General features: G+C 49.3%; 1 protein-coding gene and 2 long non-coding RNA genes across 3 annotated transcripts; 2 read left to right on the top strand and 1 right to left on the bottom strand.

The window, feature by feature from the left end:
* Positions 1-8,977: 8,977 nt before the first annotated feature.
* On the bottom strand, positions 8,978-20,618 carry LOC132526733 (uncharacterized). Its single transcript, XR_009542677.1, has 2 exons — positions 20,292-20,618; positions 8,978-10,122 (listed from the first exon to the last, which is right to left on the bottom strand). It is a non-coding gene; the product is annotated as an uncharacterized LOC132526733 (long non-coding RNA).
* Positions 20,062-22,981, top strand: LOC132526734 (uncharacterized). The gene is made up of 2 exons (XR_009542678.1): positions 20,062-20,751; positions 22,667-22,981. It is a non-coding gene; the product is annotated as an uncharacterized LOC132526734 (long non-coding RNA).
* Positions 22,982-23,982: 1,001 nt separating this feature from the next.
* Positions 23,983-41,457, top strand: RPN1 (ribophorin I). The gene is made up of 10 exons (XM_060161008.1): positions 23,983-24,332; positions 27,159-27,223; positions 28,704-29,010; positions 32,429-32,638; positions 33,652-33,844; positions 34,940-35,039; positions 35,828-35,966; positions 36,207-36,326; positions 39,514-39,759; positions 40,873-41,457. Exons 1-10 carry the CDS (start codon positions 24,036-24,038, stop codon positions 41,053-41,055), a joined length of 1,860 nt encoding a protein of 619 aa, XP_060016991.1. The 5' UTR covers positions 23,983-24,035; the 3' UTR covers positions 41,056-41,457.
* Positions 41,458-57,279: the final 15,822 nt, after the last annotated feature.

Below are 57,279 nucleotides of genomic sequence, written 5' to 3'. Positions count from 1 at the left end.
AGTTTGTATATTTTCATGGGCTTATTGAACTTTTGTATACCTTCTCTGGAGAAACGTCCATTCAAATCCTTTGTCCATTTTTCAATTGGGTTGTCTTATTATTGTGTTTTTTATATATTCTGGGTAATACATCCTTAGCAGATATATGATTTGCAAATATTTTCTTCCATTCTGTGGATTTTTTCACTTTCTTGACAGTGTTCTTTGACACATGAAAGTTTTAAAATTTGAAGTCCCATTAATTTTTTTCCTTGGCTGCTTGCGGTTTAGATGTCATAGCTAAGAAACCATTGTGTACTCTAAGGTCGTAAATATTTACATCTACGTTTTCTTGTTTTCTTGGCCACGAAGCTTGCAGGATCCCAGCCACCCGACCAGGGACTGAACCTGGGTCCTCAGCAGTGAAAGCGTGGAGTCTCAACCACTGGACTGCCAGGGAATTCCCCCATTTTCTTCTAAAAGTTTTACAGTTTTAGCGGTTACATTTGGGCCTTTGATCAATTTGAATTAACTTCTGTATATGGTATCGTTAGGGATCCAACTTCATTCTCTTGCAGTGGTCCCAGTACCATTTGTTGAAAAGAATATTCTGATCCCATTAAATGAGCTTGTCACCCTAACTGAAATCAATTGCCTGTAGATGTATGGGTTTATTTCTGGACTCTCTAATCGGTTCCGTTAATCCACATGTCTATCCTGATGCCAGTACCACATTGTCTGGATTACTGTTACTATGCAGTCGTTCTGAAATTGGGGAGTGTGAGGTCCTCCAACTTTGTCCTTATTTTCCAAGGTTGTTTTGACTTTTCTGGGTCCCTTGCATTTCCAAGAGATTAGGATCAGCTTGTCAGTGTCTGCCAAAAAAAAAAAAAAAAAAGGCAGTTAAGTTTTGATACAAATTGCATTGTATCTATACATCAGTTTGGAGTGGATTATCATCTTAATATTATGTCTTCCAATCTATGAATGCAAGGTGTGTTTCCATTTATTTAGATCTTTATTTCTTTCAACAATGTCTTGAACTTTTCAGTGTATAAATCTTGCATTTTTGTTAAATTTATTCCTAAGTATTTTATCCTTTTCAATCTATTACAAATGGAATTTTAATTTCATTTTCTTCATTGCTAGTGCACAGATATAGAACTTTTTTGTATATTTATCTTGTATCTAGTAACCTTGCTAAGCTTGTTTATTAGCACTGTGTGTTGTGTACTTATTCCTTAAGAGTTTCTATATGTAAGATCATGTCATCTTTCGTTCCAATCTGAATGCCTTTTATGTCATTTTCTTGCCTAAATGCCCTGGCAAGAACTTCCAGAACAATGCTGAAAGGAAGTAATGAAAGCAGACATCCTTGTCTTATTCCTAATCTCAGGGAAAACTTCTTATTCTTTCACCGTTAAATATGATGGTAGCCATGGATTTTTCTTAGATGCCCTTTATCCATTTGAGGAAGTTCTCTTCTGTTCTTATTTTGTTAAGTGGTTTTTAAAAATCATATAGAGTATTGGATTTTGTCAAATGCTTTTTCTACATCTACTGAGATGCTCATGTGTTTTTTTTTTCCATTTTGTTCAATTAATATGGTATATTACATTAATTGATTTTCATATGTTCAACCAGCTTTGCATCCTGAGATAAATCCCAGCTGGTCATGGTGTATCCTTTTTAGATGCTACTGGATTCAGTTTGCTAGTATTTTGTTCAGGACTTCTGTATCTACGATCACAAAACATACTGGCCGGTAGTTTTCTTTTCTTGTGATGTCTTTGTGTGGTTTTGGTGTCAGGGTAATTCTGACTTCAGAAAATGAGTTGGGAAGTGTTCTCATAATTTTTGGTAAAAACTGGACATTTTAAATAACTGAATGTACAGCTCTAGAAATATGATTTTCTCCGTCCCCAAGGTCTGTTGTCATTACTGCTTGTCGTACTAGTTAAGTAACTACCCTGAGCTAATTCTATAGTGTCTGTATTCTTTGTCACATAAGGTCACTGAAGTTTCTATTCAGTTAATGGTCAGCTAATGATAGGACAGAGATTTCTTTAAATGCCTGGAACAAATAAATCTCCCATTCTTTGCCAAGGGGCTGTAAGTGTGGCTAGGACAGGCTTTCAGGGTGCAGACAGGCAGTTTACAACTCCACCTTAGACTTCATTTCCTGAGTGGGCAATGCTTCAAGGTCAACAAAGGTGAGAGCTTAGGGTTTTCTCAGTTCTTTTCTGAGCAAGTGCACATCCCTGGGCACACAGACCCACATGTGTGCACGACCATCCAGACTTCCCGGAATGCATCAAAGCTTCCAAAGCCCTTATGGAACTCTATTCCCTAAACTTTAAAGTTTTTTTTTTTTCAGGTCTACTGTTTGACCCAACTCTTATCTGTTGCCTCTAACAATCACATAGTTAAAAAACTTGCCTGTAACTGTTCTTTTAAAAATGTCCTCTAGAGAGAAGACTTTTCACACTCAGTGAGCTCCAAGGTAGCCTTGCAACTGAGGGCTTCCAGGGAACCACCAGACTGATCAAATAATGGCATCCATTTTAGAACGTGTCTTTAATGAGTTCTAGCTCCACTCCTCTTCCTCTGGTAGCTGCCATGCGGCACCAGAAATGCAGGCTGTTATTTCTAAAGGCTACTGTGGACCTGGAGAACAGAGGATGACTCTAGGGCCAGTTAAAATGTCATAACACTCACTGCTCACCCTTTTTTTTTTTTTGAATTTTATTTATTTTTTCATACAGCAGGTTCTTATTAGTTACCCATTTTATACATATCAGTGTAAACATGTCAATCTCAATCTCCCAATTCATCCCACCACCACCTGCCCGCCACTTTCCCCCTGGGTGTCCATACGTTTGTTCTCTACATCTGTGCCTCTATTTCTGTCCTGCAAACCAGTTCATCTGTATCATTTTTCTAGGTTCCACATATAAGCGTTAATATATGATATTTCTTTTTCTCTTTCTGACTTACTTCACTCTGTATGACAGATCTAGATCCATCCAAGTCTCTAAAAATGACCCAATTTTGTTCTTTTTTATGGCTGCATATATGTACCACATCTTCTTTAACCATTCGTCTGTCGATGGGCATTTAGGTTGCTTCCGTGACCTGGCTATTTATTGTAAATAGTGCTGCAATGAACATTGGGGTGCATGTGTCTTTTTTTTTTTAATTTCAGTATGTTGTATTTTTTTTCTTAATTTTTATTTATTTTTGGCTGTGTTGAGTCTTCGTTTCTGTGCAAGGGCTTTCTCCAGTTGCGGCGAGCAGGGGCCACTCTTCATCGCGGTGTGCGGGCCTCTCACTGTCATGTCCTCTCGTTGCGGAGCACAAGCTCCAGATGCGCAGGCTCAGTAGTTGTGGCACACGGGCTTAGTTGCTCCATGGCATGTGGGATCTTCCCAGACCAGGGCTCGAACCCGTGTCCCCTGCATTGGCAGGCAGATTCTCAACCACTGCGCCAACAGGGAAGCCCCATGTGTCTTTTTTTTCTTTTTTTTTTTGCGTTATGCGGGCCTCTCACTGTTGGGGCCTCTCCCGTTGCGGAGCACAGGCTCTGGACCCGCAGGCTCAGCGGCCATGGCTCATGGGCCCAGCCGCTCCGTGGCATGTGGGATCCTCCCAGACCAGGGCACGAACCCGTGTCCCCTGCATCGGCAGGCAGACTCTCAACCACTGCGCCACCAGGGAAGCCCTCATGTGTCTTTTTGAATTATGGTTTTCACTGGGTATATGCCCAGTAGTGGGATTGCTGGGTCATATGGTAATTCTATTTTTAGTTTTTTAAGGAACCTACATACGGTTCTCCATAGTGGCTGTATCAATTTACATTGCCACCAACAGTGCAAGAGGGTTCCCTTTTCTCCACACCCTCTCCAGCATTTGTTGTTTGTAGATTTTCTGATGATGCCCATTCTAACTGGTGTGAGGTGATACACCTCATTGTAGTTTTGATTTGCATTTCTCTAATAATTAGTGATGTTGAGCAGCTTTTCATGTGCTTCTTGGCCATCTGTATGTCTTCTTTGGAGAAATGTCTACTCAGGTCTTCTGCCCATTTTTTGTTTCGGTTATTTTTTTTTTTTAAGATTGAGCTGCATGAGCTGTTTATATATTTTGGAGATTAATCCTTTGTCCGTTGATTCGTTTGCAAATATTTTCTCCCATTCTGAGGGTTGTCTTGTTTGTAGTTTCCTGTGCTGTGCAAAAGCTTTTAAGTTTCATTAGGTCTCATTTTTGTTTTTATTTCCATTAATCTAGGAGGTGGATCAAAAAAGATCTTGCTGTCATTTATGTCATAGAGTGTTTTTCCTATGTTTTCCTCTAAGAGTTTTATGGTGTCCAGTCTTACATTTAGGTCTCTAAGCACTATGAGTTTATTTTTGTATATGGTGTTAGGGAGTGTTTTAATTTCATTCTTTTACATGTAGCTGTCCAGTTTTCCCAGCACCACTTATTGAAGAGACTGTCTTTTCTCAATTGTATACCCTTGCCTCGTTTGTCATAGATTAGTTGACCATAGGTGCGTGGGTTTATCTCTGAGCTTTCTATCCTGTTCCACTGATCTATATTTCTGTTTTTGAGGCAGGACCATATTGTCTTGATTACTGTAGCTTTGTAGTATAGTCTGAAGTCAGGGAGTCTGACTCTTCCAGCACCGTTTTTTTCCCTCAAGACTGCTTTGGCTATTCGGGGTCTTTTGTGTCTCCATACAAATTTTAAGATTTTTTCTTCTAGTTCTGTAAAAAATGCCATTGGTAATTTGAAAGGCATTGCACTGAATCTGTAGTGTTCACCCTTATTCTTGAATAAGTGCTCTCCAGCTTGTTTCAAGAGCTTGGCTAGTTTCCACACTTCTCAGAAAGTTGATTCTGACAATTTTTGCCAACCTTCTGGTTGACTTTATGGAGGAAGCAATTTTTGTAATCCTCACACTGCCATTTTCACTCACACTGTCATTTTCACTCACAGCTGCTTGTGTTGAAACTTGAAACTAAACCTTGACATTTTTCAAATATGACTAATTATTCCAAAGTATGATCTTCTCATGACTGATTAGTATTCCATTCTATGAATATGTTATTGTTTATTTAACAGCCATCTCCTGACTGGTAGACATTAGGTGGTGGAAGGCTCCAGGGACATGCAGGAACCAGCTTGTGCTGACTCTGAAGAGCCACTTGTGTACATCTCTTCCCAATTCCCTCCTTCAGTAAAGTTCCATTGGTAGCTTGAAATCAGCCATGGTGGAAACGCTTACACCACAGAAACTGGCAAAATTACAAAATATTTTCCCCCACCCACAAATGACAGGCAGCTTTTAAGCATTTAACTGCACATCACTGGGTGCAGGTATCATAACACAGAGCCATAATAGGACCATATGTTTTTTTTGTTTTGGCTGCGTGGCATGTGGGATCTTAGTTCCCTGATCAGGGACTGAACTTGTGCCCTGCAGTGGAAGTGCAGAGTCTTAACCACTGGACCACTAAGGAAGCCTAGGACCATGTTTTATTAATTTGTGTATCCTTAAGACTCAGCAGGAGGCCTAGCACACAGTAGGTGATCAGGACTTTTTTGTTCTTTTTGTGTACACACTTCCTGACACAGGTGGATTCCCAGTTTGAACCTTATTTTATAATCTTCTTTGATTTAGCATAACTTCAAAGCATATTATACTTGACACATAATTGTCATTATTTTAATGCCTGCAATTTTCCTTTGACTAAATGAATATTTCTTTAATCCCTCCCATGTCGATTTATTATTACTTCATTTCCAGTATTTCACAGTGATGAACATCTCCATGAAATGAGCCTTCTATATCTTGCTGAAACTCCTTTAAAGCTGGGAACAGGCTACCTTGCCAAAAGAACACCTGAGACAGAGTAAAAAACACATATGACCTCCTAGATCATTAATTGTTTTACACAGTAAATGTCTTTTCTGGGCCCAACTCCCTATTGCAGGGACTCAGGAAGAACACACCTGCACCACACATTCACAAACAGGTACTACATTTAGGATTTTAATGCTGTGTACACTGTGTACAGATTAAGTCATATCTGCAAGACAGCGGTGCTCATCATATAACCGCATAGTTGCAAACCAGGAATAATCAGGATGTACTTTCAGCTGCTCGAATAGAACCAGAACACTTGTGTACTTGACAGGTTTCTTTCTCATCTATTAATAGCCCAGCTTTGCAGTATCAAGGAGCCAGGCTTCAAATATACATACTGTTGCTCAACTGTCCCTGGGGTGCCCGGGTCTGCATGGCCCAATGTGGCTGACTGCCTATTGGAAAAGGCCTCTTCCCTTTCAGGGGACCTGAAGTGCACAGAGCACTTGGTCCCACACCCCATAGCCCAGGCTTAATCATATGGCTTACATAGCTGCAAGGGAATCTGGGAAATGTAGCATTTGATCTGGCTGACCATATATCCAGCTAAAAATTGAGGGTCATGATAACATGAAAAGTAGAGAACTGATTTGGGGCAAAATTAGCATTCTCTCCTACAGTTTCCAATACCTTTTAAAAATGAATTAATACTTTTTATGTTCTACAGATTTATCTATTTAATTTTTTTCTGTACTTTTTTTTTTTTTTTTTGGCCGTACGCTGGGCTCTCACTGTTGTGGCCTCTCCCGTTGCGGAGCACAGGCTCCAGACGCGCAGGCTCAGCAGCCATGGCTCATGGGCCCAGCCACTCCGCGGCATGTGGGATCTTCCTGGACCAGGGCACGAACCTGTGTCCCCTGCATCGGCAGGCGGACTCTCAACCACTGCGCCACCTGGGAAGCCCTTTTCTGTACTTATTTTAAAAATGCCCCAGTTATACTGCATCATCATTTTTATGTTAAAAGCATTAGGCTGGTAAACTGAAACCTTTACACTGTACCAGAAAACGTACTACCCTGTTTCAGTCTTCTTCTTTTCATATGCCAGGAGCTAAAAGGAATTGGCCCAGACCTTGCTCAGCTGTTTTAACAAAGACAGGTGAGACCTAGTCTCTGCCTACCAAGTCTGGTGTGGGAGACAAACACGTAAATAAATCATTACAGAAGGAAAACACAAAATGCTATAGAAGCTGAGAACCAAACTTCTCCCAGGAGGAAAGAGAAAGCTTCTAAGAAGAGGAAATCCAAATTCATCCAGAAAAAAACAAGAAAGAGCCTTCCTGACAATGGGAAAATCTTGAGCAAAGGTACTGAACGTTGGAGGCACCCCAGCAACTCAACTGAACACAGGGTGGATGGTGGCTAGAGATGATGCTGGGCCCAGGTCTTGGAGGGGAAGGCGCATCACTTGTCTGACTGTGGTGGTATGTGAACTGGCTCTCATCATCCATTTCAACTTCCTCGCGTGCCTTCACAGGCTGAGGCCAGAAACCTGAAAACTACATTTCCCCGTCTTCCTTGCAGCTAGAACTCTGGATGAATTAGCTCCACCAGTTAAGTGCACTGACGCAGCTAGGAGTGAGCATGGCTATCTTTTCGCTTCTCCGGTTGCTACTGCTGGCTAGCACAGCCAGGGAAACACTGTGTTTCAGCAGCAATTCAGCTTTTTAAAAAAAATAAATTTATTTTATTCATTTTATTTTTAGCTGTGTTGGGTCTTTGTTGATGCACGTGGGCTTCCTCTAGTTGTGGTGAGCGGGGGCTACTCTTTGTTGCAGTGCGTGGGCTTCTCATTGCAGTGGCTTCTCATGTTGCAGAGCATGGGCTCTAGGCACGCAGGCTTCAGTAGTTGTGGCACACAGGCTCAGTAGTTGTGGCTGGCGGGCTCTAGAGCACAGGCTCAGTAGTTGTGGCGCATGGGCTTCGTTGCTCTGTGGCATGTGGGATCTTCCCAGACCAGGGCTCGAACATGTGTCCCCTGCACTGGCAGGTGGGTTCTTAGCCACTGCACCACCAGGGAAGCCCAGCAATTCAGCTTTGTGTGAACTAAGAGACTGAGAGAGTTGCAGCCACGGCAGAGGCTCCCTTAGATATGGAACACAGCTCCAGTGATGCCCCCTTTTCCTGATTGTGGGAGAGGCTGCAGCTCCCCTGGTAGGCCAGTTCTGCTGTGTTGTTCTGGCTGCATTCTTGAAGGCCCACTCAGAGACATTCCTTGAGGCCCTCCAATGACTTTGTAAGCATCTAACGCCCTGGATTAAATCCCTTTCTGATTAAAATTGGTAGAATGGCTTGTTTCCTCTAACTGAACTCTGATCAATGCAGAGGCTTGCCGTTAAAACTGACTATTCGGGCTTCCCTTGTGGCGCAGTGGCTGAAAGTCTGCCTGCCGATGCAGGGGATACGGGTTCGTGCCCTGGTCCGGGAAGACCCCACATGCCGCGGAGATGCTAGGCCCGTGAGCCGTGGCCACTGAGCCTGCACATCTGGAGCCTGTGCTCCGCAACGGGAGAGGCCACAGCAGTGAGAGGCCCGCATACCACAAAACAAAAACAAAAACAAACAAACAAAAAAACCCTGACTATTCAACCACATTCCACCTAAAATGTGGCTCAAGTCCAGGCTCTGGCTTACATTCTGGACAGCCTATTGTTGTTATGCCCAAAAAGCAGCATGGACACCACCACCACCACCAGAAAGCTCCCCTGACCTGGCCTGCCTCAGTGGAGAACAGACCACTTCTGAGAGCAGCTGAGGGCAAGCACAGACACAGCCTTCGCTGCAGGGATCCTGCTTCTGACAGATCTGTCCTCCTTCCACACCCAAAGGTAAGGGCTGTACAACCCTAGCCACTGCTCAGGCCAATTGAGTGTCTGCAACAACACAGGGAAGGAGTGAAAATACCTATCATCACAGAGATTTGGGTTCTCCTTCACTTCCCTACAAACAAAGCCATGAAGTTAAATGGGAGACTCTGGGGAGAGGGTGGGGGAGGGGGACCGCTGGTGGTTCGTTAGCAGAGAGCAGGGCCATTGCTCTGCAACCATTACCCGACTGTGGTACACACAGGAACGTTTTAAATTTTAATCATTGTCTACTTATTTTAAGGTAGAGTAGGAAAATATAACATGTGAAACAAACCCAATTTTATGAGCAGTATCTCTTCAGGACATGTTTAAAAGGCAAACCAATTGGGGGGATAATTAGGTAAGTAATAGTAAAACCGGCATGAAGATATGGCCAAAATCATGCAGGTGGCATGCCAATTCTAAGATCTGGAAACCCCACTGCAAGATGACATTTGGTCCCTGTGACAACAGTAGGAGTTGCTTAATTTTTGCCTCCACTTTAGAATGGAGAGTGAGGATCAGAACACTGAAATGACCTGTCAGTGTCACATGGCTACTAGTGGTCAGTAACAAAGTTGGGATTCATTCCTGGCTGGTATGGTCTTCACCCCACTCCCACCCCCACCTTATACAGACTCCGAAAGCCACCAGTAAGCATAACTTTGGAGAAGTGAAGAACTCTTCCAGTCCACTTCCTCCTGGCGGCTGTGGTCATCCACCACGTTCCCAGCTCCCCTCTGATGGGGCTGGTGTGCTGCAGGGAGAGCTCAGGAGGTGTGGCCTGGACATCCGAGCAGGCTGCCTCCTCCAGGGTGCAGGCTGGAAGGAAGCAGCCGCCTTCAGGTTCAGGGCAGGGGGGGGGGGGCCCTCGCTGGGGCTCTCATGCTTCTCCTTGGCCTCCTCTCTGGGCTGCAGTCGATATCCCAGGAAAACAAACGAGAAAGTACAGCTGGCATGGTGTGGGGGGCTGGGATGCTGCCTGGGCACAGGCTGAGAGTCCCTTCTCAAAAGCCGATGACTCGTGTGGCCCAGGTCTCAGGGTCAGAGCTGTTCTAGCCAGCCCTCCTGAGGGGCCAGTGGCCGTCGGTGTGCCTCCTGTGCCCGAGGCTCCAACGCTGTCCCAGGGCGCCAGCGGAGGGCCTCAGAAGCCAACCAGCAAGGACGGCGAAGGTCTTCTGGGCACGGCTGCAGCTCACTGCTCTTCTGTAACCCAAACAACTTCCATTTCATCTGTTTTACATTCTAAAAACAGTTTGGGGGGAATTCCCTGGTGGTCCAGTGGTTAGGACTCTGTGCTTCCACTGCAGGGGGCCCAGCTTCGATCCCTAGTGGGGGAACTAAGATCCCGCAAGCCGCATGCTGTGGCCTAAAAACAAAAGACAACAGTTTGAGAACCACTGCCTTAGCATCTCCTAGGCCTCAGGTTTGAAGAACTGTGCACAGGGCCCGCACTGCCTCTGAAGATATCCAGGGCAGAAATGGATGGGATAGAGGAGTGATGGCAAGTGATGACCGAGGGGCCTGGGGAACCAGATGAGCAGGAAGGACAGCGGGTTCCAGACGCTGGCCTTTACCAAACCCTCTTCTAAAGTGCTTCCTTGTCATTTCTGCCTAGCTTAAAAATACACGTTGGGAGAATGCCTGGGTAGCTCAGTCGGTAGAGCATCAGACTTTTTTTTTTATTGGCCAGCCATGTGGCTTGTGCAATCTTAGTTCCCCCACCAGGGACTTAATCTGGGGCCATGGCGGTGAAAGCACCGAGTCCTAACCACTGGACCACCAGGGAACTCCCCTAGAGCATCAGACTGTTTTTTTTTTTGAATATTTATTTATTTGGATGCACTGGGTCTTAGTTGCAGCACGTGGGATCTTTGTTGCTACGTGTGGGATCTTCTTTTTTACTTGTGGCATGTGAACTCTTAGTTTCAGTATGTGGGATCTAGTTCCCTGAAAAGGGATTGAACCCGGGCCCCCTGCGTCGGGAGCATGAAGTCTTAGCCACTGGACCACCAGGGAAGTCTCCTAGAGCATCAGACTTTTAATCTGAGGGCCCAGTGTTCAAGTCCCTGTCCAGGTGCAAAAAAATAAAATAAATAAAATTTTAAAAATAAATAACCAATTAAAAAAATAAAATTTATAAACAACCTAAATGCCCAATGACAGATGAATGAATAAAGATGTGGTCGGGACTTCCCTGGCAGTCCAGTGGTTAAGACTCTGCACTTCCACTGCAGGGGGCACGGGTTCAATCCCTGGTGGGGGAACTAAGATCTCACATGCCACGCAGCACAGCCAAATAAATAAATAAATGATGTGGTACATGCAGACAATGGAATACTACTCAGCCATCAAAAAGAACAGAATAATGCCACTTGTAGCAACATGGATGCAACTAGAGATTATCATACTAGGTGAAGTAAGTCAGAAAGAGAAAGACTGGTGGACTGCCTCTGTAACCAAATGATCTCATTTAACATTGGCAACATGGGCATAAAGTAACACCATGGACCTCTTGACAAGATGAACGGAGATGGACCCAACATCACATATAGTATTTCTGTCAAAAATGCAAAGCCTGGATGTAATAAGAAGGAAACATCAGGCAGACCCAAACTGAGGGACAGTCTACAAAATAACTGGCCTCTGCTCTTAAAAAACCTCAAGGTCGAAAAAGACAAAGAAAGGCTAAGAAACTGTTCCAGATCAAGAGACTTAAGGAACATGAAAACAAAATGCAATGCCTGGAATGGATCTTACGCCAGGAAAACACCACCACCTCCACCACCATAAAGAGGACATTATTGGCCGCCTGCTGATGCAGGGGACGCGGGTTCGTGCCCCGGTCTGGGAGGATCCCACATGCCGCGGAGCAGCTGGGCCCGTGAGCCATGGCCGCTGAGCCTGCACATCTGGAGCCTGTGCTCCGCAACGGGAGAGGCCCCAACAGTGAGAGGCCCGCGTACCGCAAAAAAAAAAAAAAAAAGAGAACATTATTGGGACAATGGAAGAACCTGAATACGGGCTGTAAATTAGATAACAGGATTGTATCCATGCTGAATTTCCAGATTTTGATAGTTGCACTCTGGTTTTGTACCAGAATGCCTCTGAATTTAGGAAATAAACCCTGAAGTTCGAGGTTAAACACAAAGATGTTTTCAATTCACTCTCAAGTGGTTTAGAGAGACAGAGAATGATAAAGGCAAAACATTTACCTAAATAATCCATGGTCAAGTCAGACAACAGATCGTGGAGAACAGGTGAAGGTTTCTCCCACACCCTTTGCTGCCACCTCCCAGACACAAGCACGATCCTTCACATATTTCTCTGGGCTCAGATAATCATCTATACACAGATGCATGGTTTGCTGGGGTTTAGTTTCTTTTTAAAAACAGGGTCATAGATTACATGTTACCCTACAATTTGATTTTTAAAATAGTTTTTAAGGTTTTTTTTTAATCAAAGCAATATATGCATATGGTTAAACATTACTAGTAGTGAAGGGCTTAAATAAAAGCCAACTGCTCCACCCCTTCCGGACCCCAAGGCTGCCCCTCAGAGCAGTCACTCTCAACTGTTTTGCTGGTGCTTACCCCTATAGCGCTAAATAACACGCTTATCCTATTTCTGGGTATATGAATGGTACACTGACTTCCTGCTTTGCGTGAGGATTTAATTCACTTACACCCTCCTCCACTGTTTCCAAGGGTTTTCATTACTATCTGTAGTTCTTCTTTAATTTCCACTCCAGCCGTATCTGAGCTCCAGCTCTGTACCTTTTCCTTCCCTCACCCTGCCACCTGTCTACTTCTGTTAACTATAACTTTACACTGCCAAACTGATAATGTGTTATGTTGTTCTGTAACCATAATTGTCTTGCTTGCTGAGTTGACAGGTGGACTCTCTCAATAAATACTGCTCATATGATTAGCACGATAGCAATATTATTACCTGCACAACCAAGCAGTGTACTATGGTTACATCTCCTTTCTTGGGCAGCCTTTGATTTTCCTTGCATTCAACTTCTTTTACTTAACAGTATGTCAAAGTTCTTCCAATTTTTTAAATAACCATATGGTAATTTGAGTAGGTAGATTTAAATGTTAAAAATTAAACTAAATTTTTATAGTGGTAAAATATACATAAAAAGGCCATCTTAACCATTTCTAAGTGCACAGGTCAGTGATATTAAGTACATTCTCACTGTCGTGCGACCATTGCCACTACCCGTTGCGTAACTTCATCATCCTGCACTGAAACTGTCCCCATTAAACACAAACTCCTCAATCCCCGCCCCCACCCCCAGCCCTCGGGGCCACTGCTCTACTTCCATCTCTAAGGCTACTCTATAGAGATCTCATAAAAAATGGCGTCACACAATATTTGTCTTTTGTCCTTTTGGCTTACTTCACTTAACGTAATTTCCTCAAAGTTCACCTATGCTGTAGAGTATGTCAGGATTTCCTTGCTTTTTACAGATGAATAATAGTCAATTGTATGTATGGAGAGGCAGCATTTTGTTTTCCATTCATTGTCCACTGAAGGATATTTGCAGTGTTTCCACCTTTTGGCTACTGTGAATAATACTGCTGTGTGGGGCTTCCCTGGTGGAGCAGTGGTTAGAATCCTCCTGCCAATGCAGGGGACATGGGTTCGAGCCCTGGTCCGGGAAGATCCCACATGCCTCGGAGCAACCGAGCCCGTGCGCCACAACTACTGAGCCTGCGCTCTAGAGCCCGTGCTCCACTACTATTGAGCCTGTGCTCTAGAGCCCACAAGCCACAACTACTGAGCCTGCGCTCTAGAGCCCACGAGCCACAACTACTGAAGCCCGTGCACCTAGAGCCTGTGCTCCACAACAAGAGAAGCCACCGCAATGAAGAGTAGCCCCCGCTCGCCGCCACTAGAGAAAGCCTGCGCACAGCAACGAAGACACAACACAACCAAAATGAAAAATAAATTTATATTTAAAAAAAATACCGTTGTGAACATTGTTGTACAAATACCTCTTTGAGTACCTGCTTCCAGTTCTTTTGGGAATATGCCCAGAAATGGAATTGCGGGATCATATGGACATTCTATGTTTTTTTTTAAAGGAACCTCCATACTGTTTTCCACAGCAGCCACACCGTTTTACATTCCCACTGGAAGTGTATAAGGGTTCCAATTTCTGCTTTTTTGATGATTCCTAATGGGTGCGAAGTGTTATCTTATTGTGGTTTTGATTTCTATTCCTTAATGATCAGTGATGTTGTGCATCTTTTCATGTGTTTATTGGCCATTTGGATAACTCCTCTGGTGAAATATCTTTTCAAGTCCTTTGGGCATTCTATTTAAAATTCATTTCTTAAATTGTGGTAAAATATTCATATCAAAATTAACTATTTTTCAGTGTACCAGTGGCATTAAATACCTTCATATTTTTGTGCAACTCTTACCCAGTTTTGAATTGGGTTGTTTGGTACTGCTGAATTTTAGTAGTTCTTTATATATTCTGGGTATTAATTCCTTACCACATATGTGATTTGCAAATATTTTTTCCCACTCTTACATTGCCTTTTTACTCTGTTGATTGCATTCTTTGATGCACAAACATCTTAAATTTTGATGAAGTCCGATTTATTTTTTCTGTCATTGCCTTTGTCTTTGGTGTCACATCCACAGAATCACTGCCAAGCCCCATGTCATGAAGCTTTTGCCCTATATTTTGTGCTAAGAGTTTTACGGTTTTAGCTCTTACATTTAGGTCTTTGATCCACACAGAATTCGTAACTTGTTAAATCAAAGCGATCTTTAAAATGTAAACGCCATTGCGCCTGCTCACACATCTGCAGAGGTTTTCATCTCACTCAAATTAAGAATGATTACCTTATCCTAGCCTACGGGGCTCCACCTGATGTGATTTACACTCCTCTGATTTCACACGACTCTAGGTGCATGGCCACACCGTGCTGCCCCTCCCATGTGCCGAGCACATTACCACTGCAGGGCATCTGTGCTTGCTGGTCCCTCTTCCGGGAGATCCCTGATCGCACGACTCCTCCTCAGTGAGGTTGTTCCCGACCACCTTCATCTCTACCCCAACCCCGAGTTTGTTTTCTTATTAGCACGTATCACTGCTATCATTGTTCCTTGTGTTCCCCAGGAGACTATAAACTCTAGGAAGGCAAAGGTCAAGAACACATGCATGCTCAGAGTAAAGCTGAGCTCACTGCTCACATGTCCAGTCTCCCCTTGGTTCCTAGAATGTAAGCCTGATTTGTTCAGGGCAACAATGGGCCCAGCTAAAGAACTCTGTTTCTCAGCAGACCCTACAGCTAGAGGTGGCCAGGTGACAGGACTCCAGGCAACGAGGGGGAAGCTGCTGGGTGGGGCTTCCTGAGCAGCTCATAACAAGAAAGCTGACTGAGCCGGGCAAACTTGCCGTCTTCCCTTCCCCTTCATCCTGCCTGCAGTCATCTTGTGACCCTGAGGTGACAAGCATGAGGATGAAAACCCAGGGTAAGGATGAGTGAGCAAAAGGACAAAAGTAGCTTCGGCCTCTGATGGCTTCATGGGTCGACAGTACTTCTCAGAACTTCTTGCTCCATGAGAAAAGGGAAATCTATGTTCATCTAAGGCACTATGGGTTGGGTTTTCCATCAAAGGTAGGAGTCTGGGTCCTTGATGGTCCCATGGGGCAGCCACTCTAGCAGAAATCTAAACTTCTTTTACAAAAGAGAAAAATGAAGCCCTAATTTGTTCATCACTTGTAGCAGAGACAAGTAACATGCATTATTCTTGCGTCCTGGGCGAGAAAGGAGAGAATAGTCACGCTTTAGAGATGTTGAGCATGAGGTGCCGGTGGGATAGACCAACACAGAGAACCAGGAGAGAGCAGTGTGGGTCTGGAGCTTGGGGAAAAGAGCTGGGTTAGAAAAGGACAGGTCAAGGACTTCCCTGGTGGTGCAGTGGTTAAGAATCCGCCTGTCAATGCAAGGGACACAGGTTCGAGCCCTGGCTTGGGAAGATCCCACATGCCGCAGAGCAACTAAGTCCGTGCATCACAACTACTGAGCCCACACTCTAGAGCCTGTGCTCCACAACAAGAGGAGCCACCGCAATGAGAAGCCTGCACACCTCCACGAAGAGTAGCCCCCGCTCGCCACAACTAGAGAAAGCCCACGCACAGCAACGAAGACCCAACACAGCCAAAAGTAAATAAATAAATGATAAATAAATTTTAAAGAAAAAAAAAAGGTCATAAGACTTCAGGGTGGACACTTCAGAGTCCCTCACTGCTGGTCTTGGGTGGGGCACAAACACATCCTGACCATCTCTGAGGAACAGAGCAGGGGTCAGATTTGGACTACAAATAAGGAAGACTGTCACAGTCAGAGCTGTCCAAGAAAGGAACAGGCCCCCTAGTCAGGGAGCACTCTGCTCCTTGAGCAGTGCAAGCAGAGACTGGGTGCTGGAGAAGCGGGGGAGAGGTCCAGAGCAGCAGGAAGTGGAGTCCATGACTGTTAAGGATCTCTCAGGCCTTGAGCTGCTGACATTCTAAGCATCTGATTGGGTCCTGAAGTGTGGTGTTATCAACCTTGGAAAAAGGACCCACCCAACAGTGAGACCAGAGGTCGCAGGGCCCCCATCCTTGCCCTGATGCTATGGTCTTTCACAGAAGCCAGGGGCCATCTGCATGGTACTCAATTGCATGCAAGGTCTCAGACGTTTCTACTGACAAGTATTAGATAACTACTAGACCCCAGAGTTTTATTTAACTACGTACTAATGGTTTTTTTCTCCATAGTTATTAAACTGATACACGCACAAAACAACAATAACAGTGACAACAACAAAAAAAAACTTGTAAATTCAAGAAAACACCAAGGGAGGGGGAAATATGTAATTCTACCACCCAGAGATAACCACGATTAGCAATTTTAACATAAAAATATCATGTCTTTTTTGTGCACATAAAGTTTTCCTCAAAGTTGTGTTTTACTTTACATGCTATTGTGATGCCTTCGTTCTTTTCAACTTATTTTCATATAAACTTACAAAAAAGTTGTAAGGATAGTAAAAAGAACCTCTGTGAATCCCTGTGTACCCTTCACCCAGATATCCTGCTTCCTTTTAATGGCCAGGTGAGCCCTTTATCCACGTGACTCTACTGTCCCCAAAACATCCCGAGATGAATACTCCCCTTATCCACACCTCACACACGAATACATTAGGCCTTAGTCAGGGGCTTCGAATATTTCACTTCACAATCCTTAAAGGTCTTTGATTCCTATCTTTGTGCACCTATTCCTTAGGGTTTCGAGGCCACCTCTAAATAAGATTATCCACAAAATCCCCCAAACCCACTGGCAGGGCAGAAGGGAATCCACGATCATCACAGTACCTTAAACCTGTGTCCCATCACCAGGCCACGTCATGGCCCATGATGCACAGTGACTAAGTACATCTTTTAAATCTTCTAATGACCTTGTAAACAGCTTAATAGTGCATTTTTTATGATTCAGAATTACTTCGTCAAGTGCAACTATATAAAACACACTCTATTCTCTATAATCCTATTAGATATTACTTCATGTTAAAATACGTACGCACCCATGTTCATAGCAGCATTATTCACGACAGCCAAAAGGTGGACACAACCCAGGTGTCCACTGACAGATGAAGAAACAAAATGTGGTGTCAGGGTGGAAAAATTTTCTTTCCACCCTTCTAGGTTCTTTGGCTGGTCTAATGGTTAAGCTGACATCAGACAGATTAACAGGAGAAAAACAGATTTAATTTCATATGTATGGGAGCCCCATAAAAATGAGACCCAAAGGCAGTCAGGCAATTGAGACTTCTCTGCATCCCTGAACTAGGAAAGGGATAGAAGCTGGGGCTGCAGAGGGGAGGAGGGCCATTCACAGCAGCTGAGAAGAGCGGACGTCTGCCCTGCCATGCAGGTTAAGTCTTTAACATAAATAAGTCATCTCTGCTAATTGCTTTCTTTAGGGGCTGGCCCCCTATTGCAATTCTTTTAGGCTGATAAAGAAGAGGTAAAAATTTTTCCTGAAACTGCTGGGTCTTGATAGCCTTTGGCTCAAAATAATTCACATGACAAGGTGGCACATTTGGGGTGGCATATTCTGCTCCCCTTCAGTGCTATACACACACAAGAGAATATTAATCTGCCTTTAAAGGGAAGGAAATCCTGACACACGCTACAGTGGGTGAACCTTGAGGACATTATGCTCAGTGAAATAAGCCACTCACAAAATATACTCTATGACTCCTCTTATAATGAGGTCCCTGGAGCAGTCAACTTCACAGAGACAGAAAGTAGAATGGTGGCTGCCAGGGACCCAGGGGAGGGAAAAATGGAGAGGTATTGTTTAATGGGTACAGAGTTCCATCTTTTTGTAAAATGAAAAGACTTCCGGAGATTGCTTACACAACAGTGTGAACATACTTAACGCCACTGAAATATTAACGCCACTTAAAAATATTAAGATGCTGAGTTCTACATTATGTGTAATTTATTAAACTAAAAGAAAAATTTTACACATACGCGGTACGTGTTTCATATTAAATGAGCAATGAAATATGAGCAATGAGCCGCAGAAACGGAGGCTGATGCCTCTGAAAGGCCCTGGAAGACGCTCCGAAGAGGTGCCTGTGAGCGGAACAGTGCAGGTGGCTGTGAGCAAGGAGGCATCTCCGCAAACGGCCTGCAGACCATATCCGCATTCTCCCACTGGAGACGGGAAGCCGGGGGCCCTGAAGCCGGCAGACCTGCTGGCCCCCACTTCTCCTTGCAGGCTTCCTGTGTTAACTGTCACCCTGTGGCCACCTGCTCCTTACCCTCCGGAGAAATTCTGCCTCTGAGTGCAGTATTAGTTCCTTAACCCTGAGGTTGAAATACTGCAGAACTAGAGACCACTACTGAACGCCTGCTGTGTGCCCTGCACAAGGTGCTTTACATACATTGTCTCTAATCATTTCCACGGCGACCCTATGAAAGAGGTTTCGTGATTCTCGTCTTACTCATGAGAAGATTGAAGTCTGCGAAGGTTAGGTAACTTACTCAACGATACACAATAATGGGGCTAAATTCTTTGCATTATATGGCCTCTAAGATGATAAAAGTAAGATCCGTAGGGCAACTAGCATATTTTTAAAGCCCCTATAAGGTCCCAGAGGCAAAAATGTATCAAGCAACTCAGGGTTGCCCCCAAATAGTAAATGCTCTTTCCTGAGCACTTAGCACAGCTTAGGAACTTGGCTAACTCCATCTAGTTCCATCACCAGAGCTATGGCATTATGTGTATACCACAGGCCCGAGTGGTACGTGCAAGGGTGTCCACTTGTGGTCAGTTGCTTCAGGAAGGAGGACGTTGCTCTCACGTTCAAATATGTGATTCCCAAAACCAATACCACTTCTGAAATTGCTACTACTTTATTTTTTAAACATTAAGAAGACATTTCAGGATGATTTTAAGGCAGAACTTGCTTCAGTTTCTAAGTCAATGCTGCCATTGTGTTCCATGGTACTAACCCTAAAAACACAGAAGATATACCAGCAACTGAACCTACTGAAAATATATGTGCTTGTAGCAAAAAGGCATTTATTCATTCATTCATTCAACAAACCGGTCTTGAGCGCCTTCTCTTTGCCCGGCTCCTCCTCCCCCCCCCCCCCGCAAAAACAAAAGCAAAAAGAACAAAAATCTCGCTTTCAAGACTCAGGTCGTCTCATCGGTTCGAAACCTTTGCAGCAAGTATTGATACTACAGTACTGACCTCTAAAATTTTATCCTCACAAATTCAATCTCATGAATCTATTAACCACCGTGGCTCTAGCTGAAAAAACCTACTTTTTTGAAACGTTGCCTTCTCGCTTTATGATGTGATAACCTCATAAAAAGACCTGGTGTATTTAGATCACACACTCAAATATCCCCAAACTTATTTCCCCCGCCCCTGTCCTCGTCCTCCCATCTCTGCTGCCTTCCTCACCGCCCGTTTCGGCCCTTCGGCTGGGACTCTGCCTGTGCGAGCTCGTGGGCATCTCTATCCTCGTGGGTCTTTTTAAAAAACACCCAAAACCCGCCAACAATGCACATCCTCACACGTTTTTCCGCGCTTTGCTTTTTTCACTTAGTGTCTGCTGGGGTTGGGTCCACATTACTGTAGGAACCGTCTTGCGGTTTCTAGCGACAGCAGGTCACTCCTCTGAGAGGACAGACTAACTCATGTCACCTGGTTATTCCTGGTTTCGTGGTCAAGACATGAAGGTCAGCCTTCGTGTCCACGCGAGGCAGCTGAGGGCACCGGCGCCCCTCCCTAAATGGCCGAGAGGGAACCCCTAACGTGGCCGCGGGGCACTGACGGCCCAAAGCCGAGCCCGGGAAGGGCCGGGAGCCCCAAAGGCCGCCCCACCGCGGCAGAGCACGAGCGTCCCGCGCCAGCTGCCGGACCACGGGCCACGCCGCACACTCGCCTCCACTTCCGTCCACGCAGAGTGGGGGCCGCCATCTCTTACTTTCGGCCACCTACCCGACGACAAAGACACCGGGAAACTCCGCGGAAGCCGTCTTTCGCGAGGAGCCTGCTACAATCCCCGCGTGTCCCAGAAACAGGCCAGCCTCTCAGCGTGCCGTACCGCCACACAGGAAGCCGCCATGTTGTACATCTTGTACGGCAAAGCCCTCCATTTCCGGGACCGGCCGCTGACTTGACCCGTGAGGCGCGAGCCAACAAAGGTGGCGTGAGCGCCCTCTGGCGGCGGCGCCGGAGTAGCGCCGCCAGCTTTGACCTGCGGGGAATTCTGCTTCCGGGTCTCCTGGGGGTGGGGCATTGACGTGAGCTCGGAGCTGGGTCGCGGCTGGGGTGGCACCCGAGCGTGCGCAACGGCGATGGCGCGGGGCTGCGGGCTGGGATCGCGTGGGTTGAGGGTCTGCGTGGTCTGTTACCTCGCCCCCTCCTGGGAGGCCCGTGCTGTTATTACCATTTACGGGTGAGAACACGCGCCCTCCTTGCGCACTCTGCTAAACCCCGGTAAAGATGACCTGGAGATCCGTCCCCTCTTTATTTTTGTAAAGTGGGTAACATTACTTAATCGGGGGGTTATTGCGAGGATTGAGTTTTCGGATGACAGTACCTGGTTCTTAACGTCCGTTTCTTCTCCATCGGTCATAGTGATAACAACAACCCCGTGCGGATGGCCCCTGGGCTGCCCGGGGTCTGTACAGGTCTCCTGGAGGATCCTCCTGGGCAGGGAGCGTTGAAGTGATAAAGGACAGTGGGGGCAGCGTGGTGCACGGGGTGGGGACATTAATGACGGGAGCTGAGGAAGCTTCTGCAGAGGGCCTCCCGCGGAGCAGACGAGGCACGAACATACCTGCTTATTTGAACGAGGCCAGCGACACGTTGGAGTGTGTCCAGGGGGTCCGTGAAGCAGACGGCAGTGGTTATGGAGACGGCCCAGAGAAGCACCATCCCCAGGCCCACCCAGAAGTTGTCCCTTATCTGTGGCTGGTGATGGGTCCCCACGGGCTGGTGTTCTGGTAGACCTGGCTATCAGCTCTCTCAGCCCTCAGGGACCTGACTGTTTGGGCAGTGCCCCGGAGGCAGCCCTGGCTCTGTCCTGGCAGCCTGGCCTCCCTTGTAGGGCTCCTGCTTGTCCTCCTTCATAGACGTCTTTGGGATTCACACTTCCAAGATGCATAGCACTTATATTCTATGTCATAAGTGCAAATACAGTGATTTGAGGACTTTTTAGATAACTACCTGCTCTACCTGCTTCAATCCACCAATGAGACCACCTCCCATTCCATCAGGGTAGCTTCCTGTTTGGATGCATTCCAGAGCTTCAGGAGACCTCTCTTTAAAGTGCAAAAATAACCTTTGTATCTCGTATCAGTTCACACATAGGTGATGAGTTAGCACCTTAATGGCAGCACGTGTAGTTAAGGGCAAGTCTGAGAGTTTTCATCCTGATCGTCATCACACTCCTGGGCGAGAGCCCAGGACCCAGGGAAGATGCCGTTTCTGTCCTTGGGAAATAGACAAGATTTGTGAAGCCAGGTGCGCAAATGCACAGGTATTATTGCCTTGTTGTGGAAGAAATGAAGGAAGGGAACCTCATCCTATTTTTCTGTTGAACACTGAAATTGTCAAATATCGTCCATAATGTTATGAGTGACATTCACGCTGGACAACACAAACCAAAGCGAACAGGAACATCAGGCCTTTGCACTTGTATCTACATAATGTGTATAATTAATGATTTATGTAGTCTTTTTTTTTTCTTTTTTTTTTTGGCTGTGCCCCTCGGCTTGTGGGATCCTAGTTTCCTAACCAGGGATCAAACCTGGGCCCCGCAGTGAAAGCACTGAGTCCTAACCACTGGACCGCCAGGGAATTCCCTATGCAGTTGTCTTTTAAATCAGAATTAAAAAGAAAGAAAGAAAAAAAACCCCTACAAACAAAAAGTACTTTATATTGTCTGTTATATTTACCGACGTAGTTACCTTGATTGGTACTCTCCCCCCCCCCACCGCCCCCGCCGTTTGGAATTGAGTTACTGTCTAGTGTCATTTCATTTTAGCCTGAAAGATTCCCTTTATTATTTCTTGGAATGCAGGTCTGCTAGCAACAAATTCTCTCAATTTTTGTTTATCTAGGAATCTTCATTTCTCTTTCATTTTTATTTTATTATTATAGTATTACTTTAATTGACTTTTGGATGTTAAACCAAGCTCCTATTCTTGGGAAAGCCCACTTGATCATGGTATATAATTCTTTTTATATGTTGCTGGATTTGGTTTGCTGATATGTTGTTGAGAATATTTGCACATATATTCGTAAAAGACATTGGTCTGGGGGCTTCCCTGGTGGCACAGTGGTTAAGAATCCGCCTGCCAATGCAGGGGACACGGGTTCGAGCCCTGGTCTGGGAAGATCCCTGCATGCCGCAAAGCAACTAAGCCCGTGCGCCAGAACTACAGAGCCTGCGCTCTAGAGCCCGTGAGCCACAACTACTGAGCCCGCGTGCCACAACTACTGAAGCCCACGTGCCTACAGCTCATGCTCAGCAACAAAAGAAGCCACCGCAATGAGAAGCCCGCGCACCACAACAAACAGTAACCCCCGCTCGCAGCAACTGGAGAAAGCCCGCGTGCAGTAACGAAGACCCAACGCAGCCAAAAATAAAATCAATTTATCGAAAAAAACAAAAAACCCCACATTGGTCTGTAGTTTATTTTCACTTGTGATGTCTTTGGTTTTGAAATCAGGGTAATGATGGCCTCGTGGAATGAGTTCCTTCCTCTTTTTTTTTTTTTTTTTGCGGTACGCAGGCCTCTCACTGTTGTGGCCTCTCCCGCTGCGGAGCACAGGCTCCAGACACACAGGCTCAGCGGCCATGGCTCACGGCACTAGCCGCTCCGCGGTATGTGGGATCTTCCCGGACCGGGGCACGAACCCGTGTCCCCTGCATCGTTAGACGGATTCTCAACCACTGCGCCACCAGGGAAGCCCCCTCCTCTATTTTTGAGAAGAGCCTGTGCTTCCAGAGTGGGAGGCGTTGAAGAAGCAGACACGGAGAAGCTGGGGATCAGAGCGGGACCCTGGCCAGCTCTGCAGGCCTCCCAGCGCACATGAATCAGTTCTGCAGTTTTCAGGTGTAGTTGCTGCCTTCAGATTCCAGCTTCTGGGAGAGCGAGTAGTCTGGCCTAGATTGGGTCTCGTTCCCCCAAACGGAACTAATGCAAGTTCCTCGAAAGGATTGTGGAGTTCTGTGGCCCAGACTGCTCACCGTCTACAAGACATCTTCCCTCTCATTCTTCCACATCAAAAGTATGTTCCCTGTTAAAAGGATGTCTTACTGCCTCTCTTTCGGATGGGTATGCAACTTAAAGCTCAATAAATGTTTCTTGAGGGAGTGAAAGGATGAATTAATAAAGAGAATGAAAATGGATTCATGTTTAACGGAGAATTTGGGGGCAGTACTTTTTAAGCTAAAAAGTAACATACCGTTCACTCATCAACAGCACTTCTTGTGGACAGACGCAGTCTGTGCTCCTCCTTTATCTTTGCCAGTGTTACCTCTGTGGGAGAGCGTTGGGGAGACCAGGGCGCCTTCCAGGGACCTGAGACCGGCCAGTGCACGCAAGCAGGCGCCCGGCGGGCCGCCCGTTGCCATGGAGACGGGGTCCTCGCCCCTGGGCGCCGCCATCTTGGGGCGCCAGCGGGCCCAATGGGCGGCTGCGCCGTGGCGGACACGGGGTACGCGCGCGGATGGGCCACCCGCGGTCTAGCTCAGTCACGGCCATGGAGGCGCCCGCAGCTTGCCTGCTGCCACTGCTGCTGCTGATCTGGGCCTGGGCCCCGGCGCCGGGCCGCGCCTCTGCGGAGGCGCCGCCGCTGATCAACGAGGACGTGAAGCGCACTGTGGACCTGAGCAGCCACTTGGCCAAGGTGACGGCCGAGGTGGTCCTGGCGCACGCGGGCGGTAGCTCCTCGCCCCGCGTCGCCTCCTTCCTACTGGCTCTGGAGCCCGAGCTGGAGGCCCGGCTGGCGTACCTCGGCGTGCAGGTGAGCTGGGCCCGGGGACACGGGCCGGCCGGGAGGACCGGCGCCCGTCCCCGACCCGGACACGTCAGCCCCGGCCGGCGGCGCAGGCGGCTGGGCCCGTGGCCTGCGGGGGAGCCGCGCGGTGGTGCGGCCCGAGCGCGGATTCGCCAGGGAGCTGGGCTCCGTCCAGTGAGATCGCAAATGGAGCAGCTCCCCTGCTTCCAAGTTTGGAATCGTTTGAAACCGCTGTTAATATAACGCACTTCTTACGGTTGCGAACGGCGGCTTCATTAGTTTAAAAACTCGTGCAAGTAATACACTACAGAAAGGGAAAGTCCAGTTCTCTCCCTCCCCCCGACCGGTTCTCATTCTTACAGTAACGCAGTAAATGCCTCCCAACTTTGCTTCTGTTCTTCCATGCATTTCAGTGGTCATTTTTATGCCTCTCAAGGAAGCAGTGTTGGCTTTGGGAATAGAGGGAATATACGTATACAGAGGTTTGCCTTCTATTACTGTTTTCCTTAAACAGCATCCATGAAGTGATTACCCAGTTATTGGTTTGGAGAAGAGTCATTCCAGTGTTGTATTTCTTCTTAGCATACCTGACTGCTGAATTTGGAGCTATAAAGTTACCTTTATGGAGATCATGCTTCCGAAATGACTCCTGTTCCCTTATCATGCTTTGTCCATGATGAAACACGCAGTTTTACTTAAAGGTTTGTGGAAGGATGGATTAAAACTTCATTTGAATGTTCTGAATGTTAAATCCCATTCTTTTATAAAAGCAAGTTGTCATTTAGTGAGGTTGCCACAGTATAACAAGACGACAGCAGAAGCTATCTGGCCATCATGCCGGAGAGCGCTTAACTGGTGTCTTAACTGAGAATTTACCTTGTGTCAGGTATTGTGGTAGGTATTTTAAGTACATTCTCATTTAACTCTCATAAGAGCCCTTCGAGGTGTACTGTTACTGCTGGTGAGGACTGCAGTCTGAGAGGTTAAGTTGTTTAACCTACATGATGTCTTAGAATAAAGAGTCAGGTTAGTTTCTTTCACGCTTTGTGTGTGTGTGTGTGTTCTTCACTGTACGACATTGCCTCTTGTGGCCTAGATGGTGTGAGGTAGGGTTCTGTTGGGGTATAAAACCTGTAGTCCCATCACCAGGTTTATTCAGAACCATTTTTTGATTTGTAGTCCAAGAGTGAGATGAGTCAAACGGGTGTATGTGCTCCCTTGTACCCCTGTCCCAATGGGAAACGTAACTGGATGATAAACTTAACCAAGAGACGTGTATTTTCCAACAACTGACTGGGAGGCTTTGGTGAGGTTGCTAGAAATTGTTTCAGTGAATTATCTTCGACACTACATGTAGAAGTTTAGGAACTGATAGAGGAGGCCGGGATGATTATCGACTAGGAGCCAGTGGTTCCTTGTCTTTTTACTACCAAAGACTTATCTTACTATTTTTGCTTTCATTTGGATCCTATATTTGAAATATTTTGTTTCTCTAACCTTTTATTAGATTACACATTGAATCTAGTAAATATTTAGAAGTGATAATAAATATTTCTTAAGACAAATCAACATATAACTGAACAATGAGAGTTCCTGATAAGCACAAGTATACTAGAATGTTCCCACTGTGATAGGATTCTAGTAAAAGTAGTGAAATTTGTTGTTTTTATTAGGCTGTACACCTTTGTTGAGGATGATTGTATGATAACTTTTAGGCTTTTTGAAATATGACAAATAGCTTTCTCATTATAGCTTTGTATACCTGATTGGGAATCACTGGTCCAGTCTTAAAAGGTGGTCTTAAATTTTTTTTCTTTTGGTGGAGGTTGGGTTGGCAAAGAGATCAGTGCTGTGTGTGTAAGTTTTTCCCTTAGAATCTGTTCCACAGTCTCATTCAAGATGCCTACTCTTTCTCAGAAAGACCCTGCAGCCTGCCGGAGTTGGCATCCTTTTCCTGGTTGCACAGCTGGTTGCAATGAAGGATAAGAATAAAAGAGTGTGCCACACAGTAGCCATTGCTTTTGCCGCTGTTAACTTCTTTTGCGCAACTAAAATCAGTTTTGGTTATGCATGAGACTTTTCTTCTACAACAATAAATAGGGACTTCCCTGGTAGTGCAGTGGTTAAGAATCCACCTGCCAGTGCAGGGGACACGGGTTCAAGCCCTGGTCCAGGAATATCCCACATGCTGCGGAGCAACTAAGCTCGTGTGCCACAACTACTGAGCCTGCGCTCTACAGCCCTTGAGCCACAACTACTGAGCCCATGCGCCGCAACTACTGAAGCCCGCACCGCACACTCTAGGGCCTGCGTGCCGCAGCAAGAGAAGCCACTGCAATGAGAAGCCCGCGCGCTGCAACGAAGAGTAGCCCCTGCTCGCCACAACTAGAGAAAGCCCTTGTGCAGCAATGAAGAGCCAACGCAGCCAAAATAAAAAATGAAAAAATAAAAGTAATAAACAATACTGGGACTTTTTCTATGCATAGCCATATTGGAATGTAAATGAAGAAGAAACCGTCCAGAAAGAAACCTTTCTGGTCTTTCTATTTGGAAGTGTAAACTCTATTTGGAAGCGTAATTTTAATTTGTATGTGTGTATTTGATCATTCAGGAAAATATGATTTTCTAGAGCATATCATACAGCTTATTCAGTGCAAAAGTAGGTCTTTTGACAGTGTTCTTGTATTTCACTTGAAAAATTGTTACTGAAACCAGCAAAGTTCTGGTGGTTTGAATGTTTTAATGTGGACTTCTGCGGCAGTTAGTTAATTGTTGACTCAAAATTCAGAGACTGAAAGACAAAAAAGAATAACTTCCTTTGTCCTTTTACAGGTGAAGGGAGAGGATGAGGAAGAGAACAATCTGGAAGTACGAGAAACCAAAATTAAGGGTAAAAGGTAAGGTAACGGTCAGCATATCTGTGTCTGTCTTGCCTTGTCTGGTTGTAGGTTATCACATCAGGGCTGGAATCATAACTAGGAGAGTCGCTTAGAATGGGCCCAGCGTGTTAGAGGCTGTCTCAGTTAGTAGAGTGTGTGGTAGCAGGCGACAGGCTCCCTGCATTCTGGACCCGTTTATGATGTCTTTTCTGACTCCTAGTGCTGAAACTGGACTCCCCTGAGAGTGGCAGTGTGTTTCACAACAGGAAAGTAGTTACTTCCATGCCACATCAGGTCTCTAATCTATGGGGGTAGGGATCCCCAGCCAACAGATGGGAAACCGGTGGGTGGGACCTGCGGGCTGTTTGCCTCAGCAGACACCTTCCCATCGCTGCTTGGCTACCGTCCTGTTTCCAAGGGGTAGGCAGCCTTACCACACCTCCTCGCCAGCCTTCACGGTGCTGAAAGTGATGCCTTTTATTTTATTTTATTATTATTTTTTTATTTTTAAAAATTTTTGGCTGCGTTGGGTCTTTGTTGCTGCGTGGGCTTTCTCTAGTTGCGGTAAGCGGGGGCTGCTCTTCGTCGTGGTGCGCGGGCTTCTCGTTGCGGTGGCTTCCCTTGTTGCGGAGCACAGGCTCTAGGGTGCGCGGGCTTCAGTAGTTGTGGCACGCGGGCTCTAGAGCGCAGGCTCAGTAGTTGTGGCGCACAGGCTTAGTTACTCCGCGGCATGTGGGATCTTCCCGGACCAGGGCTCGAACCCGTGTCTCTTGTGTTGGCAGGCAGATTCTTAAGCACTGTGCCACCAGGGAAGCCCAACAGTGATGCTTTTTCACAGGAGGTAGACTGAGCTCTTTGAACATGAAGCCTGGGTTTGAACTTACCGCCTTCTCTGCTCTAACCTCAGTGCCTAGCAGGGGGCTTGGCACTTGTTATTTATTCTAAAACACTTTACTAAGGATAGTTTTCAAACACACGTTAAAAAGCAGGAAGGGACTTCCCTGGTGGCGCAGCGGTTAAGAATCCGCCTGCCAATGCAGGGGACACCAGGGTTCAAGCCCTGGTCCGGGAAGATACCACATGCTGTGGAGCAACTAAGCCCGTGCGCCACAACTACTGAGCCCACAAGGCACGACTACTGAGCCCGTGCACCACAACTACTGAAGCCCGCGCGCCTAGAGCCCGTGCTCCGCAACAAGAGAAGCCACCTCAATGAGAAGCCTGCACACCGCAACGAAGAGTAGCCCCCGCTCGTTGCAACTAGAGAAAGCCCGTGTGCAGCAACAAAGACCCAACCCAGCCAAACATAGATAAATAAAATAAATAAATAAATGCCAAATAAATAAATTTTTAAGAAGGCTTAAATTAATAGGTTGAAGGTGATCTCTTAGAAGTAACTGCTTTTATCTTGGTACAAAATTTTGCTGTGATTTTAAGCTGCTGTACTCTTTTCAGTTTCTTGGTTTCTCTTAATTGTTTCTCCTCATCCTTGCTCCAGTGGGAGATTCTTCACCGTCAAGCTCCCAGTCGCTCTTGATCCCGGGGCCAAGGTTTCAGTCATTGTGGAAGCCGTTTATACCCATGTGCTTCAGCCATATCCAACCCAGATCACCCAGTCGGAGAAACAGTTTGTGGTGTTTGAGGGGAACCATTATTTCTACTCTCCCTACCCGACGAAGACACAAACCATGCGTGTGAAACTCGCCTCCCGAAACGTGGAGAGCTACACCAAGTTGGGGAACCCCACGCGCTCCGAGGACCTCCTGGATTACGGACCTTTCCGCGATGTCCCTGCCTATAGTCAGGTGGGCCCTTGTGGAGTCCAGGCCACCCCTGTCTGCTTCAGGGACATATCTCCTGCGGGGGTGACGACGCGTTGAGGGGCTTGGGTGGGAATCCAAAGCACCATGTCAGATCATCCCCAGAGTTTTAACCTGCCGAGAAGTGACTCCATGGGGCTCACTGTCCTCATTCTGGGAGTTCAGATAGAGGCTGGGGCTTGAGGAGGGCTTTCTAAAGGAGGTGGGAGTTGGGGGAGCAGGAAACCAGGCATTCTGGGCAGAGGCGATGGGGGGACAAAGGCGCGGGGATGGGAAAACCTGAGCTGTGCTGGCCCTGGTGGCTGGGGTTAGCTGCTGGTGGTGTTGCTGAGCCTAGGGCGTGAGCCTTAAAGGCAGGGGGAGTGATGAAGGCGTAAAAAAGATGTTGTTATGGGACGTTTCAAACACACGGAAGTATAGAGTATCGTAAACGGACAGCCATCTGTCGCTGAGATTCAGTGGTTGTCAGGCTATTGCTACAATGCTTCAGCCGTCCTTTCTCTATCTTTTCTTTGCTCTGTACTCTCAGGATAGAGTTTTTGAAGTACAAGTTTTCAAATCAAAGCATATAAACATTTAAAAATCTCTTGCTGTACTGCCAAATGCTTTTTCAGAAAATTTAGCCAATGTATTACGGCACCAGCACTATGGAACTGCCAGTTTCCCCATAGCCGTGCCGGTATTGGCATTAAATGCTGTTAACTACAATTATAATAAAATAGCAAAACAAAATAACCTTATCTTGTCTACTTCTTGGACTTTTGGGAAAGAAAGGTGTTTTTCTGGTTCTTTTGGCCTTTAACTTTTTCTTTTTCTTCCATTTTTAAGGAGATTAAATTGACATGCCCTGAGTAAGTTCAAGGTGTACAGCGTCGTGATTTGACTTATATCATGAAGTGATGATCGCAGGAGCTAGTGCACGTGCATCATCTCATACAGATACAAAATTAAAGAAATAGACACTGTTCAGACCTCAGCTCCAGTTTTGGGTGCTTCATATATAAATTATATGGAACGAGGGGCCGTGAAATTAAAATAAAAAAAAGTTAAGGAAATAGAAAAAAAAGTTTTCCTGTGATAAGAACTCTTAGGATTTACTCTCTTAGCTTTCATATGGAATGTACAGCAGTGCTAATTATATTTATCACGTTGTATGTCACTTCCCTAGTACTTATTTATGTTACAGCTGGAAGTTTGGACCTTTTGACCACCTTCCTCCAATTCTCCCTCTGTCCCGCCTCTGCCTCTGGGGGCCACAAATCTGATCTCTTTCTCTATGAGTTTGTTTGTTTGGTTTTTGGTTTTCGAAGTGTAATTGACCTACAACACTATGTTAGTTCCTGTTATACAATATATTGATTCAGAATTTCTGTACATTTCAAAACGATCGCCACCATAAGTGCAGTTAGGATATGTCACCATACAAAGATATTACGTAGTTATTGACTTCGCCACACTGTACATTTCATACTTGTCTCATTTATTTTGCAACTGGAAGGTTGTACCTCTTAATGTGCTTCACCTATTTCTCTCCCTCCCTGACCCCCCTCTCCCCTCTGGCAACCACCTGTTTGTTCTCTATATCTATAACTCTGTTTCTATTTTGTTCATTTGTTTTCTAGATTCCACATATAAGTGAAATCATACAGTATTTGCCTTTTTCTGATTTACTTCATTTAGCATAGTATCCTCTAGATCCATCCATGTTGTCACAAATGGCAAGATTCCATTCTTTTTTATGACTGAGTAGTGTTCCACTGTGTGTGTGTGTGTGTGTGTGTGTGTGTGTGTGTGTGTGTGTGTGTGTATCTCACATCTTCTTTATCCATTCATCTATTGATGGGCACTTAGGTTGCTTCTGTATCTTGGCTGTTGTAAATGATGCTGCTATGAACTTTGAGGTGCATATAACTTTTCTAATGAGTGTTTTTCATTTTGTTTGGGTAAATACCCAGGAGTAGAATTGCTGGGTCATATGGTAGTTGTATTTTTAATTTTTTAAGGAATCTCCATACTGTTTTCTGTTGTGGCTGCCCCAGTTTACATTCCCAGCAACAGTGCATGAGGTTTCCTTTTTCTCTACATCCTCACTAACACTTGTTATTTATTATCTTTTGATGATAGCCATTCTGACAGACGTGAAGTGATAGTACCTCATTGTGGTTTTGATTTGCATTTGCCTGATGATGCGTGATGTTGAGCATCTTCCCATTTGCCTGTTGGCTCTCTGAATATCTTCCTTGGAAAAATGTCTATTCAGATCCTCTGCCCATTTGTAAATTGGGTCCTTTGTTTTTTGATGTCAGGTTGTAGGAGTTCTTTGTACAGTTTGGATGTTAATCCCCTATTGGCTGTATCATTTGCAAATATCTTCTTCCATTCAGTAGGCAACCTTTTCGTTTTGTTGGTGGTTTCCTTAGCTGTACAAAAGCTTTTTAATTTGATGTTTTTCTGGTCTTTTTGTAATTTTACTTTTAAAAAATTTTGTTATTCAGTTTATTTAAATTAAAAAGAAACAAAACAGTTCACCCATTTCTCCCACCCATGCCTCTGGCAACCACCAATCTGTATCTGTGACCAGAAAGATTTCTTAATACTAACTGCTGGGCCTCTGGGTTTTTTATTTGTAAAATTGGGGATAAGTAGTAATTACTTCGTTGTGATGTTTTGAGGATTAAATGAAATTATGTGCTTATTCAGAGCTCATAAAGACTGCCTGATACATACATACATGTCAATTCCATAAATGTTATCTTAAAAAGTCTCTTCTGTGAACTTTTCTAGATGACTTTTCTTCAGGTTAGAACAATCCAGTAATGCTACATGTCTCCCTCAGTTATGAGTTATTTGTTAGCTCACTGGTGAGAGGTTATGTCTTCTCTGTTAGATCTTATATTTATTTCCTAGTTACAGTTTTTCTTTATTTACAGCTTAAGATTTTATTTTATTTTAAAACTGTAAAAATTGCTTTAAAAAATCAATTTAAAAAGCTCATTTGCAGAAATTTGGAAAATAAAAACTACAAGGAGAAAGTAGAAATAATCTGTAATTCTGTTTCCTATCTGTGTTGAGATTCTCATGTATCTCAGTTCAGGTTCTGTTCTCTTTTTCTCACATAGTCGCTATAAAATAATAAGTATAGACAATTTTGTTTGTAAAACAAATGATGTTTATGTTGGAACCTAAAACAGCTTTGTGTATTCTATCTTTCCAATTAATAATATGTCGTGAATATTTCCATGTCATTACGTTAGAGACAGCACAATTTAACCATTCTGTTGCATACATTAGATGTGTCACAGTTTAACCGTCCTGGTACTGATTGTTTCCAATCAATTTGCTTTAAGATAGTGTTGATTCCTCTGTCACCAGACTTTGAGCTGCTTGTTTCCTTCCTCTCCAGGACACTTTTAAAGTACATTCTGAGAACAACAGCCCTTTCCTGACCATCACCAGCATGACCCGAGTCATCGAGGTCTCCCACTGGGGTAACATTGCTGTGGAGGAAAACGTGGACCTGAAGCACACAGGGGCTGTGCTGAAGGGGCCTTTTTCGCGCTATGATTACCAGAGACAGCCAGATAGTGGAGTCTCCTCCATCCGTTCTTTTAAGGTATGGACTGTTGGACTTGGACATTGGGGAAAGTATGACTATCACATCTGTCCTTTCTTTTGCTTTTTGAAAGTAGCTAATTATGGACAGTCGTTGGGATTGACTGGTGTTCAGGTAGTTGAGTGATGGTGTTAGAACCAACAGAATGTTAAAAAAAAAAAAATTGCCTCTAGGAGTTCCCTGTCGGCCCAGTGGTTAGAACTTGGCATTTTCACTGCTGTGGCCCAGGTTCGATCCCTGGTTGGGGAACTAGCATCAAGGCCAAAAAAAAAAGCCCCCATTTATATAAGTAAATCATGTTTTTTAAAGAAAAGTTGAATAATGGAAAAAGGAAGAACAAACCCAGGCACTAGTTTTGCTGACACACTTTTATATATTTCCTTTTTCTTTTATAATGCTGTTTTTAAAAAACATTTGATCGTATTGCATATACAGTTTTGTATCTTTTTCTGTCTTATAAATGAAATCCTAGAAGCATTTTCACGTACTTAAGTATTACAGAAGCGCTCACTGTGCGAACAGAGGCATTACATTTTCCTCTCAATTATCAAAATTTGCTTACAGATTTGGAAATAAATAATTAAAAATAAGTAAAGATTTTAAAAAATTAGTTAAAAATATTAGGTGGAGAAACCCCTTTCATAAGTAAACCATAAACCACCTAGCGATTTCATGTGATTTCCTGTCTTTAGTTTGCTCGCCTGCAAAATAACTTAGATTATTTTTACCTTTGTATTAGGTCTTTAGCATCTGCAAAGGTATTTATGAGTCTGTTACTTACTGTTTAGAAGAGCTTCGCTGTTTACCGACGTTGATTGAGAAGCAGATGAGGCATCTAGATATTCTGGAGCCTTTGGGGGGAAGTTAGACTTTGCTCAGGTTGTTCACAGTTTGGAGACTATGAAGCAGTGATGTGGTGAAGAGCTTGGTGCAGGAAGTCTCTTCTGGACTTAGGATCGCTTCCTCTGCGTCGGTTTCTGGAGTCTTCAGAAGGCATGCTCACTCTCTTGCAGACCATCCTTCCTGCTGCTGCACAGGATGTTTATTATCGGGATGAGATTGGCAATGTTTCCACCAGCCACCTTCTTATTTTGGATGACTCTGTAGAGATGGAAATCCGGCCTCGCTTTCCTCTTTTCGGCGGGTGGAAGACCCATTACATCGTTGGCTACAACCTCCCAAGCTATGAGTACCTCTATAATTTGGGTCAGTTTTCAATTGTTGGGGAGTTGAAAAGGGAAAGACTGTCTTTTTCTTTAATTTCCTGTGGGTTTGTTTTGTGTTGTGTCGTGTGTGTGTGTGTGTGTGTGTGTGTGTGTGTGTGTGTGTGTGTGTGTGTGTGATAATTGCCAGTCCTTTTAGATGGGGAGAGGGTATTCTCTTGTCATTCTTAGGAAGGCTGGGATATCAGCAACAACTTTTCATCGGTGAGTAAAAATTACTGTTGTAAAAGTGATACCTGCGTATGGTAATCAATTCACATAGGACAGTAAAAAGCTGCTTCTTACCCCCAGTTCTAGCATAAGAAGGAACTGCTTAAATTCTTTAAATTTGAAATATTTAAAAAATAAAAAATTCAGAGAATAATAAACATTTTTACACAAGCACCCAGAACTATTGATTATAAACATTTTGCCATATTTCCAAGTCTTTCTTTTTAAAACCTTTTTAATGCAAAATAAAATCTAGTAAATCATACAAATGTAAAGTTCAGTAAATTATAAGAGGAGCACCTTGTAACCATCACTCAGGTCAAGAAAGTGAAATTGGCCAGCCACTCAGAAGGCCCTCATGTACCTCCTCCTTTCCCCACAACAGCGATCACCGTCCTGGCTTTTGGGAGACACTCTCTTGAATTTCTTCATCGTTCTATCACCCACTTGTATGTCTCTAGATACTCCAGTTCTGCGTTTTTCAAAAAAGTTGATTTGTCTTGTCAACCTCTAGTAATCCACAGTTTCCTCCTCCATCTGTTTTCCTCATGGTTTAGCTGTTGAAGAAGTTGACCTTATTTGTAGTGTAGCCCATGGTCTGGATTTTGCTGATTGCGGGTCAGAGTGCAGGGCAGCACATTCCTCTGTCTTCCGTATTTCTAGCCCATTAACAGCTGTCTCTGGAGGCTGATCAGACTCAGGTCGATCCTTTCAGCAAGACTCAGCTGATGTGTTCTTTCATTGAAGGCACACAGTCGGTGGTGGCTGGTGTCTCCTTTTGTGACGTTCAGGGCCTGGATTCTAGTACTTTACTTAGGAGAAAGACACGCACAAAACCAGTCACAGCTATGTCTGCTTGACCCTCCAGGAGACCAGTATGCATTGAAGATGAGGCTTGTGGACCACGTGTTTGATGAACAAGTGATAGACTCTCTGACTGTGAAAATCATCCTGCCAGAAGGGGCCAAGTGAGTCTGACCTCCCTTCCTGTCTCCCTTCCTGGTGGTGCCCTCTTGGCACCTCAGTGGGACGTTGGGTTCTAGGGCGCAGAGGAGGGGCTTCTGGTGGAGTTTAAACTGAGACATTTGACTCAGTGAGGGCACAAGATGCACTTATGAGCTATCCCAACATAGCCCTTTCTGTGACAGGGGCAGGATTCATAGCAGGCCAGAGTGATGGCCTGAGTCCGATGAGGTGACTGGCAAAAGGAAAGAACTGCAAAGTTGAGGCAGCTGGGTGGCCTTGGGCTGTGCTCCTAGGAAGGGGAGGGATAGTGGAGAGGGCTTTGTCTTGTCCTGGGCGTGTCACACCAGGTTCAGAAGGTGGGGGGGAGGGTGGTCTCAGATGGTATATCAGTTTCCATGGTTATAAACAGAGGGAGCTGTCTTTGGCCAGTTTAAGCAGAAAAGAAGGAATCTGGAAGGGTAAGGGATCTCATCAAATGTTGGCCTAAGGTGAAGAACCAGGCTTGGGAAAGGACAGAGCCACAGCGTCTCTAGGGTCCACTTGGCAGAAACCAGCTGACACTCACAGGGCCCCCTGCCCTTGGCATGGGCGACAAAACATTCTCATGCTCAGGGCTTTCTGACAGTGGGTCCGCGGTCTCAGGGGGTTGGGTGTTCCCTGTGATGGGAGGGGAGGAGAGTGGAGTAGAACTCGTGACCCTGGAAGACCCCTCGGGCCTTGGATCCTCACTGTGAACCTAGTTGGTCAGTGCAGTTTGTGTGAGGCTCAGTTTCCTCCCATTGGCATCTAGAAACATCCAAGTGGACAGTCCCTATGAGATCAGCCGAGCCCCTGATGAGCTGCACTACACCTACCTGGACACGTTTGGCCGCCCCGTGATCGTGGCCCACAAGAAAAACCTGGTGGAGCAGCACATTCAGGACATGGTGGTATGCGCTCCACAGCCCTGCCTCCCAGGCCTCCTCCCTGGACAGTGGCTGCAGGGTCAGGGACTTGCCATCCTCTCCTCCTTGCCTGCAGTGGTTTGGGCACAGCCGCCTCTGGGGGCGGGGGTGGGGCAGATGGCGGGGGCAGCCTGGACAGTTGTAGGCCTGGCGAGGCCCCTTCGCCCCCAGGTTTCTGAGTCTGGGTGGACCCGTGTGTCAGCGTGTGTTCCTGGCTCCCCCCAGGTGCACTACACCTTCAACAAGGTGCTCATGCTGCAGGAGCCCCTGCTGGTGGTGGCTGCCTTCTACGTCCTGTTCTTCACCGTCATCGTCTACGTCAGGCTGGACTTCTCCATCACAAAGGTACCCAACTCGGCCGTCTGCAGTGCGTGCTTGACTCGCTTTCCCAGCGCCCGGCTGCGCGACATACACCTCTGCCTGCTCGTGGCCTCAGCTGACCGTTACCCTAGAGACCCCTCCTTTTGTTGCTGTGGTCACGGACATGCGCTGTTGAAGGAGACAGGTTGCTGCTGGCGGCCAGTTCCGTGGGGAGAGGCGGTGGGCAGAGCGTGTGCCCAGAAAGGCTCGTGGGGAAGTGACTGGCAGAAGAGGTGGGGCGGGGCCTTTGCCTCAGGGAGCAGCTTGTGGGACAGCATGGCAGGCTTTTGCTGGGGCCTGTGGGTGGCAGTTGGTACGAATGAGCAAGGACGTTGGTCTGGCTGGTTCCGTAGACCAGCGAGGCTGCCCTGGGGTAGGGGTGCCACCAGGGCAGCTGCTCACCTTGTCACGCAGAAGGGCTGAGTCTAGGTTTTACTGTGACATATCCCCATTTCCTAAGCTATATTAATTTTAAAAATCCCGAGTTTTAAAATATTTCTGCATTTAGACATTTTACAAGAATAGTAAAACGAACTCTTGTGCACTCTTCACCTGGACGGAGTGGTTAACATTTGGCCTGTCGTATGTACTCTTCCTGAGCCGTTTAAGTTGCCCGCCTCCCTTGAATACTTAGGCGTGTGCACAGCCTGACCCCAAGGGCCCCGTTTCATAGAGCCAGAGCACGATGATCGAAGTCCGGAATGTGACGTTGCTCTAATAACAACCAGCACCCAGTCCAGGCTCAAATTTTGCTGATCGCCCCAAGGGTAACTTCTATAGCCATTCTTTTTCATACTTCAGAATTCAGTTGCATTTAGTTGTCATATTTCCTTAGTCTGCTTTAATCTGGGACATTCCTCGGCCTTGTGTGTACGTTAGGTTTCTTATGTTTCTCCTTGAAAATGCAGATTATGCATTTTTGGCAAGAACATTATGCTGTGTCTGCAGTGCATCACGTCGGGAGGTACCTGATGTCATTTGGTCCGGGGTTGGTGATACTGACTCTCCTTGGTTGAGTTGGTGCCTTTCTTGGTTTATTCACTGTAATGTTACTATTTTTCTTTGCAATTAATACATAATCTGTTTGAGGCTATATAAATATCATAGATATTCACCCATTAGTTACAGTATTTATTACTAATTCTTATCTGAATCTGATAGTTGTGGTGGCTGAAAAACTATGGTGCCTTTTACCTTACTAGGTGGTTTTCTACTATAAGGAAAAGCTTTTCTTGTTAGTTGGTTGGTTCATTATTCGTTTGGATTCATGTGTTATTTTACTGGATTACTGTCCACTGTGCCGTTCCTTTTGATGCTCAAGTGTCCCAGGTTTGACTGTCTTTCCGTCTACATCGTATTTTTGTGCACTTCCTTATTGTAGCGTGCAGCAGTATGTTTCCGGCATATCTTGTACTTTCTCCGAGGAGCTCCGGTTCCTTTCAGTGCAGAATGGTACCTGGAGACCATGATCTGGGAGCTGGTTGTGATCACTGCTCTTGGAGCATCTCTGCTCCTCAGCCCTTTCAGCAGACAGAGCCGGGAGATAAATACATGTGGTATTTGAAATATGAGTTATTCCAGTCTAACCCCGCAGGGTTCTTTGCCTGGATCCCAACATCAGTGTGTTTGTTTATTTGCTGAAGTCTATAAACAAAACAAAACAGTTCCACAGTTGCTGCACTCATACCACTACAAACACCAAACCTGCCAGTAGAGCGCCAGGTTTCTTGGCAGTTCTTTTTGTCTTTATTTTTTAAAATAAATTTATTTATTTATTTATTTTTGGCTGCATTGGGTCTTCGTTGCTGCGTCCAGGCTTTCTCTAGTTGCGGCGAGCGGGGGCTACTCTTCGTTGCGGTGCGTGGGCTTCTCGTTGCGGTGGTTTCTCTTGTTGTGGAGCACGGGCTCGAGGCTCCTGGGCTTCAGTAGTTGTGGCACACGGGATCAGTCGTTGTGGCTCGCAGGCTCTAGAGTGTGGGCTCAGTAGTTGTGGTGCACGGGCTTAGTTGCTCCGTGGCATGCGGGATCTTCCGGTATCGGGGATCGAACCCATGTCCCCTGCATTGGCAGGCGGATTCTCAACCACTGTGCCACTAGGGAAGCCCTCTTTTTGTCTTTAGATTGAGACCATAGTGTCAGAGTCTGTGATCCCAAGGTAGTTACTCTGTTCTTCTTTCCCTGGTTACTCATTTGAAAGGTATTAGGTTCATTGATGCTTGAATTTTATTCTGGTTTCTTCCTCCATCATTGGTAATATTTAATGTTGGTTGTGATACCGTAAAACACTAACAAAGTTCTAAATTGAGAACTTGAAAATGGTGTGGTTTCCTCCACCCTGTCCCACCCTGCCTTGTAGGGAACAATTTCATCAGTCCCCTAGGTAGCCTTTCTGATTTGTTTATTTTGCAAAAATAGGCAGATATTTAATTCTTATTTTCTTCTTTTGTACACAAAAGGTAGCAACAGCATATCTATTTTTCACTGCTTTTTTCACTTAACTAACGTATCCTGAAAATCACTCATATCAGTTCATAGAGAGCTTTCTTCCTTGTTATTTTTTTATAGCTGCAGAGGACTCTCTTGTATGGATAAGTCATAGTTTATTCAACTGATTTCCTGTGTATACATCTCTATTTTAAAGCTTTGATAATTTACTGAGGAAAAAAAAGCTAATTGTGGGCCAAATCGACCTTCTGCAGGCCAGAGTCAGCCTTTGAGCATGCCCGGTTAGGGCTTCTGCAGTAGCCCACTGGTTAGGGATTCTGGGGAGTACATGGGGCTGCGTCTGAAGGGCCTTGGCTGGCTAAGGAGCTTGGGCTTCATCCTTTAGGTCCTGGAAACACGTCCTGGAAGTCTTCCCCGGCCTGAGATGGAATTTCTCCTCCCTCAGCACCTCATACCCCTCTCACGGTGCACCCTGGCATTAGTATCCCTTTTATACCAGTGTGTCTGTCCTGCTGGACTTGGATGTGAACGTCTGCTTCATCTTCCTGTCCCCTGTCCTGCCCATTGCTGAACCGTTCCAGGGTCAGTGTCGGCAAGAGTGTGATTCTCTGACTTTCCAAGATGGTGGCTTTTCTCGTTTGTGTGCTAGTGGTGGGTGCTCCTTGGGAGGAGAAGGTCGCAGTGGGCTCAGGGCTGGATGTCATCACACACGGTGTCTGTCCCCCAGGATCCGGCTGCAGAAGCCAGGATGAAGGTGGCCTGCATCACAGAGCAGGTCTTGACCCTGGTCAACAAGAGACTAGGTCTCTACCGTCACTTTGATGAGACAGTCAATAGGTACAAACAGTCCCGGGACGTGTCCACCCTCAACAGTGGCAAGAAGAGCCTGGAAACGGAGCACAAGGCCTTGGCCTCTGAGGTGGCGCTGCTGCAGTCCAGGCTGAAGACGGAGGGCTCCGACCTGTGCGACAGAGTAAGTGCCTGCCATCGCCGTGTCACCCGGCTCCTTCCTGCCTCGCCCAGCGTGGCCTTGCTCGCCGCTGGCCTGTGGGGTGGGTGCGCCCAGTTATGGCCGCGTCGCGTGGTGCCGACCCTTGGGGTGGAACGAGATTTGGGCTCTTGGTTGTGAGCTGGATTTGGAGGAAGTGCTGCTGGCCTCCACAGCAGTGGTGTTGAGAGCAGCTGCTTCCTCTCCTGGAGGCCAGACTGGACAAGGCTCCAGGTTGCTTGGGCTGCAGGGAGAAGCACCCAGACTTAGAATTGTGGGTTTGACTCCAGGCTCTGATTCAGACTTTCTGAACCTGAGCAGGTTACCTAACTTGTGTGCCTCAGTTTCCTCATCTCTAAAATGGGGGAGCTGTTAATCCTTACTGAGCTCACAGCGGTCATGTGAAATGAGTTAGTGCATGTGAAGCGCTGGGAACCCTGCCTAGGATGTGCTGCATGAGTTCTTGGTGCCTGTAAATGAGGCTGAAAGCCCCCGGGGTGCCCCTCTCCACACGCCCCCACCCACTCCTGCTCCGTCTCTGCACCCCTCTGTGAAACCACGTATCCGTGTGCTTAAGTATTTATCGTGCGTCAGCTCCTGAGGGTGCGATGCCTCATCTGTCGTCACTGCTGTTTTCCAGTGTAGCGTCGTGCCTGGCTTCATGGCTCACAAGTGTTTGTTGAGTGTTGAATCAATGTGGCTATAAAAGGCCTCAGCCTGACACCCAGTTGGTGCTAACAGGAGTCGCCCGCCCGCGGCCGTTGGCCCTCTGCCCGACCAAATCCCTGGCCAAGTTTGGCCGTGGGAGGGAAGAGAACGAACGTTCACTGAGTGCCTGCATGTGTCCGGCACTGTGCCGGGGGTGTCGGTGTTTCCACACTTGGTCCGTACAGTCTCTCCGCATCTGGGGCCGGGGGTGGTGAAGGGACTGGCGGCTCACAGGGGCCAGAGCTTGTGGGAACAGGCCTTACAGGGGGTGAAGCTGGCCTCTCCCTCCACAGCAGCCCTTCTGCCCTGGGCGGCGGGGGTGGGGGGGGGTGTCTGTGGGGCGGGGCCGCGGAGGACACTCGAGCCCTGCCCTGCTCTTGCCTCGGCCAGGTGAGCGAAATGCAGAAACTGGACGCGCAGGTCAAGGAGCTGGTACTGAAGTCGGCAGTGGAGGCCGAGCGGCTGGTGGCTGGCAAGCTCAAGAAAGACACGTACATCGAGAACGAGAAGCTCATCTCGGGAAAGCGACAGGAGCTGGTCACCAAGATCGACCACATCCTGGATGCCCTGTAGCCCTGCACTTCCAGAGGGCAGGGTGGGAGTGGTGAACATCAAGGCCAGCAAATGCTGGCTTCTGTATTTTGCAAAAGGCCTTCAAGGAAGAAAGAAGCCAGGCTCTGCCTCAGGCAATACAAGAAGTTTTTGTCCCTAAAATGTTCCTTTAAAAAAGAAAACAAAATAACTTAAATGTTTTTAAAAACAAAATATTTTTGTGTGTTGCACAAAGAAATTTTTGAGTTGGTTTTGTTTGTTCTGAAGCCTAGGATATTCTTTCCACCTGTAAGCCCCTTGTTTTATGCCCTTCTAATTCCTGATGTTTGGGTATTTTACAGGCGTGTGTGTATGTTTTTTAAAGCATGTGTGACCAAATGAAAATAAAGCTGGAACGGTGAACATCTGTTCTGTTCTGTTGAACGCCTCTCATAACTTATTTCTTAACTTTGGGGATAGTACTTTTATCAAGTGCTTTTTATCTATTAAATAATGGATTCGCTCCTGAGAGCAAGTCTGCATGGCAAGTACTGGTTACATTTTACATGTTAGAACACTGACGCCACAAAGGTAAAGTGGCCTAGGTAAGGTCCCAGAACAGAGTGGTGGGGTGTCACAGTGCTTGTGTCATGGGCTCTTCTGGGCACTAAGGAAACAATGAGCAGGGCAGAGATGGCTCTTGTGGAGAACAGTCACGTGATCAACACAGACTCATAGTCACAAACTGATAGAACCCTGTAAGGAAGAGGGACAGGGTCCTCTGATGGTAAATACAGGAGAGCACTGGATGGGGAAAGTTTCCCTGAGAAAGTGGCATAGCATGTGCCAAGGCCCTGGGGCTTGAGGACCTGAAGGGAGTCCAGAGAGTGGGGTACAAAGTGTATGACACAGGGCTGCAGAGCTGGAAGAGCCCAGACAAGACAGGGCTTTACAGGTCGGCCCAGGCTTTTGGCTTGACCCTAAAGTCAAGGGAAGACCGAGCCGTGTATGAGAGACACGCTTAGCTTTGATTTTGGCTGAGAACGAACTGAAGGCTATAAGTAGATGTGGGAGAAGGCCTGCCAGCCTGCTGTAACCCAGGCAGAAGATGAAGGCGTGGGCCAGGGTGGTGATGTAGGGACACGGATGGACTGGAGAGACTTATGTGGGGGAATCGGCTGCTGAGTGATCAACTCCCTCCACTCCACTCTCCTCCCCGCCTAGGGTGGACGCCTTAGCCTCACCTAGTGAAGTCCTGCTCGTTCTTCAGGAAACAGCTTAGGTACTGCCCCCGGGAAGCCTTCCACGCCCTCTGGGACCCATCCTGTCGTGCTCTCTTGTGGTACCCTGTAGCCGTCCTCCACATCTTCCAGCGCTGTCGGAACGCGCGTGATCACTGGACCAGCCCTGATGAGGCAGAGGTCTCGCCTGATACGCTCACCCTCGTGTTATCAGCTAGATGTTCAAATCAGCGTGTGATACCCAGTTGGTGCCTTCCATCTTGGTGGGGAGGGTGGCAGGATGGCTGTGCCATTCACCTAATGTGGGGAAGTCTGCACGAGGCCAGTTTTGAGGAAGACGATGATGAATTCTGTTTCAGACCTGGTGAGGGGGGGTGTGTGCCTGAGCCGCCCGGTGGGACCGTCCGTGGGAGCTGGATATTCGGCGTGGAGACGGCTGCGGAAACGGCGAGCTGGAGGCTGCGGGTCCACTGCCGGGGAAGGGTGTGGGGTGGTGGAGACCCAGGACTGAGGATTAGGGCCCCAGGGTGCCGCGGCCGCCTGGAGCACGACGCTGCGCGGGTGCGGCAAGGGAGCGCAGGACCGCGTGGACTCGGGCAGTGTGTGTCTCGGGTCTACCAAGAGGAGGCTGTGGGGTTTCGGAGCGGGTCGTTGAGGTGGTGACTGCAGAACTGCGTGGCTGGGCGGTGGGGACGGGCGCGGGACCGCGGGGAGGCTTCCCGGTGCAACTGACAGGTTGAGGATGGACGGGTTCAGGTGTGTTAACTGCCGTCGCGGAGTGTCCGGTGGGAGTGGGAAGCTGAAGAGGAAATGATGGAGGACAGTGTGAGGGCTTGAGGCGGGGGGCGGGGAGGGTACGGAAGACGCTCGCTCCAGAGCGGGGCTGCACGACTCCCGGTCCCACCGGCACTGTGGTCTCGGGGAGCCTGGGAGACCGACGGGCGGTGTTCGGTTAGCCCTCGGGAGGGAACAGGTGACGGTACCTCGCGGCCGCTCCCTCGGCCTTAATGCTGGCTCCTCCGAAGAGCTTCTGGCCGCGCCGGGTCCTCGGGTTCCGCTCTCGAGGCCGCAGGCGGGGCTGCGCTCGGCCGCGGCCCCGGGCTGCAGGGCGGGCTCCCCTGGGGCGGGGGCCGCCTCGGCCGGCTGTTAGGCAGCTTCTCCTCCAGCCTCCCCGCCCGCCTAGTTCGGGTAAATCCCTCACTTCGGAGCAGGGAAGGGAAGAACCGCGGTTAGAAACCGAGGGTCGTGCCGGCGGGCGCCCTCTGCTGGGCCGGCGGGCCGCGCGCAAGCCGGGGAGCAAGCTGCGTGGCGCCCTCGCGACTCCCGGAAACCCGCCGACACTACACGGGCTGCGCCGGGTGCGCAGGCGCGGAGGGCCCGCCGGGAAGACGCGGCTAGGGGAGCCGCGCATGCGCAAGGCCGCACCCCTGGTGAAGCCGAGGGCTCTAGCGGTGGTGCCACCTAGGGGCGGGAGCCGGGAGTCGCTGCCCGGCCTGGACCAGACTTGCGCTGGGCCGGCAGGAGCCCGGGCCTCGTCCATCACCCCAGCGGGACCCGGGCTAGGCCTGCGCGCCCGCTGCCCCAGCTCCGCGCATCCCCAGCTCTGGGGCGCGGGTCCCCCTGTTCCTACCTGGTCCTGGATTCCCTAGTGGCCAGCGGGGCCTGGTTCCCCCTCCTAAGCCCGGGGCGAGGGTGGACTGGCCTGGCCCGTGGTGCACGGCGAGGTGCCCCAGACACAGACACGTTCACTGGTCGAGGACCAGCCTCCTCCCTGGGCCCACAGTGGGGAGTGGGCGCTCCTGGGCCACGTGCGGTCTAGGCACCCAGGCCAGCCTGCTATCCAGCCCATCACCCGACCCCACCGTCCAGCCCATCACCCGACCCCGCCGTCCAGCCCATCATCCGACCCCGCTGTCCACCTCGTTTCCCAGCCCCGCTGTCCAGCCCCATCGTCCAGCCTGCCTCCTCCACGGATGGGCCTCGAGCTGCCCACGGCCGCGGGGGGTCAGAGGGAGGAAAAGGTGGCTGAAGAAGAGGGCCGTGTGTCAGTCTCCCTCTCCATTTGTCTTGGAGGCTGACATGGAGAAACCCCAGAGGGCCAAGTGCGCCCTCACAGTTTCACCACAAGTATCCTGGCCGGGCGTCTGGCGCCGAGCTGATAGTGCAGCCCGGCCGCAGCCCCGCCGGAAGCGCTGCCAGCGGTTGGGGCCGCGGCCCAGACAGGAAAGGCCCCCGCGCCCGGCCCGCGGCCTCACTACGCCGGCTGCTTCCCCGACGGCGGGGCCAGACCGGAGCCCAGTGGCCGGGGACCGGGACCCGGACCTGGGGACCCACCTGTCACCTGCCTGGAGGTGACACGGAGGGAAGATGGAGCCTGCAGCCTGGGCCTGACCTAAGCCAGTGGAAGGGCGTCCTCTCCCTCCCATGGCCGAGCCCTCGTGGTGCCCCCCACCCAGCTGTTTACATTCCCATCGTCCCTGCCGTCGCTGGTTCCATGGTCACTGTGACAGGCCCAGAACCAACTGCAGGGAAACAGAAGTGAACAGAAGGCCACGGTATTGGCCGTGGGGAAGAGCAGGCCGAATGGGACACAGTTAAGAGGAGTGGTCAGAGGGCCTGGAGGAGTTGCAGGTGGGGATGGTGGGGAGGGAGGAGCCCAGACTCCAGCCCCCTTTTTGCCTTTCCTTCAGGAGGTGAAATCCAGAAAGGTATGTTTTAAGATGAGAAAGACAGGAGCCCCTTTCAATGCTGGAGGGAAGGAAGGAGGTCATGGGGAGGGAAAGGTCGCAGATCCAGGAGAGAAGGCGCTGGTCAAGAGAAGGAGTCCCGGACAGCAGGACTGGACGGGATTGAGGGCTGAACGGGGATTTCAAGGGAGATCTCTGAGCAGTTGGCCGTGCCTCCCCCCAGCTCCGTGGAGGAAAGCGGCGGAGACCCCGTCCAGCTTTGCCTCCCAGGTGACCTTCCCGACTCCCCAGGTGGCTGGGAGGCCCCTACCTTACACCAACCGGCACTGCTCTCTGAGGTGCAGCAACTGCTTCCTGCCCCAGCCCAGGAGCTCGCTCTCTGCGGGGCCCAAGAGGCAGCATGTCGAGGCTGCAAATGATGCATTTCACAAATATCTTTACTCTGTCTCAGGCACAGTTCTAGACACTGGGGATACAGCAAGGAGGCAAAGTGCTGTGCGACCTTCAGGAGGACGAGAAACTAGAAAATAAATCACTGCGGGCAGTGCTATTGAGGAAATAAAATAGGGTGATGTGATCAGTGGGGTTAGCCTGCAGGCTTGGGGAGGCTCGCTGGGAGAAGGAAGCAGGCATGGAGAAGGCGGCGGCAGGGTTGACGCTAGGGCTCAGCGAGCTCCCCGAGTCCTGCTGCGTTCTGCAGGCGTCTGCTGTGCTCCACCCAGCCAGGCCCTGGTGGCGGCAGAACCTCCTGCCTCCAAGTCTTCTCTCGGGGTGCCCCCCGCTGCTTCTCCTTGGGCAAGCGCCTTCCCCTCCCCGGCCTGAAGTCTTCCCGCACAAGCCCCTGTCTGAGGGTCCTTCTGCCCTGACTCTGGGATGGATGCTGGCCCAGCCTCTGTTGAGGAGGGAGGAGACATGGGGCTTTGTTTGTTTTGCCAAATTGTGGGCAGCAGCGGGGCCAGTTGGAAGGGGGAGCCTCAGACCTGCCTGGGCTTGAGTCTTGGTTCTGCAAGTCACTTGGGTCCTTTGCACACACTTCCTGACTCAGGCTACAGACCACATAATACCTGCGTTACGAGGGTGAAAAGTGTGCAAGCAGGCGTCTTGACAGGGCAGTTGTGACTTATTTGTGTGTGTGTGTGTGTCGGGGGAGGGTGTCGGGGCCCTTTCCAGGCTTGTGACTTGCAGGTCCTGGCAGAGCTGGTCTCGAAGGCCCGTCCCAGGGTGGCCGTCCTTTGGTTCTAGGTGCGCAGCCCACCTGTTACTCAGGTCCCAGAGCCACCGCCTGTGGACCTGGCACAGACAGCAGCCCTGCCGCAGGGCTCTGATCTGACAGACGTGGACACAGGTACCCGGAGACATGGCCTTACCCAGGGCCCACGGTGCAGGCGCGCGTGCACCCTGGTGAGGTATGTGGCGTGTCTCCGCGCGTGTGTGTCCACTTGGCTCTAGAGCTCACTGTGTTTCTTGCTGGTCTCATTTGTGTCAGGTTTTTGGGTCGATTCACGTTGCCGTGTGTACATCTGGGATGTCCTGTCCCGGAGTATCTTGCTGTGTGTCCTCTGCCTCTTGACCACCCAGCCTGCAGTGATGTGCCGCCGCTCTGCAGGCTGGGTCCATCTTCCGTCTGCCCGCAGGAGGCTGCAGGGGGATGGGGAGCTCACAGGCTCTGCCAGCATGGCCACGGTGTGCCCCCTTCTCAGCCGTGTCCCCCCTGCTTTGTGCAGTTTGTATCTGCTGAGTCCCTACAACAGACCGGGTGGGGGGGGGGTGTAACTCATTTCCATTTCCGGTGAGAACAGGACCCCAGGGAGGAGAGGCGGACCTTCTGGGGTCACACGGCCATCAGGCAGGTCAGGCGCCAGGCTGGCAGCAGGGACTTGCAAAATGACCGGTACGTGCTGCCGCCCGCCCAGCGCTGGGAGCTGCGCCTTGCCTGACCCAAGACGGGGGCGCTGCTGCCAAGTTCCTGGCTGCTCTGAGGTATCGGGGTCCCCAGAGAGCAGCCATGCCTGCTGTTGGGCAAGAGAGTCTGGTGGTGCAGCGCCCGAGTGACATGAAGAAACCCTGGGGCAGTGTGAGTCTCACACCTGGCGACACAGTATCTCTTTACAGTGACTTTTTATTTAGGCAAGTGAAACTGGCTTTCCACTGCGGTAGGGATGCAAACTTTCATTTGAAACCAAATTAGGCTAGAGACCCAGCAGAGTAAGGAGGGTGCAATAGGCAGAGAGCTCCAGGCGGGCTGCTAGGGTGGATTGCTGGCTTTGCCACCACTTAGCTGTGTGACCAAGGACAAGGAGCTCAACTGCCCTGTGCCTTGATTTCCCCATCCGTAAAATGGGGTCATATTCATTCCTAACTCTGACACTCATTGTCGCTATGAGGCTCACAGGAGTTGACAGGCTGGGCGGCGGCCAATAGTAAGTGCTGGGTGGGGTCTGTTGTTTATGGGAACGTTTAGCCTGGGGGGTGGGAGCATCTGGCACCACTGTGAAGGGGGAGTTGACTGCTGACCAAATACCCTCTAACTTAGCTGCCATTACGGAGAGGAACTGAGTCCCTTTTGTCGTGTGCCACACTCCCCTGCACCCCGGGGACACAGGGGCAGCTGAGAGGCGGTCCTCTGGGAGCCTGGCCTCGGAGCCTTGGGTCTCAAACATAGGATGGGATACTCCCAGGATTGCTGTGGGTGCGACAGGGACCCTCTCCTTGACCAGATTCCAGTCGGGGTCCTCTGAACCCTCTTCTCACCTAGGCCCCGACTTTCGGGCTTCTGTGTCCCTCTCTGCACTGTCCCATTTTAGCAAGAATCCTGCTAGGTCAGTTTAGCTGGAATTCCCCCACCTTGGATATCTGATCGGTTCCTCACCCCTCACCTGGTGTCTGATCACCTGGCCCACCTTCAGCGAGAATCCTGTGAGGTTGGTTTAGCCAGAAACCCGGTCCCCCGGTGTTTCCTCTTGGTCATTTTCTATCCACTGCCCCCACCTGCTCCTTGGCGGTAAATTCCCTTTTCCTTGTTGTGTTCAGGGTTAGGCCCCATCACTCTCCCACTGCAAGACCCCATTGTAGGGCCCTGTTGATAACAGTCTTCCTTACTGTCTTTAACAAGGGCCTTGAATAATCTTTTCCTTGGTAGGGGTAATGGGAGACCATAGTTGTAGAGCATACAGTGGGCTCTCAATAAATGCTGGAGTCTCACTTCGCCCCCCAGGCCGGCCGCTGGACACCCGTCTGGCTTCCTGTCGTCCTTCCAGGGGCGTGTTCTGTGGCTCTGGACAGAGTTACTGCTCGGTGTTCAGGGCCTGGGTTTCCCCTTTGCAAAGTGGGGCAGCTGGACCCCGACCCCTGAGTGGTGAGCGAGGTTCAGGTAAGGGCTGGACTCGCCTCTCTTTGCTCCAAAGACCCTCCGAGGCTGGCGGGGACTGTGACCTCATTGCCTCCAGAGGGCGCCCCTGCCCAGGAAATCCACGCTTGTGCCCACAGGAGGGCCGAGCAGCCCAGGGCACAGGGGCCACACGTTTTGTGCCGCCTGCGGGGGCTGTGCCCCGAGGAGCGCTGTTGGGGGCGCCGGATTCTACTTTGGAGGGTGAAGCAGCATATTGCCTGCCGACGGGTGAGGCGGCGACCACCGGGTCCTCTCGCACACTCACCAGCTGTGTGCAGCCCTCTCTGCCTTGGTTCCCCACCTGTCACCTAGGATTGTCACTGGAGCTGCCTCACAGGCCTCTGTGCAGATGGAACGAGCCGATGGTGGTGGAGCTCTTAGAGGGGTGGGCGCTGGGTACGTATCAGCAGTTATTACTGGGCGCCTGTTCCAGGCGAGGTCCTGCGGTGGGAACTCGGATCCTCATACCCCTGGGTCCTCACGGCTGCCCCACGGGTGGAGGGTCCTACCTGGCATCTGGAGGTTAGGGAAAGTCAGCTCAGGGTCCCGCCTGGTGAGTATGGGTCCCATTGGGATTCGGGCCCAGTGACCGGCTCCCAGTTGGGGGCTGGTCATGCCACATTGCTCAGGCCTTTGCAACAACCAATGCTGCCGACCCAGGCTCCCCTGAGAGCCCGGGACACGCCTGTGGGCAGAGTGCCCGAGGCGGCCTCCTGGACTCTGGGTGGCAGCTCTGGGCCAGGTCCTGTGGGGACCTGGGGACGTCCTCAGGCTGTGTTCCCTGCTCTGGAACTGCCCTGTGGTAGCTTGGAGGCTACGGCTCGGTGCTGGAATAGGTGGTCTGGGAGATGGCCTTCCTGGAGCCCAGCTAGAGCCCACAGCCCCTGACATGTGCCAGGCTCATTCCTCCCTCTGTGTCCATGCTTGATCTGTGCCCACCACGTTGACCCCTCTCATTCAAATCCTCCGTATCCGTCAAGATCCCACCGAAGCACCCCCCTCCATAAACTCCATGAACCTTATCTGGTGGCTGATAGCCACTGATTTCCTTGGCCTGCAAGGAAGCTTCCCTCCTTGTCTGCCTGGAAAAACTCCTATTCATTCTCTAAAACCCAGCGGCCAGCATTGCCCCTGGGAAGGCTTAATGCCACTCTCCTCCCCTCTTCTATATGGAGACAGTTACTGCCTCGCTGGGCTTTCTGTACATTTGAGTTACAGTGTCATAACAGTATCGCTGCGTTGGTTTGCATTCAGATTCATCAAAAAACGTATACTGTATTTTAAAAATTGTAAAAGTAATACCTGCTCGTGGTAAACATTTAAGCAGATCAGGAGTGTCGAAGGAAAAGTGAAAGCTCCCACCTTCTTACCAGCCCCCAGGGGCCAACCTCCCTTCCAGGGGAAAACTTTGTTAGCAATTCCTTGTAAATTCCCCAGGAAACTCTGCACATCTGCAAAAGAATGTGCGTGCTGTTTCACTGCTCTTTAATGATCTGTCTCTGTCCACCATTCCATGCCTACCTCCCGAGGCCTGGGATGGGGGCTGCCTTACGTGGGTGCCCAGGGCTGCTCAGAAGATGCTCAGAAGATGTTGCTAGGGCTGGTTTTGCGTCCTCATGACACCGATTGGCTGCGTGTAGCCTGGGATCTGGTGAATCACCTTGTTGCTGGACGCAGATGTGCTTTTCTTGCAGAATGTTATTATCACTATGGGAAGCTGAGTTCGTCATCCACATTTAAAAGTCAGGAGATATTCCCTAAAAGTTTGAGGTGGGGCCTGGGCTCAGAGCTTCCAAAACAAAGCTGGAAATATAACTTCAGAGTGGACTCAGAGATTTAAAGACGGAAACCCAGTTACCCACAGAGCAAACTAAACATACCAGTGGGCCTTCGGTTTGCCGTGTCTGATGGCTAGCACCATCTTTTCTTCTGAGAAAAGGTTTTATTCTCTTTTTTCCCTAAAGAGAGGGATACTCCTAATCTCAGAGGACAGGGAGACCCGTTGCATGAATGTGTTTTGCTTTACGGAAAACCCACTGGGCTGCCCTCAGGCTTCTGGTTTTCCGGAGAGGAGAGGAGGTGTCATCGGCCCGAACCCGTCGACCGCTGTGAAGGGGAGCCCTGACCATGGTGACCCCGGAGCCACTCCGGGCCTGCCCTGCTCCTGTCAACTCCGGGCCTGGGGTCGCTGCCCAGCCGCTGAGGTAGAGGGCTGCTCTGCAGCACTGGCAGGGGGACCCAGCCAAGCAGACGCCCCCATCCCCTCCCCTTCCAGCACATTGGCCAAGGAGCTGGCAGGGCCTGGTGGAGCCCCGGTCGGCCTGAGGCCCCCGTGCTGGGCACGGAGGCTCAGGCGTCAACCCAGCCGTGGGAAGCTTCCAGGCCGAGGGGGTGTCTGCCGGCTCCCACCCCTCCCCATGCGCAGCGAGGGCCAGCTGGGCAGCGAACCGGGGCTGCCGTGCTGCTCACCCGGCCCCGCACCTTGGCCTCGTCCCACTCGGGGTGCCAGGGCTGCTGCTGCAGGCCGGGTAGCCAGGCCGAGGCTGAGGCGTGGCGCAGGCTGGGCCGCCCTCCTGCCTGCTCTGGCCGAGGCCCCGTCTGGCTTTCCTCTCCCGGCGTGCCCCCCACCTGCCCCTGCTCCCCTGTGGGGGCAGCGGGAGGCTGTTGGCAATTTGAGCATTAATCTCTCTGCCTGGGGCCTCCTGGTCAGGTGGTGCTTATCAGGGCTCTGCTCCTGTCAGATGGGCCTTCCGGAGCCCGTGGCGAAGGGGGGCGGCGGGAGCCCCTACTGCAGGGCCTGGAGGCTGCCTCGCCATCCTTGGCCTTCACATCCCCTCCCCCCCGCCGCGGGCCGCCTTCTTTACCACATCAGGATACAGAACATTGCATGAATTCCGGTCTCAATGGAATTATTTCAGAATTCTGGTCAACCGCAAACTCGGGGTATTTCACAAACTATCTATCACTGCTGTGTGGTGGGCAGAGCCTGGGCCCGGGGGCCGTAACGGATGCAGGGAGGCCCGGTCCACTGCCTGCAGGGGCGGCGAGTCCCCGCCCATCTTGCTGTTCCCCCGCCCAGTGGCGCCCGAGGTCCTGCGGGCAGATGTCCCCCGTGTCTGCAGGGGGCTCAGGCCCAGGGCAGGGGCTCAGGAGAGGCAGCCGGGGCCAGGCCCTGGGATGGGAAGGGTGGACGGGGGAGAGGCGGTGGGGGAAGCAGCCAGGTTTGGGGTCCACTCTGTGATCCACCCCCTGCTGCAGTGGGACCCCGGCAAGTGCTCTGTGAGTCTCCGTTGCCGCAGCTGGAAGTGGGTTTATGATGCTCTCTCCTCAGTTCGATGGCCCCTCGGAGACAGTAAGACTCCAGCCCTCGTTGATTCCCTTAACACTTTTAGGACTGTTACGGGGATGCACCTGTAAAGCGCCTGCCTCGGAGTACTGCTCAGCGAGCTATAGTGAGAGCTGTAGTGCGAGTGATGATAGTAGCAGTGACGATACTCACCATAGTGACAGGAGTCACCGTAGCAGTAATTCTGCTAAAGTCCCCCCCCCCACCCCGCCGACTTGAGGTCATGCTTACAACTTGGGGAAATGGAGAGACCCCGCTCTGGGGATGGAAATGCATGGTCTGTACATTCCCAGTTTCCCATTCCATGTCGTGCAGACGGGGCCCACAGATCAGCCCCGGACGCTTTCCTTCAAGCCCGGACGGTGCCTCAGCGCCCTCCTCTCAGTGCCCCGCCAGCACTGTCAACCCACCAGCCTGCGCCCTTGAGAAGAAGCTGATGGGAGTGAAGAGTGGCTGGGCAAGGGGTCCGCATTCTGCTTCCTGCTCCCCCGAATCCTCCGATAGGTCTTGGCCCCTCTGCCAGTAGGGGCAGGGATTGGAGGGCTTCCCGCCAACCACGAGTGAAGAGGCCTGGTCTGGGTGGGATGCGATAGAGAGGCCCGGGCTTGGCTGGCACAGGACGTGCTCCCCACAGCGTCCAGGATTCGGGGCCATTTGCTCAGCAAGGAGCTCCCAGGCAGCACCGCCCAGGCTGGGCTGGAGCACCGGGGGTGATGCAAAGGTCCAGTGCCAGGCCCAGGGCCAGCCCTTCCCTCCTGCGTGGGCCCGAGGGGAGGACAGGGCCTGCGGGGGCCACGTGGCCGCATGCCCAAGCTGTGGCAACGCAGTTGGCAAGGCCCGGCTTGGGGTCCCAGCCGGCCACGTCGGGGGCACTGGCAAGAGTGACAGAGGCAGCGTTTGAAGTCAGGAGGGTCCCAGCAGACCCAGGTCCCGTCCTTGTGGCAAGTCCCCAGGGCTCACTAGGCCGGGGCCCACCCCCTTTTCTATTTTCTTGTTGGGATGACCGCCCCACGCCCACTGCTGTCCTCTGAGTGCTTGCCTGGCTGGTCTGCACATCTTGGGCGCAGATCCATGGCTGTGGGTCTTTCCCCAAATAACAGAGTGTGTGCACCACACCGCCTGCAGCGTCTGACTCCTTCCCTCTGTTTTGGAGAAAATGGGAATGTCGGTTATATATATGTATTTTTTCCAAAACAGACAGCTTTTTCTTGAAGTATAGTTGTTTTACAATGTTGTATTCGTTTCAGGTATACAGCAAAGTGATTCAGTTATATATATTCTTCTTCAGATTCTTTTCCATTGCAGGTTATCATAAGGTACTGAATATAGTTCCCTGTGCTATACAGTAGGTCCTTGTTGCTTATCTATTTTGTATAGAGTGGTGTGTATCTGTTAATCCCAAACTCCTAACTTATCCCTTCCCTGCTTTCTCCTTTGGTAACTATAAGTTTGTTTTCTATATCTGTGAGTCTGTTTCTGTTTTGCAAGTAAGTTCATTCGTATCATATTCTAGATTCCACATATAAGTGGTATCATATGGTATTTGTCTTTCTCTGTGTGACTTACTTCCCTTAGTATGACAACCTCTAGGTCCATGGACATTTAGGTTGCTTCCATGTCTTGGTTATTGTGAATAGTGCTGCTGTGAACATAGGTCATGAGGTTGGGGACAGGCTGAGGAAGAGGACGCTCTGAACGGGGTGGGGGCGCTGGTCGAAGGCAGGGCGTGGGGAGGTGAGGCGGTGGTGCAGGGAGTGGGGAGAGGGCAAAGGGCCCTGCAGGGGGCGACAGGGGGTGCAGGGCGGCCCTGTGGCACCGGGTCTTCCCTCCTGGGCGGTCACCTGGAGCTGGAGGCCAGTGCTTCGGGCGTTCCGTGGGAGAGTTGTGTTTGGGCCACCCTGGGGCTGGAGGATGCCCAGGCTGGCGCTGGGGAGTGATGGGGTTTGGGCAGAGCCGGTGGGTCGGGAACGATGGCATTGTTATAGCTCCCATTGTTATCACCGCTAATAGCAACTGAGGACTTATTTAGCGCTGGTGCCTTCACCTTTATTAACGCATTGGCTGCTAGCAGCAACCTTACAAGGTAGGTACTGTTATTGTCCCCATTTGAAAATGAGGAAACCGAGCCAAAGAGATGTCAGAGACCTTGTGGAGACACTCGGCCCAGGAGCGGAGGAGCCGCCAGGGGCCTAGGCTGTCCAGCTCCGGAGTCCTGCCCTTGGGGACCGTGGGTAGCCTGGAGTCCTTAAGACACATCAGGTTCTAGGGTTGCATCGATTTAGTCTGAATTATCAAACTAACATACCACTGCAGAACGTTTTCAAAGTAACAGGAACAAAATGAATAAGCAAAATCTTTGCCCTCACAACTACGTGCCCGCCATGACCATTGGACGTGTTTTTGCCCAACGGACGTTTTCATGAATGTAACTTTCCCTCCCTCCCTCTCTCCTCTTTTTCTTTCTTTTTATGCCTTTCTGAGGCTAGATTTCCAGACATAGGTGAACAAGGCAAGGGGGATAAGTTAAAAAAGTTTTCCAAATGGTTCCCGGCAGCTCTCATGCGAAGCCCAGCCTTAAACAAGGGAATTCCCGTTTGTGGAGGCTGCATGTGGGCTGTCACAGATCAGAAGCTGTATCTTAGATCACTTTTCAGAAGTTGATGGGAAATGCCGAGGTCCCAGGCGTCATTATCGCTATGGTCATCTGCACTGCGTTATCTGAGGCCATTGCAGGAAGCGCGAGGGCCCAGTAGAGACCGACATGGCCAGACTCAGCCTTGCCTTGGGATTTCTCTTGAGACAGATGCACACACAGAGAGGGACAGTCCTAAGCACATGACTGGGGACAGGGGCTGGGACCTGGACCTCTGCCGTGTCAGCTGTGCAGGTGGTGGGCTCCAGGAGCTGCCCTCTGGGCAGACTGTACTGGACGGGGCCCTGGAATGAGCAGTGCACAACCTTGACAGCCTGATGAGGCAGCTCTGGCCGAGCGGGTAACGCACGTGGTGAGCAGGAACAGGACGGTGTGTGCAGGTTGACGCCACGTGCATCTTCTTCGTGTCCGTAAAGTAACACCCATGGTACTTTCTATTTTCCAATTTTTGATGGAGATGTGGTACCACGAACCATGTCTCCACCATAGGAAGAGCAACTGTGTAAAGGCCTTTAGGGGTGAAAGCAGTATCTCAGCTTCAGTGTCAGGGTGCAACAGGGAGTGGTGGGGACTGTGGCATTGGTGAGCACGGGTACACATGGAGGGTGTGTGGGCCAGGAAGTGTTCTTTAGGGTTAGGAACTGCGGCCCCAGTGAGGCCTCTCCTGTAAAGGGACGTGCTGGTGATGTTCTTAGGTGAACAGTTTTGTCTTTCTGGGTGTTTCCTCCTTAAAGGGAAGGGGCTCTAGGAAACGGTGGGAGGGACGCCCTCAAAGACTACAGAATCCTGCTCCATCAATCTGATTTTCCCAAAGGAAGGAAAATCTGTGAATATTCTTTTTTTTAAACACAGGTCGTTGCACCCTGGACACCCTGTTAACAGCTTTCATTTAATCATTAATCTGTATCACTCTCAACGTCTTTCCATGGAGCTCTTTTCCATTCCCTTCCTTTTAAAATCCAAATATGTTTTAAAGGGTGACACATTCATGTGATCTAAGATCCAAAAGGTACAAAAGCCCCCTCCCCCCACTGTCCCCAGTTACAGTCCGTAGAGACAGCCAGCATCACTGGCCCCTGGTGAGTTGCAGAGACAGCTCTCCTAGCTAGGAACAAGCGTATGTGTCTATAGATACTCTTTTTAATAAATTTGTTTGTTTATTTATTTTTGGCTGCATTGGGTCTTCATTGCTGTGCACGGGCTTTCTCTAGTTGCAGCAAGCAGGCACTACTCTTCCTTGCGGTGTACGGGCTTCTCTTGTTGCGGAGCACGGGCTCTAGGCACGTGGGCTTTGGTAGTTGTGGCACACGGGCTCAGTAGTTGTGGCTCACGGGCTCTAGAGCGCAGGCTCAGCAGTTGTGATGCACGGGCTTAGCTGCTCTGTAGCATGTGGGATCTTCCTGGAGCAGGGCTCGAACCCGTATCCCCTACATTGGCAGGTGGATTCTTAACCACAGCGCCACCAGGGAAGTCCCCTAGATCATCTCTTTAAATTGAGATGTAATTGACATGCAACATTATATTCCTTTCAGGTGTGCAACATAATGATTCAATATATGTATATCTTACGAAATGATCGCTGCAGTAAGGCTAGTTGACACCTATCCCCACACATAGTTACAGATTTTTTTTCTTGGGATCTTTCTTTAAGTTCTACTCTCATAGCAGCTTTCAAATACGCAGCCCAGTATTACTAACTATAGTCACCATGTTCTACATTACATTCCTAGGACTTATTTATCTTATAACTGGGAGTTTGTCCCTTTTGACCACCTTCATCCATTTTGCCCACCCTCCCGTCCCTCACCTCTGGCAACCACCAATCTCTGTTGCTAGGAGTTCAGGTTTTCTGTTTGTTTGTTTGTTTGTTTTGAACATTTTACATATACGTGAGATCATACAGTCTTTGTCTTTCTCTGGCTTATCTCACTTATCATAACGCCCTCGAGGTCCATCCGTGTTGTTGCAAATGGCAGGGTTTCCTTCTTTTTTGCGGCTGAAGAGTATTTCTGTCTCCCCGCTTCTTGCACCAGGCTTCTGCACCTTGATTTTTTTCCCTGACCGATGTCTCTTGGAGACCCACCAGTAATGAGTTTGTTGCCTCTCTTTTACAGCTGTGTCACGTTCCGTTGTGATGTAGGCATCGTCACTTGTTTGAGCCATCTCTTATTTGTGTCCGTGTAGGCAGACTCCTGTGTCTCTGGGTGCGTCCCAGAGGAGATCAGAGCCTTCAGTGGTGGGATGCTGGGCACAGGACAGGCACCGAGAAAGCACTGGAGGCGGGGCTCCGGGTGCTGCTGGGGGCACACGTCCCCACAGAGGTCAGGTGCCCGGAGGCCCAGGGGTCTCTGCCCAGTTGTCCGGGGGCCGGGGGGGGGGTGGGGCGGGTATCAGCGTGCTTCCTGCCCGTGACATCTGCAGGTTGGTGACTCAGATGCTCTTCAGTGTTTATCTTACTTCCTTTTTGCGCTTCACTTTTTCCAGCTTCTCCTTCTTACATCCTCCCACCCGGTGATCAGGACCAAACCTGAGGCCCTGTGAGCACCTCCAGGGGCTAATGATTAGAAAAAGTCGTCCTGAACCAGGACTGTCAGAATCGAGGTTCCTTATTGGGCTTATTTCTCGGGACCTGGGAGCTGAGGAAATTTGGCTAAGCTTTCCGATTTGCGATCTTATGATCAGGGCCTGGTGACGACTTCTGCGCTTCCTGGGGAGGTGGAGATAGAGCCACGGTTCTGCTTTGACAGTTGATGAATTTGTGTGAAATTGGCAACGGCTCAGGCCTTCAGAGGCCAGCTGGGCTCCAGCCTGGCGTTACGTTTACCTCTTTGATTATTTTTGGTGATACGGGTTTTGAGAAGGGAAATCAAATGCCAGTAGTCTCGTGGACATCCTTAAAGCGGCCTGTTTTGTCGAGTCAGGGAATATTTCTGTGAAGCTGGAGTGCTACC

The sequence above is a fragment of the Lagenorhynchus albirostris genome, chromosome 10 (genome assembly GCF_949774975.1).
Source record: "Lagenorhynchus albirostris chromosome 10, mLagAlb1.1, whole genome shotgun sequence".
Lineage (NCBI taxonomy): Eukaryota > Metazoa > Chordata > Mammalia > Artiodactyla > Delphinidae > Lagenorhynchus > Lagenorhynchus albirostris.
Note: the sequence above shows the minus strand (reverse complement) of the source record. Positions and strands in the feature narration are given on the sequence as shown.

Coding starts and splice junctions, on each gene's coding strand:
- RPN1 (XM_060161008.1), top strand. CDS start 24,036: ATGGGCCACCCGCGGTCTAGCTCAGTCACGGCCATGGAGGCGCCCGCA. Junction 35,967..36,206: donor AGCACATTCAGGACATGGTG/GTATGCGCTCCA, acceptor GGCTCCCCCCAG/GTGCACTACACCTTCAACAA. Junction 36,327..39,513: donor TGGACTTCTCCATCACAAAG/GTACCCAACTCG, acceptor TCTGTCCCCCAG/GATCCGGCTGCAGAAGCCAG.